At 37.9% G+C, this 72,089-nt stretch overlaps 2 long non-coding RNA genes across 3 annotated transcripts; both read right to left on the reverse strand.

Moving 5' to 3' along the window:
• Positions 1-2,748: 2,748 nt before the first annotated feature.
• Positions 2,749-14,704, reverse strand: LOC149781416 (uncharacterized). 2 transcript variants are annotated; one of them, XR_016414705.1, is made up of 6 exons: positions 14,507-14,704; positions 13,624-13,765; positions 12,772-12,902; positions 4,619-5,849; positions 4,292-4,369; positions 2,749-3,248 (listed from the first exon to the last, which is right to left on the reverse strand). It is a non-coding gene; the product is annotated as an uncharacterized LOC149781416 (long non-coding RNA). The 2 variants fall into 2 exon arrangements; XR_016414706.1 differs by lacking the exon at positions 13,624-13,765.
• Positions 14,705-22,063: 7,359 nt separating this feature from the next.
• LOC149781417 (uncharacterized) lies at positions 22,064-32,636 on the reverse strand. Its single transcript, XR_016414506.1, has 3 exons — positions 32,497-32,636; positions 28,182-28,349; positions 22,064-23,689 (listed from the first exon to the last, which is right to left on the reverse strand). It is a non-coding gene; the product is annotated as an uncharacterized LOC149781417 (long non-coding RNA).
• Positions 32,637-72,089: the final 39,453 nt, after the last annotated feature.

The raw sequence follows: 72,089 nt of genomic DNA on the forward strand, positions 1-72,089 counted from the left end.
TTGTGTGACAGCATGATTACCAATAGGGAAGATCCTTGTGGGACAGAATATGATTACCAATAGAGAAGATCCTTGTGGGACAGCATATGATTACCAATAGGGAAGATCCCTTGTGGGACAGAATATGATTACCAATAGGGAAGATCATTGTGGGACAGTTGCGTGACAGCATATGATTACCAATAGGGAAGATCCTTGTGTGACAGCATATGATTACCGATAGGGAAGATCCATTGTGGGACAGCATATGATTAATTAATCTGAATCCTCATATTCATTTCATGAAGATTCTTCTGATCTGTGATGCAATTTTTTCATATCAAATTACTGTTTGCAGCCTATTGCCAATAATCGTAAGACTTACCAGTATGTTATAGATATAGTATTAAATGGCAGATAATAACATGTAGCGAAAACACTACTCACTGAAATACTTTTTACAGTCTAAGTGACATAGAAGCAATATCATTTATATTTTTTGAGTTGTTGATATAAATAAAATGAGAAATAGTGGTCAGCTATTTGAAAATGTATAGGCAGCTCCATTGTTACCAGTCCAGCAATTGATGTACACTTATATCTCAATGTATGCTCCAAAGTATGTTTAGGTATTGATCATGGAATCAAAATTTGGTCTATTAATGATTATCCAGCTGACAAGAATTAAGTTCAAGAAATGTGAGGATTTCAGGAAGACAATCTGGTTGAAAGGCTTGTAAATTAAAACATGTTTCTTAGCACATTACATGACATCATTAATGAAGCATAAGTAGAAATTCTTTAAAAATGGATCACATGTAGGATAATTCCTTCATGAACAGTTTACTCTTTGGTGTCAATGTGTCATGTATAATTCATTTGGACTTAAAAGTTATGCCAGCTGAACATGTTACATGGAAGGGATTGAATTTATTTTCTCCCCAACTATGCATTTACAAATTTTTTATATATGGATGTACACATTATACTAGCAATCAAAGACAAATAAAAATATTGATCCAATATTTAAAAAATTACTTCATTGTTAAAATTGTAGATGTTTTGGCTAAAACTATCATTAGTTCAATTATTATTTGCCTACTTATTTTTCTCTCATTTCTTACAAAATAGGCACACAATAACACATACCTGGCATAACTGAAGAACATTTAACCTCATGATTCAAGCTATGAAGTGTTCGGGTGAACATGTAAGGCAAGGTCAAATCAGATAGCGCTAAGTTAGCAAAAACATCAAATGTTGTCACAAATATCAGGCAACAGTCACTGTACAGAGCTACATGGAGGACTTTGGAAATTCAGTACAGCCACATGGACTTGTAGCTTCCTAAGAGTTTCCATTTTCCATTTCTGGCTGCGTCTTCAGATGGTTTTGTAAAGAAAACTCATTGTGTAAGTCATATGTACATAGATGTCTGGGGATTAAATTTTGTTCACCGCTCTCAGTGCCATAGAAGTACCTGACATTTATAGAAATTTTAACCTCAAAATTCAATCTAGGAAGTAATTTGTTTATCTATTGAAGGTAAAGTACAGACGTAATCTGATTAATTGACCAGTAGCAGTGGTGGCACCTAGGTAGTAATGATAACTCACTACTTGCTCCCATGAAACCATCAAGACCTTTTACACATTTATAAGTGGGTTGTTGCACTTGAACCATATTTACAGCATTTGTTGAGTGTATAATCTTTTATGACTTTTGAATGACTACATCTTTACACTTGCTTCTTTCAATCAATGAATCAATCAATATTTATAACTAAAATGTCAATGAGGTACCCATGCTGTCATGGTTACCTTCTTAATGTAAGGAAGCAGAGTACTGTTTGATATTCCTATGATCCTAACATGAACCCTGATTAGTGTGGGACACTAAAGACAATAAAATGGTAAGATAACCCTAACATGAACCCAGACTAGTGAGCCACACTAAAATAGTAAGATAACCCTAACATGAAACCCAATTAGTGAGCGACACTAAAATGGTAGAATAACCCAACCATTAACCATGACTAGTGAGCGACACTAAAATGGTTTGATAACCCTACCATGAACCATGACTAGTGAGCAACACTAAAATGGTAAGCCAACCCTAACATGAACCCAGACTAGATAGCGAAACTAAAATGGTTTGATAACCCTACCATGACTAGTGAGCGACACTAAAATGGTAAGCCAGCCCTAACATGAACCCAGACTAGATAGCGACACTAAAATGGTAGGATAACCCTACCATGAAACCAGACTAGTGAGCGACACTAAAATGGCAGGATAACCCTAGTATGAACCTTATGACCGTTGCTCTAGTAGTCAGTGACATTTAGGTCACTAAAATTGACTATTATTACAATAAATGGTTATAATGTTACAAGTTACTACCACAAAAAATACATTATTCTAAAACCTCTGAGAAACACTTTTGGGGGAATTATGTATTGAATTAAAATTTTATATTGCTGACAAAAACATAATAAAAATCACCATGACCTTTAATAGCAGACACTAGGAGAGAGGTAAATTCTGTGTGATTCTCACAGAAACATTTCTCAGAGAAGCATACAAGCTTAACTTTACTGAATGTCTGGCTTAAGGTGGAACAAAAAAATTAAAAAAATGGTAACAGAAAGCAGGATGTTGTTCCATTACAGAATTTTTTTCTCATCTTTCAGCTAATGCACAATAACAATTAATCATGTTATTTTCAATAGTGTGAGCAAGTGAGACAAAAACACAATAGAGACTTAACTTTCTCAAAATGAAACATTTATTGAAGAATGATAGTTGATGTCTCAAAACATTTAAAATGGTGTACAATCTGCTGTAATCATGTCCAATATTATCTCATCAGAAGCTTATGAGCTTAAGCTTGTCATTAAATACACAATGGGTAGTTATCACTCCAAAGGATCATTTGGCTTCTATCGTCAATTATGCTGCAAATAACCAACAGAATAACCACTGATGCTCCAACGAGACTGTCATGCTGGCAACATTTAAGATGTAACAATGTGATGCTGCTTTGTTTTGATCTCATTATATATTAATGCTCAAATGAATTAAATTGTAGTATTTTTTACACATGTCAATCAGCGAGGACTGCAAAACTTATTTCAGGTGAACATCTGTATGAAATCATGTATGATGCTCTTTTCTGTCCATATTGTTCACAATTATTTCCTTCTTGGAAACTGGTTACTGCAGCACTGTTCACTTGTCAAAGTATCTAGGATCTTCTCAAAAGAGGTTCTGAAAAAAGTGAGAAATAATTCATGTGATAATTCTGTAATTTGTTCCATCTCATGTGGATTTTACTACAGAATAAAACAGACACTAACAGGGAAATGTCATCAACCACTATTATAAATGGATGACATCATTCCTACAAACAAACTTTTATTATGCTGAAATCTATTATGGGAAGTCCCTCAAAGCTAGATCTTATGCAAAGATCCCCGCCATTTTAAGTAATTTTAAAGATTATCCCTTTGAGTACTGATGGCCAAATCTGACGATTATCAAATTCATTTGAAAAATTTATAAAGTACTTAATACACTTGTGTTTAATGTGAAATTTTTGTTGCACAGATGTTTGTGAGAGAGTTGCTTACCAATTTTTCTTTGTGGAGTAAAAATCGTGATATAAGGAGAGTGGATCAGCATAATGCCTTGAAGCTTTCTGATAAATGTATGAAAATATATTCAGTGATTTTTTAAAAGAAGTTGTTCAAAGTTTCATATGTTGAATTTAAGTATGTATACTTTTTGACAGATTTGGTGTTATCCTTAAAATTTTTAAACTCTGCATGGATGCAGTGTGCTATGTTTTGTTTTCATTTGTCTGGTTGTTTAGCAGATGAATGATGGACAGGGTTTTCCATTTTTACCAGATAAACATAGAAATACATGATTTCCAAACTGTGATAAAAACTAAACTGAGCATAATTTTAACAAATAGAACATTTTAGAGAATTTCGTGAGGGAAAATAAAATGAGGAAAATATTACATGATAGAAATACACATACATGATATCAATTATTCACTTACTTTTTCTTGAAAATTAAGTTGATTTTAAAGCAACTCAAAAACTGTGATAATTTTACAATATTATGATTTAGCATAGAATTTCACATTAATATCTGGGTATAAAATATGCTGCTAATCATATATGCAAATGTCAGTATTTGCAAGCTAAAAGTGGTAATTTCATTCTCTTCTCTTCCATCTTTCTTATGTTTCATAACTTTATAAAGCACAATAAAATCTGGAGACCCATATGAGAAATACCTACACAATTTGGGTGACTTTAGCAAATTCACATGCTTTCACTGGTCAGAGCACAGATCACAAGATCCACTGGGCAATGGACCTAAAATTGACAAAGGAAACATACTAAATTAGATAGTATACCACTTTAACTGTCAAGTGGCCATCCATTTAATACATACACAAAAATCTGGCAAGCTTGTCCCCCCCCCATACATGCTTTTTTACATCTCACCCCTGTGTACATATGATTGATGCACACACACCCAGAATCCTAAAGAATGGCCCATATTTAATACTCAGAAATGATCAAGGATTAATAATATTAATGTGTTTAATAACACAGATATACCACCGATGTAGAATCTCTTGCTGCACCAAAGAAATAAGCTGTGTACATACATCATCAGTAGACACATCCACATCCACCCTCCATGCGCATGTACTAAATGGACAGCCCCCAATAATACATTCTTTACTCACTCAGGCTGCAAAGATAAAACAAGAAGATTGTTTCTTGCATACAGTGAAATACAATCAACACATCTGAAGGATAAAATAAGTGTAACAAAATTGGGACAGCATGTATTTATTATGTTATAAAGAAGCCTATAAAAGGTAAAAATTGCATATTTGCAATCTACTATTGCATACATTATATGAAAAAATATAATGCAAAAGAAAAGCTTAATTACAAAATTTTTAGAAATATAATTTTTTTTAAAAATATTATATTGTTCATATTAAAGTCTTAGCTAGACAAAGTTTACATTTAAATAATCATAAGATGGAATAGAAATAACAAGAACAAAGAGATGTGTTTAATAAACATGATAGCCCCACTGAAAAACAGATACAATGTAATATTTGATGAACATTTTAAACATTTAAAACACTGCGATACTGGCAGGACAATCCAAAAATGTCATCTATGTATGCAAATCCAATTGTTAACCTTATTTTTACCTTTGGGGGTGGGGTGATTGTGCCAACAGGGATTATGTAACAAGCTGAGCGTAAAAATTGTATAAAACATTTATGAAACTTAAAAATTGCTGTAAGGAAGAAAAGACAAGTAATAAATTACTTTACAAACTGAAATAGAATTACTTTCATACTAGCCATGTAAAACTCAGTATATTTATATATACAGTTTGGTCAAGAATCACTATATTGTATATCATTTTCATACAGTTTCAATTTCTACCCATGGATTAAGATGAAATGTAGTTGCAGATGAAGAGATGGATGGCCAGACAAACTGATCCAGTACTTGATGATTATAATCAGACCAGATGATTAAAAAATTCACATAAATACCAAATATTTTGTTAATGTTTACAGCATCTGCCATATTCAGATCACTGTTCCTTGCTGACTGCTCTTTGTATCTTTGAGTAGGTACAGTATATCAACCAGATTCTATTGGCATTTTATTCAGTCTTACATTTATTATCATACCTATTTTAGTAACATAATTAGATCTATTTGCATTTACTATAATTGGTTAGTTATCTGCATCACTTTATTGACTTCATCTGGTCATTATCATGGGAAGTTTCCAGTTTATTCAGTACAACAATCTGTAATAAGAAAGACAAAACATGATCTTTTGAAACAAGCTCACAGCTTTTACTAGCCGTGAAACCTATAATGAGATTATAATCGGTAAAATGAAATCAAAGCCAATAAAGATAAAAAAATGATTTCATACACTACCTTAAGACTTTTGTCAAGCTAAAATTGGAATAATCAAACTGTTTTGGTATGAAAAACTTCAACAAAATTTATGGATATAAGACACTAGAACATTAAGGCTAATTTAACTGTCATGATTTCACTAAATTACTGTAAATAACAAATAATGCAAATAGGAAGATTTGTTTACAAATTATTCAGTTATATGTAAAACACTGCAAGACAAATTAATAGGTACTGATGCAAATACATGACATGCCTTGAAGACAGCAAGTTAGTTTTCCATAGAGAATGTTAGCAAACTTGTTCCACTACTCAATAATGGAACCCATATCACTTGCATGTGAACAACTGTACTTTGTCCAATATGTTTTTGCAGAGTTTTGCATTATAAACATTTCGCATCAACATAGCCAGAAGGGTGTGTGTGTGTGTGTGTGTCTGGCGTGCATCCACTCCCGCTTAAAAAGAAACATACACACACAAATGTACAGTCACTTGTCACTTTAAATTTGACCATCATTTTATTCTTGCACGTGTTTATTAGGTAGTATGCACACTTGGAGTGAATAGACACACACAGTTTAGCTTTGGTGCCCTTGCAAAGAAGTTGAGGCCTGAAGGAAATTTTGGAACAATCCCATTTCTGCACCACTGGACCTGATCCAGCCTGGCATAATCATATTGTTTACAGCAATGGAAGATATTTTAGACTCTGACATTGTTCAGATGAATTTCTTAATAATCTGTTTGGCAAAGTTATCTCCTATTCATTTTGAGAATTGCATTATTGTACAGGTTTAAAAATCAACAAGCTTGCAATAATGTCATGATGAATGCCAACACTGTAGTATCAGATGAATCAAAGTCATTGTTGTTGCTGTTGTGGGGTTTAATGCCATTTTTCAGCACACAATAGGTTATACATAGTATCCAGTATAACTGGTGAAGAAGAACCTGACAAGAACCACCGACCCATGGGAAGCTACTGGCAAGTTTTTTGGTCTTTACCTTTTTGGGGCTTAAAATTAAACAATCCAACTTTTTATAAATGGGAGTTAAAAATATCTGGTGTCGAGATTGTCAAACCACTCTATGACAAGATGAATTTAGAGTCAGTGCTGACCAAGTGTTGCATACTGGTTGGGCTTTCGGGGGGGGGGGGTATTTTATGTATCTCTGGTCCCTAAAATTATCAATATATGGGGGACATTGCCTGTTTGAGATGGGAGGGTGTCACAGGCCTCCCTCAAAGTGCAACACTGCTGATAATTGCTTCTAATGTCAAGAACACTGCCCACTTTATTCATTAAAAGTTCATACATTCTACACTAAGTTTGTTTTCCATTTGTTTTTATCAAACTCGTACAAGTTTTCACTCTTTGGTACTAATAAATGTTTACAAGACGGTGAGTAGACTGGTCTAAATTTAATTACATTAACTGTTGTCAGAAGGGTAATATAATATATTCCATTAACAATCCTTCATATGACTGATTTCAGGTCATTAACGTTAATTTTTATATTTGTATCATAACTGGTAGAGTAAAACTTTATTCTAGTCAAATAAAAAATTTAGTATTTGCCTCACTGGGTGAATGTTGTATTTCGTTATTAATTGGAGATTTGTCAAACCAGGCTTTAAGTTCACCAATAAAATTATAAATTTCACACTACTACAAAAAACATAATGTGTAGGATATTATTGGCAAACAATAACTCTCAATAGAATGAAAAAAAAAATGTATGCATCAAGCCGAAAGGGCTTGAAATGATGTCTTTGATTATCCTACATAAAAATAAGTGAACCATATTTTGTTGTTGTCAAGTTGATGTGTTTAATGGGTGAAAATGGCTTTTAAATATTTGAATTTATGCAAGATATGATTGTTTCAAGCCTAGTTTAAGTCACAACGAAGATGAATAAAGGTCAGATTAGTCAAAATATAGTTACATATTCTGGCATTTTTTGTTTCTTCAGAAATACAAAGATTAACTAGTAGCTAGGGAAATAAGTTCAAGTGATTGTAGCAAGTTATTATTTCAATAGGTGGAGACACAGAAATAGCAAGTCCCAATTTTTGTTCCTTCTGCAGGTATTATGGTTTGCCAGAACAAATATTACATCTTGTATTAGCCCACAGCATGAATGATTCATAACACAAATATCAATGAAAACAAGTAATGTCTGATATTAACTTGAGATGAAGCAAAAGATTCATTTTTCAAAACTGCCATTGTAAAGCCTCTGCTGAAGAAACCAACACTAGACCATAACGATTTAAGGTACTACCACCAGTTTGTAATCTCAAATTGATATAAAAATCTTAGAAGAGCTTGTTCTACCCCAGCTTGCATCTCATCTGAATTCAAATAGTCTTTTTAGTAATGTACTGCTTATTGTCCTTGCCACAGTACTGAAATTACTCTTCTAAAAGTAGTTAATGACATTCTATCTGCTTGGGATAGCGGAAAGATTACAGTCCTCACCCTCCTTGATTTGTCTGCAGCAATTGACACAACAGACCATGATATATTACTTCACTGTCTTCAGCATGTATTTGACATTCATGATACATCCTTACTGTGGTTCAAGTCCTACTTGGTCAACAGGACACAAATTGTATCTGCAAATGGAATACACTCCAGCCCAGTTGATCTATGTTGTGGTGTTCCACAGGGGTCTGTTCTTGGACCTGTTCTCTTCATTCTATACACTCAGCCGCTCTCAAGTGTCATAGATCATCATCCAGTGTCTCACCAATTTTATGTTGATGACACCCAAATATACAAATTTAGCCACCCAACTGAAGTTGATGCTATCATCCAAGGTGTAGAGAGGTGCATTTAAGTTGTGAAATCATGGATGACATGTAACAAGCTGCAGATGAATGATGATAAAACTGAGACCATTCTAATCACAACAAAAAGACTTTCTCATTCACATCCTTTACCTCAAACAAGTATCAGCAACACCAACATTAATTTCACACAATCAGTACGAAACCTAGGTGTTACTCTGGACAGTACTCTCACACTGCACCAACATGTCATGAACATATGCAAGGATGTATCTCTTGAGCTGATATGCATCAGCTCCATTCTCAAATATCTTTCAGCTGATGCCACTTGTGTGTTCATTAGTACTTTCAAGACTGGACTATTGTAAATCAATTCTGTCTGGTTCATCTCAGTATCTATTCCAGAAATTTCAAAACACAGCTGCTCGGATCATACTTAGAGTACCACGATCAGAGCACACCTCCCTGCTGCTCTGTACCCTACACTGGCTATCCATTCCATCCAGAATCAAACACAAAATTTGTTCTCTGTGCAACGTTTCACTGTCGGACTATAGTCCAACATACCAATCCGACCTCACCCATATGTGCACACCAGCAAGATACTTACGCTCCTCTTCTGACAATCATATACTCATTATTGCCACTATGAAAACAAAGTCATATGGACATCGTTCTTTTGCATACCAGGACCCAGCAACATGTTATGAATTGCCGACTGAACTCAGACACAAAGATACAGTGATCCCATTCAAGAGTGCTCTAAAAACTCACTTATTTCGACTGCAAGAACAAACTTAAAGACCTAATGTTTCCTACCTTAAATATTCTCAGCATGTTTGTTATGTTTTCTAATTTCATAGCATTTGTTTTGTAATCATATCATTATATATGTTTTCTTATCTTATAGGTGTTGTCTGATGTTGTAAAGTGCTTAGAGCTTCTAAAGATTAGGTGCTATACAAAGTCCTCATTATTTCATTATTATTATTATTATTATATGCTACATGAGACTATAAGGCATTAAAATTTGGTTCTTCTTTTAAAACAGTATATCTTAATATACCTTCTTAATTCCAACCTAGTATATGACAAATATACTGTTATTAACTTCATTTTATTATAGAAAATGTTTATTAAAAATAAGGGAGTCCCAGATTCCTCCTTATCCTCTCTTGCAAAATGGTCCATATAATATGGAATGTGTTAAATGGCTGTTAAAACCCAATCAATATACAATTCAGTAAAAGCATACGACTTAAAATAAAAATCATACACCCATTATGAAGAAAAAGAGTCTTAACAATAAAGATAATAATACTCTGATATTCTTAACTCAAAATTATTTTTAAAATCTCATTAAAGGTTATGCCTCCTGTAACAATACAAAATTCCATAATCAATAAGTAAAAAAACCTCACGCAATGTTGACAGCTTTTTTAAAATTAAAAGTCACGATGAAATCGCATATTCTTAATTTAAATTTGGGAAAATATTGTTTACTTCATCATAATGTAACTTCTATCTGAACAGGAAGCACAACAAGTTAGTGGGATCTCAAATAAAAATTAAAAGTCCTCATATCAAATCTGATAATGCCAAAAAAATAAAATTATATTCTATATTCTCTACAATAAAACTAATCATTCATTATAGTCTATAGGTAAAAAAAAATTTGAGAATGCCAGTCTTTATACATAACGTATATTCAAGCAATGATGACATTTGCATTTGAAAATGTAGTAAAAACGATACCTTCACTATATCAATTTTATCACTGTTTGAAACAAAGTAACTGAAAAATGAAAAAAAAAATAAGCTGTTTAACTGAAAATGACATGTTGCATACAAATTGTGGCATGTTTAAAGACTAAGTTACTCCACGTAGTAAATATCTAATTATTCACAACAAATCTTTTAATGGTACATTGATTTTATAATTTTAGGGAAATTCATCTGTTAAAATTATAAATATTTAAAGGAACAAAGATAATTTTTCAAAATAACACATATTCCATTTTTTATGTAGCTCTCAGAATATGTGATTTTCCATTTCTGACAATGATTATGCTTAATATTTAATTACCAATTGATTAACTCCTTATTTTGGCCAGATAACTTGTGTTTTGAAACTCCTCTCTGAGAACCTTCCTTCCGTAGTGTGATGTCTATAGAAGCATACAGACAGCCAATTGTTCTTTATGGTGGTTAAGTACAATTTCCTAGTGCTCAAAGGTATTATCTTTTATCTTTTTGATACTTCTGCTCCAAAACTGAATTTTTAACAAACTTAAGCTGTGCCAAAGTTTCACTTTCTCAAATTAGTACTTTACTGAATACTATGATTAGACTGCTCTGGCTGGCCTAAGTGGTTATAGCATCACCATGGATGTGGGAGGTCGCAGGTTAGAACTTCGGCCGAGTCATACCAAATTCTTGCAAAAATGGTACTAACAGCTGCCTCACTTGGCGCTCAACATTAAGATGTTATTTTTAGGACTGGCTGGCCTGGTGTCAGGTTAATGTGACTGGCTAGGACATTATGTTACATGTCTGCAGCATGATGCCCAATTGCTAGCCATCACTATAAACAGCCACACTGCAGGCATCATAGCAATATGACTTTTTTTTTTAAAGCTACATTAAAAATCCAAATCACACACACACACTACTGACAGATTTCTTATCTGTTCTTCAATGCTGTATTAGGGTTTTAGGTCCATAAATGCCATAGCTTGCTTGCTCCGACAGAGGTGTTTTGACCAAATAAATAACTGTACTTCTTATTATCATGTGTTAGTTTTATTTATTCAACAGATCTTAACCCTTAAAGGCTGTATAGTTTTGAAGCACATGATCCAGCAGGGCTAAATTGTTTGAGAAAAGAAATGAAAAGTGCACTCTAATTTTAAATTGTATGTAATTTAATTAGGTTTTGTATCATGTCTGCTTTACATTAAATTTTGATTTACTGCTCGCGGGGGTGGGGTGGGGGTGGGGGTGGGTGGACTGGAAAAACTATTTTGTCCATTCAGAGTACATCGGACATGTATTTAACACCAATCAGTCACTGGTATCTCCATTAAAACTTTCCCAGCTCCAATAATCAGATATATTTCATAATAACAGAAATCACCGTCTTCATCAGTGTCAGCGGCCAGTATTTGAGGAACAAAAGAAAATGAACCAAGCAGGGAATTAGCCTTTTTGTTTTTTCTAGGTAGGCTGTATTTTTAACATGCACTTGTAAAACTTCCTTTTTACATGGCTTATACTATGACATAATGCTTACTACAGGGCACAATGTGCCAATAAAATCTAGTTTAAGAACCATATATGTCAAGTTGAAGAATCCAGATGTAAACAGTTGCCTACCTGAAAAAAGACTTATGTTGCAAAAAACACGACGATACCTCTACTGGTGTGACTTACCCAAAGCACTTTAAATAAAAATTGTTTACAGTGCAGAGTACATTTTCCTATGAGTGACTTTAAATTGTTGGAGTTCCTGTGCATCAATATTTGGGAAATTCATACAAATTTTGCGTGATTGATGCCCTGGAAGCATCTCTGTATCTGCTTTGTAATGAATCTAAAGATAAAAAACAACCACTGGATAATAAATTGTTTCCAAACTTAACAATTATCAATGGATGGGTAATGTGGGGTTTAAAAGGTCTTAAAGTAACTTTTATGTTCTCAGAAATTTTCAAATATATTTTCAAATAATGAAAACAAAACATTGGTGGCTAAGCTAACAAAACCCTAAATCACAAAATTTCTATCATCACATCGGTTAAAAGTAGCATTGTGAATAATTGTAACCAAAATTAAAAAGAAATAATGGCCAAAATTGATAGGTTGGAAACAACTGGGTATTTAGTTTACTACTAGGTCAATGATTATGCAATCAACTTTTTACCCATGATAGCAACTAACTGATACATGTAAAATAAAATTCTAATGAGTCATTATCCATACAATAAAAAGAGTGGTCACGCTATACCTCCTACTACGGTTTGTGGTCATTGTGGTTTCAGCTCTGTATTCCTGTCTGGGTGTGGTATTTACCTATCTGCTGTGACACCAGGTGGTTTCTCTGACAGGTCGTCTCAAGCAAAATAGAGGTATACAGTGCTGAAAATACAAAAATAATTTAATTTTGCCACCAGAACAACTTCATACAAATTTGAGTCATACACTCTACTCTTACAGCATGGCTGGTTAATCTAAAGAGTACAACTTGTATCAATTTATTCCATGCTACTGCAGATTTATTGATAAGCAGTGAATTTTTATATTTTACACAATCAAACTGACTAATGTTTTGGAGACAAATTGTTCAATGCGTTGATAACACAGTATTTAGGCATATACTACTCTTGCTGTACGTACAGTATGTACTTCATTTTGGGAATGCTGAAATCAGATAAAGTTGAAGTATACTTAGCTAATTAAATGCATAAAAAATATATTAATACTTAAGAAAGTGCTTAGATAGCTTCATTTGATTCAAGATACTTCTCATCCTTTTAACCAATTTTGGCATTTCTGACTTCATTGCATTACTGCCAACTGAAATGTAGGCCAACGAACTTGAAAACATTTCTTATGTGAGAATTTGTATTAATTAGAAAAAAGACATCAGAGTTAGTAAAGTCTGATAAACTTTATTATTTAATTTGTAGAAAAATGTGGAGACAGGCTGCCAAGAGTGTGAGATATTCCTGACAATTTGACTTCTTGTTCTGATGTTAGTCAACATTGGAACTCACTACACATACCGTTATTTAACCAGTAAAACCTAAATCCCCAAAACATAAATATCAGGGTTGATGTCTTACACTGTTATGATTACCTTAAGGCCATTTTTCATGCTACACAACAGTAAATATATCTGTGGAGGAAGAACCTGGAAAACCACTGGGAAAAACCACGGACCCATGGGAAGCTAGTGGCATGCTCTCTCAAAACGGAGCAGAACCTGAGACTAAATTTTCCTGTAAATATTAAATGTACTATATAATAATAAATAAATAATTTAAAGAGTAAATTGTAAGCAACAATAACCCTGACCTGCGCATTACATTATACAAATGACTGCCTGTAATGCTGCTGATTGGTTATGAACAACTAAAGTATTCTCACACCATACCCTTTGATTGTACCACCCTACTGATCTGAAAAACAGAAAGAATAAAATATATCAAAAACGCACAAAACTTAGCCATTGCATTCACTGATTTATGAATTCTAAACTGATTGCCTCCAGGTGGGTCTCCAACACTGCTGACTTTTTTTAATCAAAAGGGAGCTTCTTTAGCAACATGGTCGCCATTTTTGCTTGGGCCAGCTTGTTTTCAAGCACTGTTGTGATTGAAATTACTGTCTTTGAAACTCTGTAATTCCATAAATTTGGGATTTACATCTCTTTGAACACGTGTATACAAGAATTCCTTCTATTTATTTGTTCAAATTGTTCTTGAAATATTAGAACAAAACATTGCACATATTGGACGTAGATGGCACGGCTTCTACTTAGTCCTACAATGTAAGACATAGCACATGTTATTTTTGTTTTAGTGATATGATGCCCACAACATAAATATCAGTGTCGAGGTCTTACATGTAGGACGAGGCTACGACTGAAATAGACTATTATAAAAATCAGAAATGGAAGAGTGCTTACAAACAAACGGGAGGATATGCGAATACTATAATTGTAATATAAATCTACCTACCTCGATGCATTTAAAGTCTCTTGTATAACAGTTTCGGCTTTAAAACAAAGCAGTCTAGGTGAATTACTAGGTCTACGAAAAATACTAAACATCTTGCCCGCCATGACTTTTGTACATTTTGTACTCTTCAGTACTAAAGATTCAGCATCCCGCAGCATTTCGCGAAACAACCAATGAGAGTGAATCTTACAATTATTTTACTGAATACTAGTATACTGTTGGTTCCAACGATTTCGCATGTGAGCGATCTCCTACTGCATCACTGATCAGTTTGCACTGGAGGTTATGCTTACCCCAGAGAAAGAACGCATTATCGCCATTATAAGCTACGTCCCTGCGTACCCTATCACTGACAAGAGGTCATGCTACCTTTAGAGTATGGATGCAGTATCGTGATTGTAGAAATATTACAACTCGGTCTCGTCATAAGATGCATTTTATACCCCAAAACTGCGGGTTTCCATCGTGGTAAAAATTTCATTAGATTCAACATTTCAGATATTGAATATTCTGTGACTCTTTAAATGCATGTATGTATGTATGTATGTATGTGTGTATGTATGTGTGCGTGTATGTGTGCGTGCGTGCGTACGTACGTGTGTACGTGTGTATATATGTATGTACGGATGGCTGGCTGGCTGGATGGATGTAGCACCTCAGGAGAATGGTGGTTATATGGTGACAACTAAAGAAAGTTTTTTTTAAAAAAATTGCTAACAAATGTAACAATATAAACCCTTCCAAATAAATGTAAACATGAAGTTCGAAGAGATAAAATATGATCTTAAAATTCTGTAAAATGTATATGCAATTAAAGGTACAGGTCACATATAAAATTCATAAGACAAGTAGATCTTTTATGTCACCTTTTAACTATTACATACTTTACTTTTGCTGAACATTTTCATATTTAGTTGCCAATTTTCAGATTAAAAGCAAAATACATCATGGATTCCAAAATAAGCTTTTTGTTTCCACATTCTCGTGTATTTGTGTTAAGTCGAATACTGATCGTAATGCATATCCAGTTATCAGAAAGGTAGACAAGTTTTTCGGAAGAAAAAATTCTGATCCAAATATGGTAAGGCTAATTTAACTAGACAAATCTTAACTGCTAAGATAATTTTGGCAATATAATCATTGTTAAATGAACTTTGATAACTGATTGAATCAAATGGTCCCATACACAGTACTAGTTGCAATACCCTATTCATCTGCTATTACAATGCATTTCTCCATTCATCCGTCCATATTTCCAAGATAAGATCTTGCAACAGGATATACCGAAACAGTTTTCTGAACGTATATTGCATGATCTAAAGCAATTATAATTCTTTCTCAGGAAGTATCCTTAATTTTATATAGGTTCAATTGCAATAATTATTCTAATTAAAAGCACAGACGTTGCGTGAATGAAGTTTATAACTCATTTTCGATAGCTCCAAGGTGTTTGCTATAAATTGCATACTTGTATTTTAAGCGACTGATGATCCCACTATCCTAATTGTTATAACATTTAAAGTGAAGTTGTGAATATTACAATCATTGCCTTGCGTGCAAATAATCCCATTTTGGGGTTGAAAGTTAATAAAATAGAAATAAATGTAGGCTTAAATAGTAGAAAGGATAAAACTATAATTGCAGATTGTTATCAAGCTTTTGTAACAGGCCGTATGACTGGTTACCATCACATAATATAATGCCGAAACGCAAATGCTATTAGTTCGTAACACCATAAAGGAACTACGTATGTATTTATAATGTATTATAGCTGTAAACAATGGATACAATATAGTTATGTTATTTGTTTCTTGAGATTAGTTTATTTGCTATTATTTTTATAAATATTTGTAATTATAATCCTTCTGTTTGTCCTTTTAAGTGGCTAATGATGCCCACTCTTAAAGGGTTCATGTAAAATTTATTCATGAATCTTGTTAACTAATAAGTTCAATTATTTAATAACGATGCACGAATCTTTGATCATGAATACTGGATGTACGTGGAACTGAGAAAAAAATACGCGCGAATACTGGGATGAAAATAAAGTTATGGGTCATTTAGCTAAGTTTAAGCGCTGACTTTGCATAAAAGAGCAGGCAGCTTAACAGTAAAATCACTTGCACCTAAAAAAGAAGTTCAGTGACACATAGAAGAATGTGTTTATCCTTAAATAGGTATTCTAGTTGTGAAAATCGCAAAATAATAAACAATGCATACAAATTGTCTATTTAATCACTAAATCGATATCTTGCTGGATTATTACCATATATTATCTTTAGTTTTTTAAGAAAATGCAAAATAATACTTAAGAATAAAAACTAAATTATAAGGATATATTTTATTTGGCTACAAATTTTGTGGTTAATTGTTTTCTTTTTATAAAATAAAATATATAGCTTATTTTCAAAATGTGATTCCTTCTGACCAGATTAACTTGTTTCTTGTGTTTTAAATTCTTTGTAAACCGATTGGCAGAATAATGAAATTAAATTTAAAAAATAATACGTCGGTGTCAAACAAAAGAAGAACACGTTTTATTAGACGATCAACGAGTTTTCGTTCTGCGATAGTTTCCATAGTACTGTGAAAAAGCCGCGGCAGCTCAGTGGTTACTGTGACGAATTCGTCCTGCCAGGATTGTGCCGGTTAGTATCTTTTTCCATCGGATCAGCTTAGGTCTGATACCGTGTTGTGTACCTGGGTAAAACACTTTACTTGCCTAGGCACTCTTTTATAAGTTGTTATGTTGTAAGAAAAATATAACTAAATCAATTCATGGTACCTAAATGTGCTGTACATTCCACACCAGTGTAGAGGCTGTATCATGCATGCTAGCATATCGCCATGAAAACGCATAAAAAATGTTGATATCTTTTCGAGGAAAGGATGAATATGCAACAGGTAAAACGATTTGAAACAATCATAACTTTAGTTTGAAATTATATTAGTCTGAAGGTTGTATTTTTTAAAACCAAAAGTGTGTAATATAAGTAAGTGAAATGTAATGGAATGACCTGCTAATATTGATCCAGTTGAAAACTATGTAAAATAAAATTTAGATGCAATAATTCTGAATAATGAGAACGTTGTTCAATGGATGATTTAGGGAAAACTGATTTGCTTTGAGGTTGGTCTTTAAGAATCTACATTTTATAGTTTTATATAGATTTTATTTCTATTTGAATCTTAAAGGATAACTTCGCCTGATTCTACTGCTAGTAGCAATTGTTCTATATGTTTTGTCAATACAGTTTGACATGAATGATTATGTCGAAAACCTGATTGTGATTTATGGAGGAGTTGGTACTTGTCAAGATGTCTGAAAATATGCTTGATGACATGTTTTTCAATAATTTTTGAAAGTACAAATAGAACAGATATTGGTCGATAATTGGATAGGTCATTCTTTTCATTTCCCTTATAAATTGCGAACACTTTTGCTAACTTCAATGACTCCTGGAATTTACAGGAAGTGATAATACTGTTAATTATTTCTATCAACGACTCTGAGATTAATAAAGCATACATTTTCAGAGTTTTGGGATGAATTCCATGTAGACCAGCTGATTTGTTAACATATCAACCTAATGCGATTTATTTTGCATTTTCATTACATCTACGTTGCTTCTACTTAGATGTTGCTCTTTTAGGAGAACCAGAACATATGGAATGGAAGGTCTTATCCTATCTTACCGTGCTACTCAAGAACCGTGTAGTCTTTTCTGATGACAGATCGGTAAGTTAATAATCCATAATGTGACAAGAAATATTAATTTGCATTTTTTTCTTCTTTTTTTTGCAAAGTTTTTCATCACGTAGTAATTAAGGTTTTGTATTTAAACGTTAAAGGCAAATAATACTCATCGGAAAGACCTTCACGCATGTTGATGCACATCTTGCATCAGACTGAATGGCTGAGTTGCAGAGTCGTCATCCTAGCCCCTAGTTAGTGACATCATTGTAGATATAAAAACCATTAAACTGAAGAAAGACACGAACAAAAATTGGCATTAATTGTGTGTGTCAGAATCTTCCATGGCATTTTATTTTACTGTTGTGCCGTTTTCGGTTAGCTTAATTCTCTAGTTCTCAATCGTACGAGAAAGAGAGAGAGAGAGAGACAGACAGACAGACAGACAGACAGACAGAGAGTATTTTCAATTCGACATTACGAGTTCAGAAAAGTTTTGATCTAACATCTTCTTTTGTATTAGAATTACGCATTCTGTGTAGCGGTTTTTAGATAGTTTGTGTATGATATTTGTATCAGCTTTTCAATGAATCTGGATGCTTGATAATCGCAGCATTGGTCAGTCATAATGAAGGTGCCAGATTAAAAATTATAAATGAAAAACATGATCTCTTTCCCAGACCTAATCGATCAATTATTTTTTTAAAAACAAAACTTTCTCCAACATTTAATCTATTCCGGCTCATCTACTGTCAGTAGTGTTGTATGCGGCAGATTGGTGTAGGAAGCACAATATGATGTGAAGAAACTATCAAGCTTACTCAGTACATGGGTTGCAAAGGTATCATGTACATTCTCCATATTTTACCATCTGTAAAACTAACTGAACTATCTTTATTCAGAGAATAACTCTCGCTTGATAATTACATTATAACTCCAGATTAATTGTACACTGTCCGTTAGACTCCGCTCATAATCTGTAAAACGACGATTCAATTTCATTCCCTGAAATCGTATTTATTAAGCTATAATTGAAAGTGAGCTCATTACAAAAAAAGTACTTGTAATGATTGGAAAGCATTAATTTCTAATTTAATTATGAAGCTATTATTATGAGTAATCAAGCAGAAAAATCATCTAATACACTTCTTTATGTTTTACAAAGTTCTAATATCCGCTATTCAAGAAACAAGATCTAGCAAATGAAGGAAGATTAATAGTGTTGATGCATATAACACTTACTATGTACAGTATTATGATATTAATAATTTTGTGTTATAAAAGAGCATTGTATTCGATCAAATTCATCTTTCTTTGTCCAGTTGATTTAAAAACAGAGACATGGTTTTAATTTTATTGAGTTGTGAGATTTAAAATAAACCAGTTTTACTTCACAGCTGATTACGGTTATACGTTATCTTTAATTTTATTTTAATGTATGGAAATTATCACAGGCATATACTTCATATACTTGTAGACTTGGAACAATCAATTCTTTGACTGACTTTTCAATACAATATATGGTGGATTACTTGAATGCATGATTCTTGAATTTAAAATGAACCATTATTTTTTAAGGAGATATACTTTTCACTGCTTATCAAGAAGTTTTATAGGAATTGATTTCCGTTTCGAAATTTTAGTTGAATTTCTGAATTGAAATTCGCCTGAAATACTAAATGTGCTGTTGATAAAAAAAATGCTGAGTACTTCACTTGCTCTTGATCCTGTTTACAGCATAAACGACCCAATCAGACTATGATTTAGTCACGATGATAATATGATATTACAATCTCGAAACGTTGCAATAGATGCTTCCCGATTAAGGTCACTAGCAGCCAATATTCTGCCCATTTTGCCTGGACGATGGGCAACCTGGCAGTTTCTCTTATGTGCGATTACCAAAATATACCATTTTTAGCAAGGCAGAGAGGAATTGTTAACATAAGATGAATAACTTGTATTATTGTATAAGTTTGGCAAAACTGTGGTACATTGTGTCTGTTGGACGAATAACCTTATTTAATATGTTGGAAATTGTGTCTGTTACAAAGACATACGGATAGTTTGAAATAATTAAACATAATTTTTAATATAATTGATCTAATCTCTGACCATTACGACAATCACGCCTCGACTATCACCTAGCAGGATGCGATTGAATATTTGGGCTTGTACATTAATTGACCAATGGTGTAATCAATGGGCAGTTTTTCTTTTCAAATTGTCGCAAATAGTCGTTAGAGTATGATGAAGAAAAGATCCTAACAAGCGTCAATCTACACTGTATGGACCTCAAACATATACATCAAGTTCATATCCACGAGATTTTTCTATTAACCGAGCAAATCATCATTGTCAAAATTCTAATAGTAAATTCGTGTCACCCAGTCTCGTGGAATAAATCTGGAGTGTTTCAAACGAACAAAATGAAAAGGTTAATGAAACGAGAAGTTTGACTAAATGGAAAATTCTTTCGAGAGTTATGTGCTTTGGGGTTATTCGGACACTACATGAAGTCCGACTTTTTTAGATCATCACACCATATATTATCTTAGAGTTATGATCTAGCCTCGGTTGATCAAACACAAGTCTTAGTTACTCTAGACTTGCATTTAACTTATCAGTTCTAAGTAGGAATTAAATTTCAACTAATCAGATTGCATGACTCAACACTCAGTTCGTAATTGCTTTCAAAATGAAACAAAACAAGATCATGTATTTGTTTGTGTATATTGTAACTTCTTAGCTTCCACGCAATGTTTATATCCCTAACAACCTTAATCAACATTTTGTTGATTATGTGAAGTGAGTGTTGATAAGATATTTCTCAACACGAGCAATTTGCCAATTTATAGGAGCAGATGCCAAAATGTAAATCATGACACCATGGACTAGTTCTAAAATGCCCCCACTCCACCCCACCCCCAAAAAACAAAGGGAATTCTCTGGATAATTTTAGGTACACGTGTTTAGTAATTTGAAATAGGAATAATAATAATTTTGCTTGTATTCTTGATTCGTGTGTTTCTCTTGCATGGTGTGAAATACTAATATTCGACTAAAGATACTGGTGAAGCACGCAAATGTGAAACAAGAATAAAGATGAAAGTATGAAATTATTAGGATTTAGTAATTGTGGTTATTAGGTGATTAGAGAAATTGTATGTGTAGTGTTTGAGCTTTTAAGAACCTTTCAGGTGACAGCGACTGTTGTATTGAGGGCCTTGGAAGCAGGGGAACACTGACTGTCAAACCAGACTTACACAGAAGTTACTTGATTCGCTCGGTAATGAGACCCATTGCGTGAAAAAATATTCTTGGCCTTTCCTAATATAGCTCTTCCCCCGCACCGCCCTATACTACTGATATACTGCTACAACAATACAACGTACCTTTCCAAACCGTACGTATGCTTATTCATGAATACATAAATTCGTGATATACGGTGGCATTGGGCAACAGAAGAACTCTTTGAAAATCTTCCCTACTATAATGATGAGCATATATTTGAATTCTTTTTCACAATTCCTCACAAAATGACACACAACACCAATGCAATATGTAGGTGATCTACAGTCTTTCTCGTGTCTGTTGTGTCTGAGACTTGATAGCTAGTTCCTTTATAAAGTCTGCTTAGCGTTTCGAATCTCAGGTAATAGATGAAGACATTATAGATGAAGAATATTTATGCAAAATAACAGCGACAGATCCGTAAAAGCAGATCAATGGAATTTATTGAGATCTAGATATATAACTAGTGAAACTTAGTATCTGCAGAAAGAAGGCTATTAGTTATAAGTATCGCATACAAAGGTTGAAGAGTAAATAAAACCAACAAAAGTAATTAAAACGAAGGCAACTAAGAAAGATAATTTTTTATTTTAATGGAAGGTTACATTTTATATTATATGAAAGCAAGAATTGCACATCGATTTTCATGTTTTTTTCTGTTAAGGTTTTCACTGCTTTCATTCAGAAAATTATATTCTTTCTGAACGTTGTCTTGCACTTTATTACATACTCTGTCAATATTGCATTCTGATGTACCGTTCGATAGAGCTGTTCAATCTGTCCTTATCACATACCCAAATTAGAACTACTTGTGTGCTCTCTTTTTGATGTCCGCGAGTAGATATTTCTAATCAGACGTTTATACAAATCCATTTCTTTCTAAATTTCATTCATACGGTAAAGACAAAATTATATAGAAAGTGTAAAATGGGGCATGTAATAAATAAAAAAAACACATTCGTGTTTTATACTGAGTTCGGGGGGAAAACCCCGTTTGGAATGACATATGATTACGTCTCTACGCCATATTGAACCCGTTCTTATCGCCGACTCAGAACAAAAGACGTATATAGTTTTGTGTGTTTATCTGGCAAATGTGATATGGAGTAATACAATTCAGAATATAACCAAGAGAGTTATATTGTATTCATTTATTTTAGGGAGTATGAGCATGTTCAGTATTAATAGTGAGTATCAGGGATATTTATGTCACTAACATTTATCAGTTATATATGAGCATGTCCAGTATTAATAGTGAATATCAGGGATATTTATGTCACTAACATTTATCAGTTATATAAGAGCATGTCCAGTATTAATAGTGAATATCAGGGATATTTATGTCACTAACATTTATAAGTTATACACTTAAGGCTGTTCCATAATTTACTCTTACAACATTATGTAAACACATGTGTTTTAAGAAACGTTTAAACATGATTCGAAAATGCGTAAAGTACTTCCTGCTATGGGGAGAATGACATAAGCTGAGACGTTAGGAAAATGTTTCTATACAACTAAATGTAAAATTACCTGTTTGAGACTAATACGAAATCTTTAATAATGAAGGTTATGAACGTATTTTATATTCTGTTTACTATGTTTCCTTTCTCTGCATTCGTGTGATTATATGTAATTGATGTGCCTTTCCTGCTTTCAACGTTCTTCTATAAAGTAATAAAACTTAATCCAAAACAAATTGTGTTATTCAGATCCTGCTAGTGTTTGTATTGTTATAACTGAACATTATGCACGTGTTTGTGAATATGTATTTTCTACTGTTGTCCCCATGACATACAAATTTGAAATAAGAAAGTGATTGAAAATTTTGGCGCATCCCTCTTCATTTTCAAATCACAATATTGTATTGAACTATCTCATGTATTTCACAAGTGAACGTGTTATAGGTTGCACGCTGGTATGTGAGATGCATTAAAGTGATGGGTAATTTGACTTAGTGGGTACTAATAGGGCCCCTTATACTTCTATGCAACACGATGCTTTTTCGACAGGGTACTAGATACATATTTCAAAATAATTTATAACCGACATGCAGTTTTCTGTTGAATCCATCAACTGTTTTGCCTTGATACAAACTTCTTTGTGTGGAAAATGTTCACGTAAGTTCAGTAAGGAAGAAAGCTCAAAGCAAAGAAAAATTTACTCTCGACAAATAGACGAACTTGCCTGGAGTCCTGAAACCAAAAGAAAGAACACTGTGTTATCGATATGTTAATGAAATACTTACTACATAACGATAACTCTCACCATATGATTATATACCAAGCCATCAAACGTTTTAGAAGACAATAGCCTGTCGCTATTAATCAGTCTTGTTTGTTTGATTATCTCTGTTTTATGTGTCGGCCGTTCTGTCCTCTATGATTTGCCATCCAAATTACATTTGCCTTCATTTCCGCCAAAGACTTGTATTACACATATCAGATATTCATGACTCATTTCTAAAAAATAAACGATTTCACACATAAGCCATTAGAAGCGATTTAAGGTTGTATATTTGCAGACAACGGACTTCATAAAGGACTCGTTGTGTTAATTCAGCTCCCATAGTAAACCTGCAAAACATAATTATGTTACAAATTCAATAATTTTACATTTCTCAATACTTATATTCAGATCTATTTTTCCCAGTATATAGACACAAAATTGATGCAAGCTTCTGCTTGAAGAAACACTATGAACCGCGTTCGTTCTTTGATCTCACTGTGTTTGAATCGTGTGTTTTCAATTTCGCACCTTAAAGGTGCCAATTCCTGTACTGATTGTTCCAGTGTGAAAGGACTGAAATTGTAACAGAGCACAGTTTCTGTTTGTTTCAGCAATAAATAGTATCCGCTCTCAAAAGGTTCTTTTAATTACAATATTACTTTTCATGATTGACCAATCACGGCCCTCCAACCAAAGTATAATTTATGTTCAACCTTTTCTAGATTGGTTCATATTGTAACATAATTAGTACTGTGAATCCTACAGTTATTTACGCCGCGCACGTGTGTGTGTGTGTGTGTGAAAAATGCACGTACGTTGATATTCAAAGATATAATTAAAGTCAAGAGTCGTGATTTTGTAGATTTCCTTAACTAAGGTAACACATAGACTATAGCATAGACTATAGCAAGAAAGATTAAAATCAGTTGCAAGTAATTAGGACATAGAGATGAGCAGTCGAAAGGACTTCAAGTCAGTTGTAAACATCTGTTGTTTAATCGATGTCGAGTTAATGAAGTTTATAAAACTGACCGACACGACATCGATTCTTGTAAAGGTTTTATTATTTTGAGGAGCCAGCTAATGCCCTAACAGGATCAATATGGGCAATAGTTGGCCTGCCTTCTTGGTCAGATATACACGTCAAGAAAATATATTACTATATCTTGCAACAAGAAGGAAAGAACAAGATATGAGCCAATGCACCGATTTTGAAAGTCTATTTACTGTTTAAATTGTACATGAAATAGTCTGGATGACACATTATCCTATTTCTTTAGTTTATTATCCATGTTTCTTTAGGGCCAGGCATATGAGAAGAGTAGTTAAAATTCTAGACTGTTTTGTGATAGGTGAGTTCCTTACAAATAGAATACACTCTGAGCTGGATCTCTGAAAATCCTCGTTCCTGTTCACGAATATTAGAATCCAATATTACAAATATACATATAATATATTGTAATATATCCCTATATGTCTAAACTTTGAATTTGATTCGAGTGTGGTGGAAATGGAAACAATTAAATCAATTGTATATCCCTATTTATAGAAAAACGCCACCTAATCTCAGCTTTATCTTATTTTGATAACAGGTAAAAAGTTACTTCAAATCATAATCTTCATCACCTTAAAAAATGCCATAAAACAAACTCATGAACAAAAATAGCACTTCAAGGAGCGAAGTGCTGAAAACATTAAATTAGAAACAGTCACAAAGAAGACACTTTAAACATATCCAATGTTACATTTTTGAGAAGCTCGCGAGGATTACCCAGCATCAACAAGGCAATAAAAATAAATACTCGCAAATTGCATTTCATCGAAAACTAAAATAAAACACGGCAAAATGTACAACAGAGAAAAATATAATTCCTTACACAGCACAATATAATCCTTCGTTAACTAATATAAGCCTTATAATTAATAAATAGTGGAGTCTCCTTAATGTATCCAACAAAAAAAAAAAAAACAAAAAAAAAAAAACAGCGTAAAATCACTTTGCACAAATAAACCAATTTTTTCTTATACAAGACACAAGAATTTGCTTGATTTTTAATTAGAACTAAACAGACAAAAAAAAATATAAAACAAAATATTTTTCGTCATCTAAATGTAACAGACATCGGTACTCTCAATGTACAAATATAAGAAAAAAAAGTACTTCTTTAGTAGCGCCAGTACAAAAGAGATATTTTCACTACGTTATAACCCTAACTGAATATCAGCTGATGTGATTTATTTGATAACCTGGAAAAAATGTAACAAACACTTCAACAAGTTTCTAAGAGAATGAATAATCATCGCTTTCATATCAAAAATTGTAGAGATCCTCAATTCTCATCTAATATTTCAATACATTTTAATACAAATAATCACTCTTTACTCTATATTTCTTTCATACCAATATATATTGTGCATGGAGACATGAATAGGCTGATTAAAGAAAGTTATTGGATTCATGAGTTAGATACTTTGTATCTTAATGGCCTTAACACGGAAGTAATATATCAAATTGTATAAAATGTTATATTTAAGACACAAGAATGTGTGTGTGTGTGTGTATGTGTGTGTGTGTGTGTGTGTGTGTGTGTGTGTACCACATGCATTAAAATAACATGGCATTTCAAGTGTTGGTATAAAGCGAATTGCTATGCCATTACTATTGGTATATCAAATTGTGATCCGCCCATGTCGTAATAGTACGAATATATAAACATTCTTTCGACTGCAGGCCTATAGAGCAATGATGAATTTTTACTTATTCATTAATCATAAAACGAAAATAACGATAAAAAGTATTAATGTCCCTGTTTTCTAAAAGAAATTAAAATGATACATAATTTCATCGGAATCCTTTCTTTTCTCCAATCCCTTCTCCCATCTAAGGGACAAAATAAGCAAAAATCTGGAGTGAGAGAGAAAAACATTGCCCTGAACGAAAACTTTCAAACTGAACTTGTACCAAGTAACCTACAGTAACGGTATGTTTTCGCCTTCCTTGGGATCTATCTAAAGAGTTCATAATATCAATGACACATAGTTACGAGGCACACATACTGTAGCGTATTTAATGTTTTGATGTTGTTGTTTCTTAAACCAATCATAATGTTCTAAAAATCGAGTATTAATTACTAAATATAAAAATGTCCAAATGGTCGAGCGTTGGGGATTCTCGCTTGTGTCATACGATGATGTCTCAAGACCTATGAATGATGGTAAAGTTTAATCAAACCGTACAAAGGAGAGAGAGAGAGAGAGAGAGAGAGAGAGAGAGAGAGAGAGAGAGAAAAAATTGCATAGTATTTAGAAATGTTAATTAAAGCAGAATAATGACCTAGATGACCTGTCAATATAATAAAGTATTTTCATTACCTCTTGTTGGTTCGTCATTTCGCTTAGTTTTAATTCCACGCTAATTTCCATACGCCAGAGTGTGAATGCCTGACAGATCCTGATCAGTGGACAAGAAGCCTACCGTGTTTGTAGTGTACTAATTTCTTCATAAAAACCATATTTCATGTTTAAATCTTGAGTGTGTCTTATACTGACTTAATAAACGTGAATAACAATAGAAGCTAAAAAAGAATACAACCAACTTATCAATTTGCATATGTGATTGTGAACAACAAGAAAAATCGTAAAACTATATTTTGTAGGATACACACTGGTAGAGATGTGAGGAGTTTATTCACTCGGTCAATACACAGTTGCCCGGAGCATAACTGCATTCAAAGTGCAAAAAATATGTGTAATAATATAAATGTGGTATAAATAAAATATATGTATAGTGTGAACGCTGTATCAATGATATACCGTTGTATAACCTTTTGATTAAAATGAAAACTCGGCAAGCCTCGTTTCCATTTCATGAAAAATGTATACATCTCGTGGTGGTCTATCATTGATACAGCGTACAATATATATATATATATATATATATATATATATATATATATATATATATATATATATATATATATATATATATGTGTGTGTGTGTGTGTGTGTGTGTGTGTGGTGTGTGTGTGTGTGTGTGTGAAACACAGTAGAAGCACGGTGCAATGACAAGTCTAAACAAGTTATAGCGCTTATGGACCTGCTTGTCCAATTTGACATCAGCAAATACTCACAAATAAAAACGACAAATTGCAACGAGTAGCACATACAAATATATAAATAAAGCATTAAATTAAAGCTCTCTGATTTCGCATTTCTCTGTGTTTGTTTGGTCACTTTTTAATGTAGTATGTATTACTTGTGTTTTATGGAATGAAACACGCTGCGACCGAAGCATACCATTTCGTACCGCCATCATGCTTTACTCAAAACTTTGTTTTTAACGCATTCATCTGGGTTCTGTTTCTGACTGTTGAGTGCAGTTACTGTTTAATCTTGTTCATGCTGTATATAACACTTATAATTACTTTACATACTAGTATGATTTTATCAAGAGTTTACCTTATTCTTCTGCCAGTATTGGTGGATCAATTGTTTGTCGCATCTGCCAGTCTTGTACAATTTTGCCAATAGCCCTCAAAGTTTCCTTGTCATCCTGGCCCTTCCTGGTTATGAGATCTGACACATTCCCCTCAAGAAGACTGAGTAATGTGCTGTCAACCTTCGCACCTGCAGGTGAAAGCTGACTTATTACAACAGAGAAATTGGATGGTAGTATCAACTGATGATATACGCTTATGCTTTGTATATACAAGTACACATAAAGTGACAGTTACTCTTTGTTTCTTGCCTGACGCGATTCCAAACCACTATAATGCATTGAGAAAAAGATCACGCGTGCATGGCTAATCTCACCCACTGGATCCGGAGATGCATACAGTTGATATATTTCATATATTTGTTTTTGATGCCCGTATACAGCCATTATATATTTCAGGACAAATGTTATCTTGACCTCTCTTAAAATTATATATTTAATATCTGTTATCAGAGAAGACTTTGTTCCATTTGCCCATAAATATCATGTGGTGTTACTGAATTTGCAAATCCACCCCAAACCGACCCCATTTTATTATCCCTACGCAAACCACTGTTTCACAACGTGCAATAACATTAAGTAAAATTACATAACAATAATAAAGCATTTGGAGTTTATAGTAATCAAAGAATTTATTAAAGCGCCTGAATGTGTAGTTTTGCCATAATTGTGAAAGTATTTAGTGTGTTTAATAGTGCAAAGCAAAATTGTAGCTGGAGTAATTGTTTTTGTTTAATGGTACTTTTAACACATCAAAAGTATCATATCATGCCTCGAAAACAGAGCTAACAGCCTTTCCCAAGACACACCATTGCAAACAACTTGTGCTGGCCTGCGATTGTGTCAAATCGACGACTCTTGAATTACCAGTCCAACGCTTTACTAGTTACGTTACCTCGGCTTCCACTATTGGAGTACTGAAACTTATATACAAGCAATGTAAAGTCAATGACCCTGCACTTATAACGGTTAGCTATCTTGAGTTGTTTTTCTATTTTTCTTTTGAAAATACAGATATTACCTTGCTACTCTAAGCTTGATATTACATGCAGGGTTTATCTCACGTGTTAACACCTAAATCGCAGAGCAATGGCAATGACATAAATTATTTAATAACAGGATCAGTAATATAGGTGTACACATTTGACCTAGTATTTACTGCTACTGTATCCAGTTTTCTTCGATCGTCAATTATAATAAGCAGATTCCGGTTCGGATAACTTTTAATTAACTTTCTCTTGGTTTATTTATAAAAGATCAATATCAAATAGGAGGAAATAGTATGATCCTGATGGGGCTCACACGTGTTAAATACCCAAAATAAAACCTCGAAAATATGCAGGGGGATTATATTACTCGTTAGTAAATTATTCTTTACCTTATTTTCACCTTATTTGTGGGTGGATATATATATATATATATATATATATATATATATATATATATATATATATATATATATATATATATATATATCTCCGTGTAAAAATATCGTTACACTATGGGAAAGTCCTTGCTCTGAATCTAAAATTACATTATACTACAAGAAATCGAGATAAATGCAGCATTCATAGAGAACCTCTTAAATCCATATTAAAATGAAATTCGATTATTACATTTAATTGCAGATATTTGTATTTTCTCAACGAAGATATGGCTGCCTATCTTTAGCGCACGTTCACTCATAAAGGTATGCATTAAACAAATGTGGCGTCATGTTTTCGAGACTTCTTTTAAAAGTGACGCGTTGTAGGAATTGGACAACTTGTTTTCGAGACGTCTTACTTTTAAAAGTGACGCGTTGTAGGAATTGGACAACTTGTTTTTGAGACATCTTACTTTTAAAAGCTAAGCGTTATAGGAATTGGGCGCCTTGCTTTCCAAATATATTGCTGCTAAGCGTTGTAGGAATATGACGGCTTATTTTGAAGTCGACTTTTTTCTGAATGGGTAGGTTCAGTTTTCACCGACAGCACAAACAGTTGTAACTTTAAGTACACGTCTAGTAAAAGAAGCGTTCTAGCATACTGGACTGATATCGGGATCCATTCTGACATATGAAAAGGAAGCAAAGGGTAGTTAGATCAAACGTTTGGCTCACGAATTCAGGAACGGCCAAATGCGCCTTCCTGCATGTCGTCAGAGGCAACATTTTTAACCTAAGATGTGTAACGTGTTTTGACGTTCACGCTGAGACATTTTTTAAAAGAGTACGGATAACATAAGGTATATCATTCTGGTATTTTTTAAACGTTATTTGCTGTATGCCTCGCCACAATAAAGACAGGGTTCTTGTAATATGATATTAAACCCTATCTAACTATCTATCTATCTATCTATTTTTTTTATTGATGACAAATACTCTAAAAATAAAAAGATTAATATTTGTGTCTGAATTTTATATATTATTTTAACAAACCAAATGTGTGCAAAGACTAGTTACAAAAAATCTTGAATCAGTTTTTAAAACAACAAATGGATGTGTAATTTAATTTAACCATTGTTCGCTGTTGATTGGGATTCGGTGGTCTTAATAATTTTGTCATTGTCTACGGTACAATTGATATATGTAACCCATCCACGTTTCACTGCCTCGTTCTTTTTATACAAATGGTCTTGCGGCACACAGTTTGATTTACGGCTGTTGCATTTTTAACTCTGAACTTAAATATTTTGTATGGATATTTTTGAGAGATTTAATATATTCCTTGGTAATTTACTTTTTCCTACAAATAAATTTGACTAAATACTGCCTTTACTGTAGCAGATGTCCATCCAGAGTGACATATATTGAGCATTCACTAATACATGCATACATGCAACGTATATATGTGACAAAATAAATGTGTGCCTTCAATTAAGTATGCCCATAATGCATACATGCTAACAGACAAATCAATAACCAACCAATGCATCTATACATGTATTACTAGGTACAACAAAAGTTTTCGTTGAACAGTACATGTACATTTGTTTTTCAAGAGTTATGTTGGTATATTTGAAAATTATTTAATTACCTAAGAAAAGTTTTCATATTACAAAATAAATCTCATTGATACATATGCATATTTATCATGGAGTAAGAATGTAGTATAATGTTAACATCTATTTATACTTTCCGTGTTGTATATTATAAAGGTGTTTAAACATTTCATTGCTTAGATTAAGCATATGAGAATTATTTCTTTGTATTTTTTCCCCGAGTTCATATATTTATATGCATTTGCCAGTTTCCCACAATAGAAATAAATTATAAAGTAATTTGAAATTTGTTAAAAATTCATATAAAAAATCCTTATCTTTATTATTCCATAAGGTAATTCTAATCATTTAGCAATAGGTATTCCGTGGACTTCTATTATTGTACCATTACTAGCATTATGCTTTTAGTGTGTCAGTGGTATACCAAGGTATACGATATCAGTTCTGATAAAGACATTTGTATAAGTGTTGCAAAAGATGTGCCATCTTGTAATACGTTAGCTGACTCATTATTCCTTTATTAGTTTATAGCATTATCTTGACTTTGATACAAATGATGTAATCTCTCTTTAAGAGGAAATAAAGTCCCTAACTTAGTCGGTCATGCATGCATCTGTCTTCGACTCTAAGATGAAGAAATACATTGATGACAATGACCTTAAAATAAAATACAAGACGCTTTTAAATCATTTTCCCGACTTGATAAGTAAACATCCATTGTGTATGGTAAAACGTAGTCTTTTTGTATGATGCTTATTTTTAATAACTTTCTTTTATTTAAGTCTTACATTTCCTTTTTCTGGCTATAAAAATGTTTAGCATTAAAATCAAATCTGATAAAGTCTAACCTAATGCCATATATTTTACATTATTTAGTGTTGTTTCTTAACGTGGCGTAATGTCTCTTAATCTTCTGGTATTGTGTTCATGTGATCCAAGCATGTTATATGTTTGTAAGTAGTGATCGTATATGAATTACATGTTCAAAATATTTAATAATAGAAACTTCTTTTATTGGAAGAATTAACGCTATTAAATAATCAAAATCGAAATATTACATGGTTCTGAAAAAAATACTTCAAGAAAACTTATATGATTTATCAATCGAAAGTTCTTGATATAGTCTGACACGCATTAATATTTTCTGGCTTTAGAGGCAATGAGATTTTTTAATTTCATAACACGTTCTGATAATTATACATGATTATAACTATGTTAATTACACATAACTATAATTATTCAGCGCAGAGTATGTGAAAAATAAAATGAAATAAATAAAATATAAAGTTACCTTACCTCGTTTCCCATACCAATTTGCTCCTACTGTCGACAAAAGAAAGAATAGAAAAACGCATGCTGTAACAAAAGTTCCGGATTTTGTCATCTTGCTATATTCTTGCCGAGACCAAGTGTCAATTATCGCTAGACAAAAGAGAATCGGGGTTCTGTGTCTGATTGGTGCTGTTTATCTAATACCGCTCCACTTCGTTCCTCACGCCATAGGCTGGTTATAAATAGCACCGCCTCCTGGATGCATCATCCATACTGCAAAGCTCGCGTTACGGTATAACCAAGGTTGCGACGTTTGATCCCTTAAATTCTGAGAGAAAAGCCGTGATTGCATTGTCATCAATTAGGAACTTGATTTTATGCACGTTGAACTTGCGTCAGAAGTTCTGCTCTAGGCTAGCAAGTACATCCAATTCTTCCAGAGTAAAGTGCGATCTTTCACAGGAATTTAATCAAGTCATACAATAGTTAATGCAACCAGTTGGTCTCTTCCTTGAGCTGGATAGTGAATAGTCTCCTGAGATTTTAGATTTCACGCATTTTATCATCTCTGATTATGTCTCTAGCAGCCAAACAATTGCTTTATTAAGTGAAATTGTTCAATTCTATTCAGTTTAAACATAGTTTAATGTCGCAGTATGCAAAATTGGATTTTGTATAAGTTCTAAAAACTTAATTAGCCCTCGCCCCACATGATACAAGTATTTCAACATATGTAAACATGAGAATGAGAACAATGTAGCAATAATTAATAAGAAACATGGTGTTTGTGTGTGTGTGTGTATGTGTGTGTGTGTGAGAGAGAGAGAGAGAGATGTACATAACACTGAGAGCAATTTTCTCATCAACTCGGTCTTAGTTCGTTTGCTAACTGTACCTGGGACAGAAGATAAAAACAACGAAATGCTGTTGAACAGGATCTTATATATAAATAGCCACATTTGTCTTTCTTTGTGTGAATCCCTTTTGCCAAACACGAGGATTCGAGTTCGATTCTCGCGGCGGTGTCCCATTTTTTTTCCAGTGCGAGACATCACTATAAAGTGCCACACTGCATAATTATATCGATATGACCAAAAAAATTAGTGAAGCTACGTTAAAAATACACACAGACACACTCACAGACACACAGACACAGACACACAGACACAGACACACACACACACTTTTTTATTTCCTTCCTAGGGATGGAAGATAAACTAGTTTATTAAATAGTCTCGGTCTGAGGAAGTGGAGAAAAATACAGTTATTAGGAACATAATGATTTTCTTATCTTTGTTAAAACAAGGGCTAGCTTTCTAGATTGAATAAGAGAATATTCTAGAGCTAGCTCATATAGACATTTCTCACCTCATTTCGACCAGAAGGATTTTTGAATATAGTAACAGTGGCTAAATGAAGAAAGTCCCCATCAAAAATAAGAATGTCTACTCATAGTGAATCAGAGAGATGGAAAATACCATATCGCACCTCTTTAGATGAAACAACTTTTAATTTTTGCAGTGTTCTGGCAGATGAATATAGCTAAAACATAAACTCTTTTTGGAATAGCAAAGTATGTTGAAATTTATTAAATTACTAAATTCCATGAAATCATCTGAGCTAATAAAACTGGGACATTATATTCATAGAGCACTAATTGAACGTAATCCTGTGATGAATACTATTTAAATTTACATGATTTAATTAATTCGTTATTAGTTATAATTATTTTTGTTCTTACATTTTACTGTTATTGTCATCTCATCTCTATTTCATTATTTATAACATTGATTGCTAGAATAATACGGTATGTAAGGGGGCAAAGTTCTGTCGATCTACTAAATGCACATTAGTTTGGGTTAGATAACAATTAATTAGATTTATGGGGAGAGGCGCTTGTTAAATCGCTATGCTGCAATGATTTATAATGTCTGGTCGGTAGAGGTAGAGAGGTAGAGATTTTAAAATTAAGCATTCGTTTACTTAACCGCGAGATGGACTATTAGGGACAGGGTTAACTTCTAATTCATATCTGAAATGTCAAAATTGAAAATTTCCAGAAACCGTTAGTCGAAAAACTGGAAGGGCAAGCTGACCACAATTTTGGCGCATTGATAAAAGGCGGTAAAACTATTTCATCCTGATTGGTTACGCTAAATATGGGCGTATTTCCCACACGAACTTTCCTAGCTTTAAATATTCCCCCCCCCCTCAAAAAATCTAATTATTCTAAGCGTTGCTGCAAGAGTAAAAGTACAAGGGACACCGAGAGTCAATTTGGAAGAAATTCTCTCGTAAAACATTTGTCCAAGGGACCGGATGTCTGAAAGGTCGACGGACACAATTTGGCAGTATAAACGAACAAAGCTTGAAGCAGGAGGTTTTTGCGTCAATTGTCACGTTATTTGTTGATACCAACATTATGACGTGCTTGAATTTAATTGCTTATATGTGCATGAATTTAGTTGTTCAAATTCGTGATCAATTCTCTTGATATGAGTATATCTGTTTTGAGTTTTATATATATGAATTCCTACAATAATCTTTTTTTTATATATAAATTTGACGAATTGTTTGACTTAGTCGTCTTGTTTTTATCTGAATTAGGTTCTAAGGATTTGATGCATTACTCTAGACAACATGAGTTACGAGAATCCGTGTGAATTCACCGATCTTAGGTAATTTCACGTATAGTAAAGACATGAGTACATATTGACTGAAAATAACGTTGTAAAGACATGAAGTGTGATTTCATGTATGCTAAAGGCGTGAATGTGTATATTTGCTGAACATAAGGTAGTTCAACCATGTATTGAATTCCATTCATTAATTTGTATAATTAAGACTAGAACGGAACTGTTATGTCTCGTCTGTTAATGCGAAGTGATGAATTAGCCATTAGGAAGTTCATTAATCTTCTGAAATTAGGATTGTTTCGGTCTGCCATGCTTGGCCGATTAAATAAACTTTGGTATCTGTTTCAATAACGATAGTATGATCTGGGAGTAACGATCTATCCAGTTGAATAACCGACAAAAAATTTAGGTTGTTCTCTGTTTTTTTTTTTAAAAAGGGGAAAATAGCTCTTCAGACGTACCTACGCACTGATGTATCCAAGTATCTGTGTCTCTACATGCTTACGTATCCACCTACCCACACAGTGTTTGAGGGCCGAAAGGAGGCGAGACAGTAGGGAGGATTGGAGGAAGAAAGGAAAAGGGTGAAAGGACAGAGAACAGCTTCAGTGAAATTGGAGTGAACCAGTGATAAGCAGGTTATGCAATTACACCAGTCAATGACTTTGATTGTTCACTCAATTGTATGATGAACCAATTCGGTGAAAGATTTATTCCAAAAAGAAGTGTATCTTCCTATTGTATTGTATTATCACCATTATTTGTGTAATTGATAAAATTTAGATTTTTAATGTACGGGGGCTTGATTCATTCTGTTCTATATATCTGCTCAAATCTCTATTTATTCTCACACCATAAGCAATAATCTAGATAAAGAGATTCGAATAAATCGGACACCTTGAAAGAGGGTACCATCCGCCAATCAACCTCACCCTTTACAAAAAGCGGAGCGTTATAAAGTGGGCGCTCGTCCCGTTATCAGAACATTTTTATTAGAGTAAAGAGTTTGAGCAAATACAGAATATAATGAGTATCTAAACATTGATAATTTCCATAGTACTCGTCAAGAAATATCAATTCAAGTGAATCAAATCATTGTCTGCTTACGTTTTTATATTTTGTGCATGCAATTTTTCTTGCCATTTCTTTTCATATTGTGATGAAAATATTGTAAGAAATTGGGGCACATACTTTGCTGTCGGGTCGTATTCTAAAGTTGTGGAGTAAAGTGAAGAATTACCTTTGTATTCTCTTGGGAGAAGAAATATTTAGTCCAATCCCGAAGTAGTAATTATGCCTTATTAGTGTGTAAGCGTCACGCTTAATTTGGGGAAGACATTCCAGCTGTGCACTTCCCGTTATTAATGTTGATGCAGGAATAGTCTGGTTTAATTGAGTTGGCCATACTAGAGGTAGGTTAAATACGTGTGGAACTATTTTCGACTAGGGCAGTAAAACTTAAGTATAGGTAATGGACTTAATTCTTGTGTCACCGTAAAAGTAGATCAGGATGGCAACAGACAGGCAATTAGTTAGAGAATTTAAGTCATTTGGTAAGAACACGTGGGGGCCCAGTTAGCTGGATTTGGTGAGCTAAGTGTTAGAGAACACGCAGCTGACCGCGAACGAGAGAAAGACAGACAAGCAGCTGAGTAAGCAGCTGAACGAGAATTTACTAGCCAGATTGCAGACCGAAGAAAAAGATAGAGAACGCGAACATGTGTTAGCCATGGAGAGATTGAGGATCGATGCAGAGTCCAGAAGAGGCGAAGAGCTGAATGAACATTCCGGACACACAAGTAGGCGATCTGAAGACAGACGACCAGTACAGACCACCATGTCCATGTTCAGCTACCCAAAGACCGGTGGGCTATCAATCTTTCGGCATTCTTACATGGAGCCGCGAAAGACGTCTACCATAATATGATACCGAATGAGGTAGACAACTACGTCACCCTGAAGAAAGCGCTACTACGGCACTGAGAGCTGTCTGCGGAAACGTTTCGGAAACTCTTCAGAGAATCGTCAAAGAGAGCTACCAAAACGCACACTCAATTCCATAGCCGCGTACGTGTAAAGTTTGATAAATGGATGAAAATGTCTGGTACCGCGCTAACGTATGAAAGCATAGTCGAAGGAATTTTGAAACAGCACGTTTTTAGTACATACAGAAAAGACTTAATAGTGTTCTGAGCGGAGAGTGAATTCTCAACCTTGGATGATATAAGCGTGATGGCCGAACTGTATGACAGCGCGCACTCGAGTCCACCCATCTGGGGTGGGAGGGACCGACTTGGCATCGGTGAGCATAGGAAGACCACTGAGGTGGCACCATAAAGAGGAATGATCAAAATGGTGGTAGGCTAGCGGCAGGATATCTCAGTCGAGAACATTTCCGTTGGTCGGGGAAGACTTAGGGGGCAGTGAAGGATATCACAGGGAGGAAATGTGAACCGGTGTGTTACGGCTGCAACAGACCAGGCCATGTCGTTATGGATTTTATGAAGTATCGTCCGACAACGATTAAGTCCTGAACTCCGAATACTGATAAGAAACGGGAAACAGTGGATTTGACTAACACACCGGTAGCTACGATTAATGGGGGAGATGGCAACCGTGTTATATGATACCGGCTGTAGTTATCCGGTCTTGATAGATAGTAGTAATGTCAGGCCTGGAGATAACACAGGCGAGACGGTTGAAGTCCAGTTTGCTAACCGGACGAAAGATTATCTCACGGTCTTTAACATTGATATTGATTCGCTATATGTAAAGTGACGAAATCAAGCGGTGTGTTTATCGGGAATGTCTCATAACGTAATATTAGGTTGTAGGTATGTGTTACCACAGTCTAACCCTATGATGTGTACACGTTGGGTATGTTGAGACAAGGGCTAAGAAGCGAAGGTCAGGGTCAAAGTCGCTACGACCCACGACTTAGCCCATAGACAATTTGCTACCTGACGAGTTGAGGAAACTTCAAGAGGAAGATTTGCCTCTCAACAAGGTACGCAGGTACCCTAAAGCAGGGTCCATACGGAAATTGTCTGATGTCGAGGTGAAGTTCGCGACGAAACACGGTATTTTGTATCGGTACGCCAAGAAATGGACAGATACGTTCAAAAAAGTTGTTGTGCCTAGAGCGAAGCGAGCAGACGTGCTTAGGCTGGCACATACAGATCTACTTGGAAGCCACAGGGGCGTGGCGAAGACCAGAGATAGATTGGTGAGGGAGTTACACTAGCCCGGTGTGTACGGGGATGTTCGGAGGTTTTGTTTGTCCTGCGACAACTGGCAGCAGATGGAACATAAGACCTCCCATCGCCCTGTGCCACTGGGAACCACCCCACTGATTGACGAACCTTTCTCGAGGGTGGCGATGGACCTAGTAGATCCGATAAAGCCGAGGGCAGAAAGTGGTTAACGTTATATACTAACGATAGTCGATTACACCACCCGGTACCCGGAGGCCGTGGTCTTGAAGAAGATTTACTCAGTCACGATGACTGAGGCCTTGTTAGGAGTTTGTTCGAGAGTTGGCGTCCTTCAGGAAATATCAACTGACCAGGGGACGCAGTCTTTTGACACCTGACTACTAATCCGTATCACCGCAGTGCAAAGGTTTGGTGGAGCTATGTGAAGGTATCGATACCTTTCCGCGATACCTTTTGCGTATGGAGAGGCGCCACAGGCTAGTTTGTATATTTTTTCCCTTTGAATTAGTTTAAATTGGCTCAGGAGAATCTCCACGAAGCAAATGGGCGTCAAGCCAAATGCTACATTAAAAAGACAAAGGAGCGTCACTTCGAGCTGGGTGACAAGGTTTTGCTGTTGCTGCCTTTAGAGCACAACAAACTTCAAGTCTCATGGAGGGGACCATTCGTGGTACAGGTGAAAAAGGGTGGGCAGAACTACCGTATCCGGGTAGGAGACAAAGAGAAACTGTACCACATAAATCTCATAAAACGTTACCGTGAAAGAGAGACACCCACAGAGGTCATGGCTGCTACGGTTGTAACTGAAGAACTCGACGACACCGGATGACGAGGGAAGAAACCTACGTCGACGTTGTCCTTGACGGGAAGTTAACATCAGAGCAACGTAAGGAGGTCGAGTCTTTACTAATAGATTACTGAAGCGTCTTGACAGAAAGACCGGGCAAGACGTAAATAGTGTATGGGGACGATTCAGGGACAACGGGAACATGCATTACAGATCCCCCGGGACTGTTTAAGGACAATATTTATAGGGACAGTGGGAAAATGCATTACAGACCCACTTGGGACTGTTTAGCGACAATGGGGAATTAAACATGGGAGATTTAACATGGGTGGGACTATACAGGGACAAAAAAGTATTGGACCTGTATAGGGACAAGGGAAAGATAGGTGACGTCACAGTACTGAGCAAAGGTAGAGATGGATATAACACATATACAACAGACGTTTTTTTTTAAAAATAATTGAGGCAAGAAAGTCAAAGGGCATTTGTCTTCTTCTGCTTCTTCTTCTCCTTTCTCCAGTTGTTCCACCATCTTCTAATTTTTTCTAATATTCCTGTCTTCTTTTTCTTTTCTTCATTTTCTGGCATCCAGTCAGGATGGCCCAATGCTCTGAACTAGCAAAAACAAAACATAACCAAAATCTACTATCCACACACGAGAGAAGCAAAATCAAACCCAGACTATACTATCCACACACTGGAAGAAGCAAAAATCAAACCCAAATTATACTACCCACACACACAAAGCAGCAAAAATCATAACCACAGTCTACTATCCACACACGGGAAGCAGCAAAAACATAACCACAATCTACTATCCACACACGCGAAGCAGCAAAAAAAAAAAAACAAAAAACAAAACAACAACAAAACCAAACATACCATCCACACAGAAGGGAATGCTTTTAATAACTACACACTCTACTATACACACATACGTACCTGACAGCTTACAAACCCCAATAATCTACTATCACACAAACGTACGCGAGCGCTTACAAACACAAACACATAAACAAACACACAATCACACCAGGAAAGGAGTGAGTGTTTATATTCACACTACTACACATTTACACATTGGCAAATTGAATAGTATCTCTTTTCTAGAGTTTTTGGTTAGCCCTGAAAAGGGATGTTGTTTGTAACTTCAGATGCACCTGGCTAATGATGGCATCTCCCAGGTCTGGCACCGCAAACACATCTCCTGCTTCAGTCATTCTGCCAGTTGACTGATGCAGATTGGAGTACAGAGGCAGGATGATTAGCCTCAGCACCCCAATCTTCAGTTTGTGGGATTCTGAACACTTCTTGTTCCCTCTCCCTTCTCTTGTTTCTGTTCCACACACGTAGATGGCGAATTTGTGGAACTGCTACAGGCTGTGGTACTGCTGCTTGTGGTTGTTGTTGTTGTTGTTGTTGACGTTGTGGTACTGGTAGTTATGGGTTTGGAGGTGGCAATGGCTCCACCTCACACATTGGTCTCATTATTGCGTGAGGTAAAATGGTTCTCTTCTTTTCCTCCTCTTCTTTCTTTTTCCTCTTCTCCTCTTCTTCCTCTAACCTTGCTTCCTCTGCTATGGCCTCCATGGCCAGCTCATCCAACAGGCGACGGACGTAATTCCAGGTGCATTTGAAATTCCAAGTGTTTGGCTATTCTGGTGCTCATTCTTCACTGTTAACAGGTCAACGATGGGTAGCCAGACTGCCGAAAGTTTCCGAATATATACTTGAAGCACGGACGTCAAGGAAAACATCCCCATACACTCAAAATCTTACATTATCTATATTATCACCAAAAAGCGCGCGGACCTAAAAGACACACTCACTCACTTTTATATATACTGACAATCACTATTTTAAAAATTTTGACAAGCCACTTATAAAAATGTTTATACACGCACTTTCTAACTAAGATAAAGAATCCATGTGCTTATAGACGCACTTCTACTTTTTTCTAACGTACCATTGGCAATTAAATGTTATTTCTTTTCTAGAGTATGGGGTAGCCCTGAAAAGGGCTGATTTTTGTGTGAACGAGGAGCTGTGGCAATCTTTTAGGATCTAAGATTGCGACCTCGTCTGGTGAGAGGCTTTCCCACAGGATAGGTCGGCTTCTTCGGAAAGAGAAGGAGAACTCTTTGGTGTCGACGCGGCAGTCGACAAAACCTCTATCTGCTTCCTGTTGCTTTTGTTGCTGATGCTCTCTTTGCTGATTCTGAAGTTTGTACTTCTCCGTCTATTCTTCTTTTTCCTTCTTGATATCCTCTAAGAAGAGCTCTTCTATCAGGTCTTCAGTGACTTTCAACATTTTAACATTGTCTATCTCTTCAGGTCTCGGTATCAGACTTATCATGACCCAATGTAAATTGATAACCCATAGCAAAACCAACAACAAACGCATCATTTTTTCAAAACACATTTTTTATTCCAGTAACTTACTACTAACAATTAACAAAGTTTTTTTTAACATTAAACATTCAATTTAACAATAAACATTTTTTCCAATAATTAACTATTTTGGACATGGCTGACAACGTTGTGAATGAAATTGACATTTCCATTGTTGGAAGTCATTGGGTCATTGATGTACACTACTTTTCCTAGCTAAAGACAAAAGATAACATAATGGTCACAAAACCATCGATATATTTTCTCATCGTTTCTAGAAGAATGACGATCAAAATAAGTCACTAAATGTTCTAAAGAATATCCCAGACTGCGTTGATGCAGAAAATGCACACAATATTGTCAACACACCAATGAATCTGTGCCTTGTAATTTCACATTATTGAATCGTGTGGTTTGAGCATTTCTTCTCATAAAGTCAATTATATCGTCTTCCAAAGGGGGCAATCCATACGAATCGAAATATTCCACACATCCATCTTGAGGTAAGTAGACGGTTACCCAGTGGGTTCCTGGGAGATGACTTTCGTTCGTGTTGATCACATAAGCTTGATGGTCTTGAGGTTTGCGATGAGGGAGTTCATCTTTAGCACATACAACATGATTCCAAGAAGCAGTGTACGAACTGAGGTTCAAAAGGTAATAAAGTTCCCAGGTATCCTTGTTTGTGTTGTTTTTCTTTTTCTTGTTTTTCTTCAGAGGTGATAATTCGATCCTGAATTTCTCTTGGAAAATGTCTGACAAGTAAATGGGTATTAGCTCTGACTTCGTACCCTGGTCCAAGAGAATTTCGATGCGACAAATCTCCAGAGGCGTTAATGGAGGACAAGAATATTTACGCAAGCCTTTATACACTGATCAAACACGTCTTCTTCCGAGATAAGACTCCAACCTTTTTCCAGATTGTCGTCCAATTTTTCTTCTTGACTCAGCATCATACATTTATCGTGATGAATTTGACTGGGATGATCGTTTTGACATCCATAGCAATCTTTCTTGATCGATTCCTCAATTTTATCTCCCAGGACTGTTGCAAAATAGGTGACTAAATGTGCTTCTTGTTCTGGCCATCTGGACTTCATCATTATGACTTCTTCGCCTTTGTCTTGGGGTTCTCCTTTCATGGTCTCCTCACATTCCATGTCTAAAGTTTCTCCACCTGGTAAAGAGGGATAACAGTCTTCCATGGCTTCTAATAGTCCAGAATGACTCCTCTCAAACTGTTGATTTCTATCGTATTGTCAAATTCTGCATACAGGATGACGTTCGCTGTGTTATCTTGGGGTATTGGATTCGCAAACTGAAGTTCCACACGAATCTGACCTGATTTTATAGGGTGGAAATGTCCCCCGTCGCTGCCCTTGGTCTGGAGTGAAATGAAAAGCCCACAAAGCTTAGCCTCCTGCATAATCATCGTACGAAATACCGTGACTGGTTTTGGTCCCTAACTGGCCGGTGGCTTCGAACAGGGACAAGTACGATCTCAAATAATTCCTGTCACCAAACTTACGCTCGAAGGGTCTGGTACACCATGTCTTGCCATCGCGACTGACTTTGATTTTGGCTACGTTGTAATGTTGAAACTGGAAAGGGTTTTGGTTGTGGGCTCCGCTGAAGGCTGAATTCTTGAAAATGCCAAGGATCAAACGTGTGGGTAACTCTACTTGGAATAGGTGATCTTCGATCATGGATCGCTGTCCAACAGGAATAATGAACGTTTTCACTTCCACACTTCGTATCGGATACTTGGCGGTGGTTCTGCTCAAAGTGTGACTGATGTCGTTTCCCACTTTAGGTAACACTTCCACACGACGCACGTAGAGTCTGGCTTCTTGGATGATAGTTTTGCATTCGTTGACATTGGTCATTAAATGGAAAGTGGCACTGCTACGATTCAATCTTAGGCGGATATCCACTCCCTTCATCAAATACCTTTCTTGTAACCACATGTCCAAATGCAAACGATCCAACAGTTCTAAACTACGTCCTTGCATAATTTTCCTTCGACGGTCATTAAACCACACATTGTGAGGATCGTCATCTGCTGTCAGGACTGTGTCGTTAAATGTGTTCTCACCCGCTCTGTCAGGTTTCCATACCACGCAAGCAAGGAATGCATGAACTTGTTGACAGGAGCTACTCTAGCATCGGCTCCTGTATTAGTGTTGTCCGTTTTGATCACTTTGACTTTCAAGTACAGGTAACTGCTATTCAGATCAATGTAACCTTCGGGCTGACCTTTGATATCAAACTCGATGGGAGCTGAATCCGTCAGAAAAGGATGAAATTCGACCCACTGGGATTCTTGCATTGTCATCATGGTGGGTGGCATGGTAAACAGATCCAGTTCCGACTTGGAACAGGCGCAAGACTCTCGGTGCATCGTTGTTCTCTTTCTCAATAATTTAATAATCAAAAACATCTAAGTCTCGAACAGTTCTTCTTTTCTTTGTCTTTCTAGCTTTAGAAGTGTGAAGTCTTGTGAACGGGTGTTTACTTCGTCGTCTCTTTCTGGCTTGTCCTTGCTGTTTCGTCAGGGCAGTAGGAATGTCTGACTCGGTAGCGCTCAGGGCATTTATAGGAGTTTCTCGTCGACCCAAAATGTCTTGGCCTGTTTGCAACAAGACATTTTTGCCTGCTCTCTAGAAAGCTTCTTTAGGGTTTTGTTTGTCAATGATGACATTTTTGAGAAATTCTTTGCATTGCGTCAGTGCGGCATCTCTCAAGGCGTGCAACCCTCGTGTCACCATCGGTTTCAACACGGGAGCCACCGAACGAAAGGCCGATTCTAACATATCTCCTAAACCATGTCCTCGCTGTTGAGCAACACCTCGGTACACTGGATCCATGATTTACAACTCGTTAGAGAACCGTTTTCGAAAATGGAGTTTCACCTTGACTTTTCCTTTGGTGAATGGAATATTTTGTCCCAGATCTCCTTTCATAGCAACGTTGACAGTGTCACAATACGACTTACTGACAGGCAAATAATGAGGATGTACAAATTCGCGGTGAACGTGATAGGTGTTGCACCTTCCTCCTCCGTGGCCGTGGTAGAATCCACTTTGAAAGGAATGACACGCAGTAACGATACGGAGGTGTGTCCCACCACGTTGTACTCCACCACTTCGGAGTATACAAAGATCAAATGCAGTCCTTGGTTCGTTTCTACTGGGAAACGAAATAACTTGGTAAAAGAATCGTTGTCGGAAATGTCTGGTAATTCGTTTTTCTTCATCATTCCCATCCTCATCTCCACGTCCCCGCCCAAGACGTCAAACGATTCAGGACAAAATAAAATGGACTTTATTTTAACCCCCTCAAATTTCATCAGGAAGCGTCGAGCCACTTTGTGGTACTCAAGGGTGACACTTTTTCTGACACTCTCCAAAGCTTTAAGAAACACGACATTAAACCTGGATGCAATGGTGCTCACTAAATGTTGACCACTAAAATAATATCCTGGGGGAATGATCAAGTGATAGGTCCAATTTTGAGTTTGTTCATTATAAATTTTATTGTCATATTTTAAATTATTCAAGTACTTTTGCATTTGCTCGTCATGAACTTCGACCGTAAAATAATTTTGATTGGGAAGGACATTGAGGACTTGGGTCGGGTGAATGATTTCCACTAAAGCCACTTCGCAATAGGCTTCGTGATCTAATTTGATGGCCTGATATAATTTGACTGTGTAACAGCACAAAATGTTATTGGGAAAAACGTCCATGGAACTGTCACTTGGTAAAGTTAAGTAAAATTGGTTATGGTGGCTCAAAATTCTAGAGTTCTGTGGCTGTCCTAGGGGTTACTGGAAGTCAGAGGAGTGTCTCCGCCCAAAATGGGGTTGATGTTGTTGGAGTGTTGACTGGCACTGGACACAAGATTCTCGTTGTTCCCGTTTGAGGTGAATTCCAGGGATAAATTGAGAATAAGGTAGCCGATGCAACTGCTCAATAAAATGGTCCACAATTTTTTGTTTCTTTGTTGCAAACTCAAATTGGCGATGACTGCACCGATGACACAATATACCACAAAGTTTTGGCAGAAAAAGACGATTTGTGTTTTAGGCATACGTTCTCCACTCCACACCCAAAAGGGTTGCTTTTGTAAATCTTGCAGAGAAGAACTGGGTGAAGGAGTGGTTGATGCAGTGGTAACAGTAGCTGTGGCTCTGTGAAAGGGCATGATGGTCACGTCTTTTTATAGTCGATGACTTGCGAAGCGTCGATCCAAGAATCAAAACTGGGTGGATATCCTTTCCAAGGTACTCTGACTTCTTTGACACATCGTTTGCCCACTTTACGGGTTCTGCGTTCGAGAATGCTTTCGATGTCGTACACGTCGTCTTCATTTTTGGTGACACGTTGTAACTCGGGTATGTGAAACGTTCCTTTTAACACTTCTCCGTGCATGTCTTCCAATTTATAGACGGCAGGATGACGGCCATGCACTCATCCAGTGCAAACGAAACAATTCGGTGATCCAGTTAGGCAAGTAACCTTTGTCGAAAGTGCATTTAGTTTTGCCAATGCGAACCAAATATCCTATGGCCAAGACTCCACTTTTCTTGTGGACAGTCCCCGTCGAGGACGTACCTAACAGACGATCAGAAACCAGCACTTCGTTGTCGGGAGTCACATCTTGCGGGGCACGTCCAATGCTTTGATGGTAGGATTGGTTGTACGCTTGCACCAGGTGCGGTAAGATATCGATGTACTTGAGAGGGTGGTGATGCGTACAATATTTCCACATTCAAGGTACGTTCCACGATGCTGGCTTTGGTTTCAGGATTCTCGGTGGTAAAAATAAATGTCACGTTTCTTTAATTCTTTTTGGAAAGCTTGGTTCAGAAATTCGGTACCTTTGTCCGTTTGCCATCGAAGAGGGTGACGACCACTTTGTTTCAACACCAGTTGCAGGGCTCGCACTAACTCGTTGCTCGATTTGGAAGTCAATGGTACGACCCAGAAAAATTTGGAAAAGACGTCGATGACACAAAACAAATATTTGTAGCCGCGATTGTAGCTGGCCAAATGAGAGACATCGGCTAAATCGGCTTGCCATTGATGATCGATGCCTTCCACTTGGGTACGACTTCTGGAAAACTTGCGTCGAATGGGTTTGTATAAAGTGTAGGTAGCTTGTTCTTGTAACCATCCTTGCACTTGAGGTAAACGGACACTTTTCAGTCGAGTTTTGGAAGCACGATACAATTTTTGAACTCCTCCGTAACCTGCAGAATGGGATGGATCGTAGTAAATGCTAGCTAACACCTTCTCCATTTTTTGTTTGTTAATAAGGCACCCACTCTTTGATGATGCTACTCTGTTTCTCGTGTGCTATTTTCTTGGTTTGTATTGCTTTGCGTGTTGCGGCCAGAGATAGGTGTCGAGGAGGAGAATGTCTGAACAGGGGTCATCGGTTCTTGTTTCACTTCTTTCTTCACCTTCTTTTTCTCTTCTGGTGAAGAAGGTGTGGTCATTACCTTTTTAATCCATCCGATTCTGGAGGTAGGTGGTGTTGTTAACTTGCGTACTTTTTCTGGTGGAGTTTGAAAACCTTCTTCATCTTCTTCTCCTTTTTCTGTCTTGGCCACTGGCAGTAGTAGTGGTAGTGGTGGTGTGGGGGATGGACTTTTCATCAAGGTCTTAAAATCTTTCAGAGTGGGTAGAGCTGTTTCGTCTGAAGCTTTCTGGTGAAAGAGTTGCAGTCGTTGCAAGAGTTGACCGTATTGTTCGATTTTTCTGTTTCGGACAAATCGGGGCGATCCATCAATGACTGCAAATCGTGTTGTAACTGGGACATCAGGTCAAATTGGGATTGGGGTTAGTTGTTCTTGCCAACGATGGTATTCCATCCATCGTTTGTAAGGCACTAAAGCTAGTTTTCGTCCTTCCATTCAATGTCAAGGGTCATATCTGAGATCTTGGGACTTTAGAGGTTCTTTTTATCTTGCTCCCACGAGTCCTCCCAACATGGTTCCCAAGATTCCTTTCAGCAAAGTTCCTAACAAGAGTGGCAAAATTCCTCCACGTTGGACCAACATCTTCTTTTGACGAATGGAGATTTTATTTTGAATCATTTGGCGAAGAACGTGACGATGTTTGCCTAAGCATTGTTTCTGGTGTTTTGACAAAGGGATCGTACCTTTCAAAACGTTCAAACAACATTCGCAAACGGTATCGATGACATCTTTGGAGGCCGTTTGAATGAGTTTTTTTCGCATGGGTGGAGAAGATTTGAACATGTTTGACTAAACGAGGAGGCAGTCCTTTAATTTTCTTTCCCTTGGGTTTAGAAGAAGAATGTTTTCTGGGGAGTAACATCTTTGCTTGTTGGTTCCGGGACATTCATAAAAAATACACTAACGGCGATGCCTTAACACACGCCCTTTTATCTTGTTTTGGACTATCGCTTCGTCAAAAAAGTGACAATGTGTTTTCCAAAATGGCCAAGGAATCCTCCCCATTGGTGACTCCGCTTTTTCTTTGGACTACGGTGTCTTTTCTTAGGGTAACGTCGATGCTTGGCTAAGCGCTTTGTCGGATGACGAGACTGTCTTTGTCTCTTTCCTTTTTGGACAGGAGAATGACGATAGTGACGGTGTGCACTTCTTTGAGGTGACATCGTTTGGGAGTTCAGGAGCACAAAAAACACTGATACCCATACTTTGTCTCAGGCCTTTTTTTATCCTGGAATGCGTCGCCACGGATCGTCTTTACGTCGTATCAACTTGAGGACAGGCATCACACGTCGTGAAGGGTTCGCAACGGACTAAATAGAGCCAGTTCTTGCTTGGACAAATCCAGTAAACTCTGTAACATGTCCGATCTCTCTTGGACTTTAATTTTGGGAGCAGGTACTTTGTGGGCAGCTGCCACTGCAGAGGAGGAGGGTGTTACCACTGGAGGAGAAGTTCTTGGAGACACGGGCTTCCATGGTGTCATCAACGGAGAAGTGGATAAACCTGAGGCTACAGTAGACGCGGTCACCGTCGTTGCAGGTCGTGGTTTGCGAATGTAAGGTTGGGTCCTGGCCGAAATGCCTCTCTTGCGACTAGAAGCTGTTTTCTGTGGACTTTTCTTTTTCTGGAGACTTCTCCGTTTCTCTTTCTGTGGGCTTTTCTTTTTCTGGGGTTGTGACCTGGTCTTGACACCGTTGATTGTTTTCTTCTTGGGGCTTCGTTTTGCTTTTTTCTGGGGAGAACTTTAGGGGCATTAGGGTCCCATCTTAAGAGGAAGCGAATGATGACACCTCATGGAGTACCGCTCCCACCTGCATTCAAAATGATTTGCTTTTTGGTTTGAGTGTCGATGCGGGTATCGGCCAGTTGGGTTAAAGCTACTTTGTTTCTATCAAAAAAGCATTTGGTTTGATGAACCGTGAACCATCGTAAGACTTCTTTGAGACTGGCTTCTAAGACACGAGCACTTATTTGTGGATTTTTCCCGCGATTGATGCCATACAAGGCACGAATCAATTTGACGGGAAGATGAGACTGAAGGGACGTCATGTTGACGCTGTGTGAGACAGACGAAAAGTATCCTAGGTTTTTATAGATTTTTTTTGGTTAAGTCTAGGACGGAGGCATGTACAGGACAGGTCCTCCCTCTTGACACCAGTGGTGAAACAAATTAGTACGAAATCGCAAATAATCGGGCGTAGTGGGTTTCAAATCGACGAGTAAATAGGCGTGTGGAGTTTGAGTGGCATCGTCGTACGCCTGAGTTAGCCACGGCGTTCCTAACTGTTTGGCTAAGGCTTGCACTTGCGATTTATCTAGAGGGCTTTTAAACAAGACCACATAATGAGTATTAAGACTGATGATGCGATGTGTTTTACTTTGTTGAAACAAATTTTGAGTAATGTAAATGACACTGGCATTACGATGATGCCCTTTGCGCGTAAACCAAAGTTTAATTTCTTCTTCTTCTCCTAAAATGTCGTCGAAAATGAACAAATGGGTTTGACGGGGGTCAGACACGATTCCGTCGTATTCGTTAGGAATGCCTTCCACAAACACGATGGAATCGCCTTGACTTTCTCGCAAGAGGCTGTACGCCGATTGCCACTCTTTGTAACACCACACGATTCGTTGAGGTGGACGATCGATGAAATGATGTTTATGTTCGATCAAACGTTTGACAAATTCGGTTTTGCCTGAACCGATAGGTCCAGCAATGAGCATGTTAAAGGGAAGGGGAAGATACAAAGCCTCCCAAATGGCACGATCTAAGTGTTCGTGTCGATGACTTTGAAAGTGGAGGAAGAGGGAACAGAGACAGCGGAGGTAGCCATAGTGTCAGGAATGTCACTTGCGAAACGAAAACAGACGAGACAAGAGGTTTTATACTTTTTTGCAGGACACATTTATTGATGTTTTAAAAATGAACACGAAAGACAAAAATACATAAAAGCCAAAGGCTTAAGTACAACGATAAAATGCACATTAAAACGATCAAAGTGTAATAGAAACAAGTCTCTGTACAGCATGTTGTGGGTAATGTTCTGAGATGTTCTACAGGGGGAAATGTCACACAAGTGTCCTCCAGAACGGGGCTTTCAGGAATGTCCATGACAGTCCTGTCCTCGGTGACGGGTTCTTCTGGTACTGTCACTAACACAGGTTAAAAAGTGCCATTTTTCTTGAACGTTGGAAGGAAGGATCACAACTCTCGAGCATACTGGGCCACTTCTTGGGTCCAAGTTTCAAAACCCCATTGTTTCCAGGCACGTACATCTGTCCAGTGGGAGGTGTTAAGTCACAAGCTACACATAGATCGTCATACACGTCTTCGGTAGCTAAAAGTTGACGAATCTTTTTTCCCGTAGAGTTCGAGAAGTATCCAGATGAAAACGCAAGGCTTTGAGCAAAATGAATTTCTCCTGACCATTTAAAGCCATTTGGGTGGTAAATACTGTTCGTAAAGAGTCCACAAGGAATCGGCTGGCAAACGAAATCCCAGAAAACAAGTCATTAAGTCACACACCACTTGTCGACCCAAATTCAACTGAGACAGTTCTTGTAATAAGTGATGGTAATCATCCACGTTTTGAATACTGTCACTGAGTTCCTTCCACGGAATCTGTTGAATCACTATTGATAAAAGCCTTGGAATGGCAGCCTGTTTTTATACCCTCTTTTTGTCGGAAGCAATACATGTACTTTCTACCCAGAGATATTCGTTCTCCAGTTGGGAATCTAAATGCTCCAAACACTAACCTACAGTTCAGAGTTCGTTCAGAAGTTTCCTCTTCCATTATGCAGATGTTACGTAAAAGATTTTTGTAATTCTTCAACTCTTGTTCCTCAATTCGTTGCAGTAAGTGAATCTCGAAGTAACGAAAATCATGAACATGTTGATCCTTCGCGACCTCGAAGTATTTAAGAAGGTCTGACCACTGGAACACTTTCTCATGAATCAGTCCTCTTACTGCATTCAGGTACAAGTGGTTCAAACACCGGTGACGTAACGGATGTAATTGTTCTGTACGTTTCACTTGTATTTTGACCAGTTCTCAGTAAATGCGTTCTCTCAACTCCACAGGCAAGCCACGAATGCACTCTTGTAAAGTATCAATGATTATGTCATAATAAACTCTCTTTTGTCGGATGTAATAAGTGTACTGTTTGCACAGACATGATTTTAGAGTGTCCAGACCGTCAAAAAACAAAAAACAGGGGCTACAAGAGACAAAAGTCAACATACCTGTTATCATTGTCAAGAGAAAGGACATTGGTCTTCAGATTGCCCTAAGAAACAACAGGAGCAAGAAAAAGAAGAGAGTAATTATGAAGAGGAAGCAGAGGTACCCTCCCCCAAGGAAGAACCCTGACACGTGCAGAAAGAGAAACAGGAGAAGAAAAGAAGAAGGAGAGAAAGTGAGGAAGAAATTCAAAAACAGAGAGTGAAGACAGACATATAAGAAGCCTATGAACTTTTTATAGTGATATGTTGTGAATAGAATTGTAAACATTTGTACCAGAATAGACCAGGCATAAAACGTAAGTGTCTCTTGGCTTTGATTTTTAGAATAAGAACCTACACTCACGCACACACACACACACACACACACACACAATAGGGGTAATAAAAAGGCTTTTTGAGTTTTAATTGATGTTGGCAATTGAAATACTATCTCTATTCGAGAGAAATGGGTGGCCCTTAAAAGGGCCTTTGGGTATTTGTTGGTTTAAACAATCAGCTTTAACTGCCTTATGCCTTTGCCACGGCCAAGGCCTACTTCTGGACTGCGTACTGTCGATGATTTGGTAGAAATCACTAAGGGTGGTATGGCAGGCGTAGTGACAGAGTTTGGTTGTTTAGCTCGGGAAGGTCTATTTCTCTTCGGTCGTAATAAAGAAGTCTGAACATTTGTTTCAGACTTCTTAACTCCGCTAAAATGTCTAACAGTATCGTGACCGTTTGACTTTCACACCCTTGTTTCTTTGCTGCTTCTTCTTCTTGTTTCTTTCTTACCTCTTCTTCTTGATGCTGTTGCTGAAGGAGAAAATCTTGTTCTCCTTCCTTTTGCTGCTGTATAAATTTCTTCAATTCTTCTTTCTGTCTCTGTTTAAAATTCTCCACGTGTGGTAAAGAAGGAGAAGGTGGCAAAGGTACTGGTTCCGGTTCAAATTCTTGCGAAAGAAAATCCACAAAATCCCCAGTTACAATTAACCTTTTCTGGAAGTAAGTCCGGGTTGACTTGGTAGTCAATGCTATTTCATCGCTTTTCGTTTCCAGGGCCAGTGCACCCCAATTCATCGTCTTCTTAATTTACGTCATGTTTGAAAACTGTGTCGCATGGATTGACGTCACAGACTGTTCTCTTCGGATTGTACGTGTGGTGACTGAATTTTGTAACGCGTGTTTGGATTGGTCAACCAACTCAATCCGTTTCGATCCTCCCTTCCCCTATAAATAACCGCAGTTCACTGCATTCCTTCATCTGTTCTCGTCACCAACATGTAGACCGACGTAGAATCCTCTATTCTCGTATCTTCAATGCTGTTCGGTACGGACTTACCCATTTACATTAGATCATCGTGGACCATTGTCAAGATGACGGATACAAGCATTTGGAAGATAAGAATATATGTGGAGAGGCAAGGTTGTTTAAAGAGGGTTTTGATTTACGGACCAGACGTGAGACAAAGTTTGAGGAAAAGAAGAAGATCTATACGATGCCCTCTATGTTAACAGAATAATGTTAACATAAACCCAAAGGCCCTTTTCAGGGCCCTTTGCCTCGAAAAGAAATTGACTTTCTTGGCTCGATTATTTTTTAAAAATGTCTGTTGTATATGTGCTATATCCATCTCTACCTTTGCTCAGTACTGTGACGTCACTATCTTTCCCTTGTCCCTATACAGGCCCAATACTTTTTTGTCCCTGTATAGTCCCACCCATGTTAAATTCCCCATTGTCCCTAAACAGTCCCAATGGGGGGTTCTGTAATGCATTTTCCCATTGTCCCTATAAATCTTGTCCCTAAACAGTCCTGGGGTGGGGGTCTGTAATGTATTGTCCCATTATCCCTGAATCGTCCCCCTACAATACTGACGAAGTTGGAGGAGTTCACCCTGAAGTTACTGGACGGGAAGCCAGTGAAGTTGAAACTATATCCGCTACCCTATGCGAAATTAGAAACTGGACGAAGTGAAATTCAAGCTATGATAGACTTGCGAGTTATAAAACCAACTGAGTCGGCTTATAGCTCTCCTGTTGTGTTTGTACAGAAGAAATACGGTACAGGCAGAGTTTGCGTCGATTACATGAAGTTAAACAGGATCACGGAATTCCAAGTAGAACTTTTACCTGACCCTGAGTCCATATTTGCCAGGATGACCAATGCGAAGTATTGTTCGAAAATCGATCTGTCCAGGGTATACTGGACAATTCCAGTTTGAATGAAGATAGAGCAAAACTTGCTTTCGCAACTCCAGATGGGACCTACCAATGGGTAGTCATGCCATTCGGGGTCCAGAATCAGCCGAGTGACTTCAAGCGTATGATGAGAAAATTATTTGAAATATTAAAGGGGAATGGAGTTTCAAATTTCATGGACGATTTATCCTTAGCGACAGTTACATGGGACGATCATATCATTTTTGCTGAAAAACGTTTTGGAGCGACTTCGACAAACGGGACTGACAGCACGACCATCTAAGTGCTATATAGGATGTAGGAAACTAATCTACCTAAGTCATAATCCTCAGCGAAGACACGTTAATCCCAGATAGTTCAGAGGTCAGCTAACTTAGGGACGCAATACGACGACCACTAAGACGGAAATTCGATCTTTCTTGGGACTGGCAGGGTATTATCTTCGATATGTTGTTAATTTCAGCGCTATGGCGAGCAGATTGCCTGACTTGACTCGGAAAAGGTTATGTGGACAGACGCATGTGAACGAGCATTTCAGACTTTGAAGGACAGACTGACTCAGACACAGTAGTGAAATTGCCTGATGTGACATGCGATTTTGTCCTACGTACTGACGCGTGTGATAGAGGTTTACGGGCAGTATTATTACAAAAGCATGACGGAAACTTATTTCCAGTTGCTTACATTAGCCGGAAACTGTAAACTGCAGAACGCAATTATTCAGTTTCTGAAAAGAATGATTGGCAATTATCTTTAGGATGTCTAAATTCCAACGTTACCTTAATGAACGAAACTTTATTTTATGTGTATTTAATTGAATTGTTTGTTTGTTAGTTTTAAAATAATTTTATTTCATTACATGCTATTGTAATGTAACATTGTGTGCTGGACTTGACCTTGTCCAAAACTGAGCTCATTTCTGCTTGACCTGATTGAATTTTGTAAAGAATATTGTTATTTCATTTTATATCAACAACTAATACATATATACATTGTTCTCTATGTGTTTGGGCTTACTATCAGGATACTTATTAATAGAAGATGTAAAAATGTTGATTTAGGTCAAAGTTTTGGAGTTTCCTAAGTGAATTGTACAGGTTATGGTTTTCCTTCTGAATCTATCGACGAACATTTATAACAGACTACAAAGGAACTACTTCAGAATGGACCTGATATAACTTATATGAATATAAGATAAAATTAGGCTGATAAAATTTATATTTTAGTTTTCGATGAATGGCTAATAGAGACAATGACTTTTCTAGAATGCTATCAATAGTAAGTGCATGCGGTATTATATAAAAGTAGTACTACAAGATGACGATGATAATCAATATATTTAAGATCAACATTCTCACAAATATGTTCAAGAATATTTGTTTCTTCTCGTTTGCAAAACTTAGCTAATGATGTTTTCTTGTTAAGAGCCACCGTTTGGAACATTTATGCAGTTTTATTAGACCTCTCCGGTGGGCTAGTGGTTAAAGCGTCCGCCACGGATGCGGGAAGTCGTGGGTTAGATCCTCGGCCGAGTCACACCAAAGACTTACAAAAATGGTTCTAACACGTGCCTCGCTAGACGCTCAGCATTTAGAGGTTAGTGTTAGGACTGGGCGGCCTAGGTTCAGGATAATGTGACTGGATGGGACATATTGCTACGTGTATGTTTGCGGCATGATGCCCCAGTGTTAGACATCACTATAAACTGCCAAACTGAAGATACCATAGGGATATGACTCATCCAAATCACACACATAAACAGTTTTATTAGATCATTGTTCATGAGTAGTTCTATTACAGCACAATATTTCTTTCTCCTGATACTTGCTGTCCATCAGCTTTTCTTTCTTTATATTCTTATTTTCATTTGAAGCATACCAGCGTGATAAAGTGGGGTTTTTTTTATTAAAAGAAGCGTGAATGCATGTCTACTACAGTCTGTAATAATCACAATCTGCACTATATTCAGGGACAATGGATGGTTTCCAACGTTCATAGGAAAATAATTGTGATATCATTACAATATATATATATATATATATATATATATATATATATATATATATATATATATATATATATATATATATATATATATATATATATATATATGTGGTAGAGGGGGGCGAAACGCCCCATTTAACAACTTTTGATAATTTATTTATGCCATGATTTACATGATTGTGTTCGCAATTGGACAATTGATTTGAAGTATGCGTTACGTCTAACATAATGGAATGATGTTTGGTTACAACGAAAGAACTATTTACGAAAAAAATGAAAAATGATAAAACTTTATAAAGGGGCATTTTGCCCCTATGGTGGAGCAACAAGCTCCTTCCGGGGCATTTTGCCCCACAATGCATTCGACATCTGTAAAAGTCTGTAAAACTACAGGGATGCTATTGAACTGTAAAATCAAGTATTATTCCTATATGGACATTTTATATCTGGCAAATATGCTAAAGCTACATAATGTTGCATCATTCAAATTAGCACAGCAATGCGGATAAGAGAGCATATCCAACAATGCTCAAATCTAAATAGTCCCTAACTTCCATAGTTAATGAAGAAAAAGACAAAGCCCAAAAGTCGTGAATATTTCTGGTAAATTCTTTGTTACTCACGCTTAGCGCAGCAAAACTGCATATTGAGGGTGGTGCCACAGGATTCATGGCACCACCGGGAACATTCCTGGCACTGCGACCGGGAATCTTCTTTTAAGGGATCATCACTTCCTCCATATTCAAATTCGCAGATTCCACAAATGTTGTCTTTATTGTATGTAGTGTCTGCTGACAAGACAAGATCATGTTTAGCAACTGACTTTGGACCCGAAGCCTTTTTTCCCTTTTCTTGGTCCTCTATACAAGTTGTCTTCACAGTCGTAGATGGTTTTCTACCTATCGTTTTGTCCTCTCTACATGTCTGATTATTTTTCGTCTGCATTTCTTTATGTTTTAAAACGTTGGTTTGATTCCGTTTGCTTGCACTTGCCTGTACTGTCCTATCACATTTGCCTTTTGTATTTGTTATCGTCTTTTTTCTTTGCTTTTCAATAATCATCTTTTTATACGGTGATGATGTTAAGTTCATGGCTGATTCTGCCTTTCGCTTTCTTGTGCGCTGACTCGATATTATAGGCGTTGGCGAAAGTTTAAGCAATATGTTCATAAATGCTGAATCGTCTGCACTTTTGCATTCATTATGAGATACCCCAAGATAGTACTTTCCGTTCTTCCAGCAAAAATAGCTTCGTCAAACATTTTCCGATTGTCTGTCTCCTCGACGTCGATGACAGAGTGATGTGTTTGTTGATAATCAGGTGACTGAGTATAAATTGTTTGGTCTGTCTCTGGATTACCCGAACCATCCAGAGTGGCTGTTGAACTACCAGTTAGCAGAAATTCAACCGTCTTGCTTGGTTCAGTCAATGTTTTTAAATTGTCAGAAATGATCATAACGTTACTCAGCGATTGGTCATCAACTGACATATTTCACTCATTCGATTGTTCTGTATCGCCTGTCCCACCTGCAATAACTATAGGTATACTAACTGATTGTTTGTGAGCTATCTTGTCCTCTTGAACAGATGTTTCTGCATCACCCGACCCCTCTGGCATATATATGCAGCCAGTAACCGACAGGTGATCAGCTGTCTTATTTGATTCATTCAGTGGTGATGACATAGGTAGTGCTTGTCAACATGCATTAGGCCTATCTGATACTGTCTGAGGTTCATCAGTTACCATAAAATTAGCGAAATTTTCACCTGTGAATCAATTTTGATTAAAAGGCCAAAGTCCACAGGCTTCAAAACCAGTGACAGCTTTCTGTAAACTGGCAGATCGGTTATATGCTGCAGAAAAAAATTGCAACAACTTCAAATGCAATTATTCTTTCTTTCTGGATTGCTTGTCATCCAGTTACCAGACTCCAAATTGAAAGCACTTTCTAGTGCTTTGAAAAATGTGACATCAAGAGGCTGGAGCCGATGTGTGCAATGGGGAGGAAAGATTATCAGCCCAACCCTGATTGCAAATAGAACAGCTTCCAACGTTTTATGGCTGCCCATCAAGAAGAAGAATGTGTGGAGAGTTCTTCGTGGATTTCACAAAAGTAGTGAAATGATCCAGCCATTGCAAGAAATTATGACTGTCTGTCCACCCATTTGGGTTACACAAGCCTAGTAATCCGGTTGGTACGCCATTCATCAGTGATTGAACCATTCGTTTGCGTGGGTAGATAAATGCTGGCTGTGCAAAGGTACCGGCCGCATTCATGGCACATATTACAGTAATGGTTTGACCACGTTCACCGCTTGTAACTTTACCAACTGATCTAACACCTTTTGATGCAATGATGTTTACTGGCTTGTGGACAGTACTAATGCCCGTTTCATCCATGTTCCATATTCTGAGACCATCATCAAGTGTTGCGTCAAGAGATTCTTTATATACTTGGAAAAAATTAACTACATGGGTCTGATTGCCTCTGGAGCTCTGGTGGCTAGATTTGGATGCCTTTTCATAAAGCCTTTCAGCCAATTAATACCTGCTGTATTGCCTTGAAATGGATGGTTTTTAATATTCAGATGAACCACTAAGTCGTATGCCAAACGCCGTACGTCAATTGTGGTAAGTCCAAATGATGCCTTTTCCATGGACTGGATGTGCTCAGCTAGAAGAAACTCATAATCAGGCTTAAAAACACTAGTCTTACTTCGCAGTTTTGACTCTCCAGGTTGCGAAACCTTCAAATCTCCAGGTCTACGCAGAGTTTTAGCTGAAATTCCATAATTCCTTGCAGCAGCTTTCAGTGAAGTTCCAGAATGAATTGCTTCAAGATCCGCTTTTAGAGCTAGTGTCCCATAATTTCCTCGATCACTTTTCCTTCTGTAAGTTCGTACCATCTGCAAAAAAGTATATAATACTTTTAGGCATATGAACGGTTAGTAAAACGCCTGGGGTGTGGGGGCGTTTTACCGCTATCGTACAGCATTGACAATTTAACAATAGGCGGAATTAACAACTGCTGCGAATCATGAAATATTATACATAATGCATCTCTATACTATGTTGTTTAAAAACATATGTACCCTGTTTTCTTTGGTAGTTTCAATCAAAAATACTGCAAACAATTGGATTGAACTTTTTTACAGGAAGATGCAAAAAAAGTAATATTCTTGCATAAAAACCATGCGTACGACTGCATCCAACAATGGCTGCCATTCACAAGGCCTGTGTAACCTGGGCAATCTTGCTAAATAAAGTCCAGGCCATTTTCTTGCTCAGGGGCATCAGGATGGCTTTGGGGCGTTTTACCCCATGGAAGCGTTTTCCCCTTCTACCCGATCGATATATATATATATATATATATATATATATATATATATATATATATATATATATATATATATATATATATATATATATATATATATATATATATATATATGTATGTGTGTGTGTGTGTGTGTGTGTGTGTGTTTCTTTGATTTTGTCTTTAAGCGTGGCATTTGTCTCTCCTACATACATCATTCTATCACATTCTCTGCAGAATATTACATTCCATTTTTGGTTTTCAGACCAACTTTCTATACCGTTTATGTTTTTAATCCATGATGTTTGAATATCGTTAGTTTCTGTAATCCTGGGACACATTTTACATCTTTCGCTACGTTTTCTCACTTCTCCTCTGTCATTCTCTTCCTCCTGGTAGGCCATAGGAGATGACCCTTATTTTGCAGTGCCTAGTAGGCCATAGAATATAGCCCGTTTAATACTCTCAGGGTAGTTTCATTTTGAGATCAGTATAAAACTTTCTCCTCTTTTCAAATGAATTGGCACAGAGGTCAATTTTAGTAATGCCATCTCTTTTAATTAAAAGTGTATTTAGGAAATCATTTCTTTCTACTTTCATCTTAGTATCACTTTGATGTTCGGGTCAATTGTGTATCTAATCAAATAGTAAGCTCCAGACAATCAAACTACTGAAGAATTCAGAATAGACATATATGTTCAAAAGAAACTTCAATTTTTTCCAGAAAGATGAACAAACGGAATTAACATACGAGCAGCTATTTTCCGACTACCCGAGATCTCCAGACATTTCCGAAATCTCGGATGATAGCCTAATAAATTCAAGACTGATTTTGGTAGGCCAATGAATAAAAACTCTTGAAATAAACATCTTTAATTCTTTATGTAATTATGTCCCCAAAACGTGCTGTAATAAGTATGAAAGTAGTTACATGGGGCATTTTAGAATGAGCAAATTAACATTACGTTGTAGGTTTACACTGGGGTAATACTTTGAGAGCCGTAAGGAAATTTAACATTGAGGCACGTTGAATGCATTGTTACATTTTATAAATTGTTAGAAGTTGCTGTACTACAATGTGACACTTGAGAGACGAACGGGGATTAACATTATAACATTGTGTGTCGTTGATGGAGCCTTATGGGAATTTAATATTATGCGGTAGGTTTATATTTGAGGACACTTGAGATATGACGGAAAATGTATTGTTAACTATTCCCTCCTCTCGGTTTAAAATGTATGAATCCGAACGGGAGTTCGACATGGGAATTTAGTTCTTTACATCCTTATTTGAATACTATCCAACATCCCACTGTTTCAGTACTATCAAACAACCCACTGGTTCGATACTATCCAACAACCAAATTTTTGATTATTATTGAACATCTCACTTTTGAGTAATATACAATAACCACTTTTTGATTAATATCAAACACACCATGTTTCTATTACTGTACAACACCCAAGTTTTGATTACTGTACAAAACAAAAGTTTTCATTATTGTCTAGCAGCCACATTTTGAGCATTATCCAACACGTTGTGTGTAGTGACCGAATCCCCACAACTCTACCATCCAAAGACGAAGGTAGAATGTTAATGACCCATAATGAAATCACACAAACAAGGGTAGGCGTGTTTATATACACAATATACACACAAGCGCACATAAGTGGTTGAAGGAATATGTGGTCGTGAACAGACATAAGCTGCGCAACACGGACACGTCAGGTTCATGAAAATCAGTTGACCTGCCAATGCACATAATAAGCCAGATATTAGGTTTGTTCGCCCCCATCTCCCAATCACCTTCTTCAGAATTCATATATTGTTGTTGCTGTTCTGCTTTCTGCTGCATCAACCTCTCTGATACCCTCATCCACCTTGCACTGAGACGTGGGAATTACCTCTACCACCTCACTTGCTCATATGCCCTCTTCTTCTCCAAACACGCCCTCCTGATCTTTTGCACTTCATCATGTAACACTTCTCTGATGAACAACTCTGCTGAATTTAAGATCAATTCCCTCTTCAAGTGGCAAAGATTTACGTAGATCCGTAACTTTTTCACCGGGTCTTTTAGGTATTGCACTCTGTACCTGAGTAATATTGCAGTGCTGAGGTTACCTACTTTGAAATAATAAATGACTATTCTGATTTATGAAAGAGTTCCAGCGTAAGACTGACTGACTGGTATGAGTAGTGAATGGGGCCACCCTAGGGACAATGGGACTTAGCATTAAAAACACCCCTGGACCACTCTAGGGACAATGGAAATTTAACATGGAGAAAAACGCTGGGCCACTCTAGGGACAATGGGAATTTAACATAGAGTTTGGGCTTGTCTAGGGACAAGGGGAATTGAACATGGGAATAGAGTTTGGGTTTGTCTAGGGACAAGGGGAATTGAATATGGGATTTTTTTTTTAAAAAAAGAAGTTTTTTAAATTTAAATTTAAAAAAGGGTAGGCAATGGAAAGGCTATCTCTTTTCGAGAAATATGGCTGGCCCTGAAAAGGGCCTTTGGGTTTATGTTAATATTAATATTAACATAGATGGCATCTGTCACATCTTCTTCTTCTTCTTCTTAAACTCCTTCTAACTGCCGGTCCATACACAAGTACCCTCTTGAGACATCCTTGTCTTTCTATGTAAACTCTCCTCATCCATTGACTAGTATCTGTCCTATCAACAACAGTCCAGTTGGACCTGACATACATGAGCATGTCCGTCCTAAACATCATGGAAGACACAAGGGTGGATGACACAACTGTGGTCCACATCTCGAAGCGACGAGAATAGGTGAATCAATGCAGTGAACTGCGCTTATTTATAGGTACAGGAAGGATTGAAACGGATTGAATTCATTCACCAATCCGAACACGCGTTACAAAATTCAGTCAGCTCGCATCCAATCCGAAGAGAGCAGTCTGTGACGTCACGTGGTCTATATAGATTCGTTAGCGCTTGTGTGCAGTCAATCTATGCGACAGTGATTCAACATGACGGAAACTCAGAAAACGATCCATTGGGGTGCACCAGCAGGGGAGACTGCCCAAGGGAACCCGGACTTACTTTCAGAAGAGGTACATTGGGATTTTGTGGATTTTCTTACCTCGCAAGAATTTGTTCCGGAACCTTCGTTACCTTCTTCATTACCGCAAGTGGAGAATTTTAGACAGAGACAGAAAGAAGAATTGGAGAAATTTATGCAACGACAAAAGGAAGCGGAACAAGCTTTTCTCCTACAGCAACAGCAACAGCAACAAGAAGAGGTAAGAAAAAAACAACAGCAACAACAGCAAGAAGAAGTAGCAGCAAAGAAACAAGAGGGTGAAAATCAAACGGCTACGGTACTGTTGGACATTTTAGCGGAGTTAAGAAGTCTGAAACAAATGTATCAGACTTCTTTATCACGACCGAAGAGAATACGACCTTCCCGAGCTAAACACGCCAACCCTGTGACTAAGCCTGTCGTACCACCCTTAGTGACTTCAACCCAATCATCAGAAGTAGGCCTCGGCCGTGGCAAAGGCTTAAGGCAGTTAAAGTTGATTGGTTAAACTCACTCCTACACCATAAAGAAAAAAGGCCCTTTTCAGGGCCACCCACATTTCTCGAAAAGAAATACAATTTCAATTTGCCAATAACTCAAAAATAAACCCCACCCATTTTACCCTTATAGTACGTGTCTTTGTATGAGTGCGTGAGTGTAGCTTCTTATTTTAAAATCAAAACTCAAAGACACTTACCTTATATCATTAATGTATTCTTTTATCCATTTTTTACAATCCAATTCACAATTCACCACAGAACACTTTAAAAAGTTCGTACACTTCTTCTTTCTCATTATTTAGTCTCTCTGTTTTTTGAATTTCTTCACCGTTTTTTCCTCATTTTCTTCCCTTCTTCTTTTCTTCTCCTGTTTCTTTGCCTCTTTTAAATAGAATTGTCTTCTTTCTTCCTCTTCTTCCTCTGAAGAATCCCTCTCTTCTTTCGAAGAATCCCTCTCTTCTTCCGAAGAATCCCTCTCTTCTTCTGAAGAATCCTTCTTTTCTTCTGACTCCTCTTGTTTCTTTTTTGGGCAATCTGGAGACCAATGTCCTTTTTCTTTACAATAATAACAGGTATCTTGACTTTTGTCTTTTTTAGCCCCTGTTTTTTTTCTTTTTTGACGGTCTGGACACTCTGAAGACCAATGCCCTTTCTTCTGACAGATATAGCAAGTATCCTGACTTTTATCTCGAAAGGAAGGAGAGTAGTCCGTAGGCTGGTCTGAAGAGAATTTTCTAATGACCCCTCGCAAAGCTCTGACGAAACGTTCCATCTGGGTAGTCTCTTCCATCGTTGTGCTCGGTTTGAGAGTGAAATGAATAGTGAAAGGACAAGACACACACCCTTTTATATACGCTGGTTTGTCATGACTATAAATTAGTCTATGGTGTTTAAACTTGAGTCATTTGACGTTTTGCACTCAAGATGAAACGATCCCATTCATTCGAGAAGAAAGAAGAAGAAGAAGAAAGTAAGAGGCAGAAACGTGATCTATCGCCTCGTACCAGGGCTGAAATCTTGGCACAAATTCATGCCACTGATTTTGAAGAGGACATGAGTGAACCAGAATCCGAACCCTCTAAACAAAGTTCACCACCCTTAGTCAACCCTGAAAAGTACTATTCCATTCAAGAGACGGAAAAGCGCTCCTCTAGAAAATTTAGAACCACGGCTTACACCTACACGGTGAAGTTTAAAGATTTCAAGACCGACGTACCCTTGGAGAAAGCAGAAGGGTTTATCACCGAGATGTGGGATTCTTTGCTCACTTCACTCAAGCGACAATGTCAACCCAAAGAAGACGATCGCTTGACACTATCCATAGATCACGACGGTTTGAAATCCCCTGTTTGGATCGAGTTTAGCAGACCCGCAGAACTAACCCCTTCCAAAGTCATGGACAAGATTCAACACGTACAACAATCTAATGGCCAGTTTGACATCACCGATGGTAAAGCCACACTGAAAATGGCTCACGTCTCTCTTCCTCAAGGGACAGGACGCAAAAAGATGTTATTGGTGGACGACCTTCGCAACACCAAAACAAGTCTCGTCCGAATTAACAACCCTCAAGACCAGATGTGCTTAGCCCGTGCCATCGTGGTGGGACGAACCTATGCCAACAAGAACGACACGGTAGAATGGAAAAGAACCTGGGAGAACATTCGAAAATCGAACCGAACCAAACAACGAAACGAAGCAGAACTCCTGTTGCAACAAGCTGGCCTGTCCAAAGACACACCCTGTGGCATTCCTGAGATGCAAAAATTGCAAGATGTCCTAGCTCCACGCTACACCTTGAAAGTGCACCCTCAAGAAATGCGCGGACCTCTGTTGTTTCGAGGCCAAGACTTTAAGGACGGAAAATACATTCATGTTTATCATCACGATGACCATTTCGATACCATTACCACTATCACCGGATTCCTGGGATACAGATATTACTGTGAGAAATGTGACTATGGTTATAATAATCGAGAGCAACACAAGCATTGTGGATGGAAATGCCCAGGATGTTTGGCCTCTCCACCCTGTCTGAGCGAAGAACCAGTGCCTTGTTCGACTTGTCTGCGCACGTTTGTCAGCCCTACCTGTTACCAACAACATTTGAAAACACAAGGTTCACAGAAGAAATGTGCTTGTCAACTCCTGAGATTGTGCCCTACGTGTAGACAAGGCATACGTACCAACAGTACCAAGGCACACGTATGTCGAGGAAAGAAAAAATGTCACATTTGTCACCACATCGTGGACTTGGAACACCAATGCTACGTGCAAAAATACCAACCCCCACCAGAGAAAGAGGACGGTCACAAGAAGAAAGGCAATTTCATCTTTTTCGATTTCGAATGCATGCAAGAGACCGGCATTCACATTCCTAATTTCTGCGTGGCTCATCGAGCGTGCGAGAAGTGCATTCAAGAATCTATCTTCAGTCATTGCCCTCACTGCAGCAAAATTCCCGGAGGGCGTGAAAAAATCTTTCGAGGACCGAACACGTTAGCCGATTTTGCCCAATGGGTCTTAGATCCCATCGACAAGACGTGGAGCCAAGAGGACATCGAACGTTACGGAGATTGTCATCGTCATGCCACGGTGATGGCTCACAATTTCTCCGGATACGATGGACAGTTTCTTCTCAGATACTATACGGAACAAGGCAACGAGCGTCCTAAAGTCACTTTGAACGGAGCCAAAATCATTTTCATGCAAGTGGGACAAGTGCAGTTTAAAGATTCGATGAGTTACTTGGCCATGCCTTTGAGTCGAATGCCTAAAACGTTTGGAATGACAGAAATGGCTAAAGGGTACTTTCCTCACTTTTTCAATACGGAAGCCAATCAACATGCCGTTCTACCCCATTTACCTGAGGCTCACTATTACGACCCCGACAACATGCGTACCGAACAACGAGAAGCTTTCTACGCTTGGTACCAAGCTCACGCCTCGGACCCTTTCGACTTTCAGGAAGAAATGCTAAAGTATTGTCGTTCCGACGTGGACATTTTACGGCGTTGCTGTGGAAAATTTCGAGAACTGTTCATGGAACACGGAGGGGTCGATCCTTTGAAAGAAGCTTGCACCATTGCCAAAGCGTGTTCCTTAGTGTATCGACAACGATTCATGCCTGAAAACACTGTGGCTGTCATCAGTCCTCAAACGACCCACTTTGTCAAACGTCAATACTCGGTCAAAGCCCTACGTTGGTTACATTACTTGTGCGACAAGGAAGACAAGTGGATTCAGCATGCCCGCAACGGAGGGGGCGAAAAGACCATCGGAACGTATTCGGTCGATGGCTGGGACTTAGAAAACCCCAAGATTGTGTACGAGTTTAACGGTTGCTTATTTCACGGATGTCCCGTCTGTTACCCTGACCGTGGCACTAAAAATCAGTTTTTGCAACGAACCATGGAAGACTTGTACCAGGACACTTGTCAGCGGCGCCTAAAGTTAGAACAGGAAGGATACCAAGTGGTGGAAATGTGGGAACACGAGTACGATCACCGTATCAAAACCGATCCCGAGTTTAAACGCCTCGTGGAAGGTTACCAGTTCATGGACCCGCTGAACCCGAGGGATAGTTTGTACGGAGGAAGGACCAATGCCACCTGTTTGCTGTACCAAGCCGACGAAGAGAAAGGAGAAGAAATCAAATACTTGGACGTGTGTTCGCTGTATCCCTACGTGTGCAAATATTGTCGCTTTCCTGTAGGGCACCCGCAATTGTTAACGGAACACATCGACCTGAAAAACATTCGACAATACGAAGGCTTGATCAAGTGTAAAGTTTTGCCTCCCACGAACCTATACCATCCCGTCTTACCTCACCATTGTCAAGGCAAACTGATGTTTCCCTTGTGCCGTACTTGTGCCGAAACGTGCAACCAAGATCAGCCTTGCCATCACACCCAGGAAGAACGGGCCTTGACGGGAACCTGGGTCAGCGTAGAATTGTTCAAAGCTCTGGACATGGGATACCAACTGTTAGAAGTGTACGAAATTTGCCACTTTCCCAAGACACAACAGTACCACAAGGGTGACCCTACTCAGAAAGACATTTTCGCTGACTACGTGGATGCCTTTTTGAAACTGAAACAAGAAGTCAGCGGCTATCCTTCCTGGTGTCACACTCCCGAAGACCAAATCAAATTCAAAGAGAAATACTACGAACAAGAAGGCATCTCTTTAGACCACATCGAGAAAAACGAAGGCAGGCGATCGTTTGCCAAAGTGATGTTAAATTGCTTGTGGGGTAAAATGGCACAACGACCGTGTTTACCCAAGACGGAATATTTGACAGAACCTTCCCGCTACTTCCAGATGATTCACTACAAAACCAAATACATGAAACACGTGGACGTCGTTCGAGAGGATTTGATCTTGGTCAATTACGAAGAAGATCTGGACTTTGTACAAGACGACCCTATTGGAAATGTCATCATTGCGGCTTACGTGACAGCTCATGCTCGCTTAAAATTGTACGAAGCTTTAGAACTGTTAGAAGAACGCGTCCTGTACTTTGACACGGACAGTTGCATTTACATCCATCACCCGAGTCAACAGCACCCTGACATCGAAGGAGACCGTTTAGGAGCCTGGACAGACGAGCATCCCGACGACAAGATTCTAAGTTTCGTCAGTGGCGGTCCCAAAAATTACGGCTACGAATACCGGGACAAACAAGGAGAAGTGCACACGACGTGCAAAGTGAAAGGACTGACTCTGAATTATCGTACCAGTCGAGTGGTCAACTTTGGGGTATTGAAAGAAGCCTTGCAATCGGGAGAGGATGGAAACTTTAAAGTGACCACCTATCAACCGAACAAGATTGTACGTTTACCCACTCACCACATCGTCAGTCGACCCTTGGAAAAAGTCTATCAAATTGTATACCAGAAGCGAGTGCGACTTCCCAATCACTTTACGTTGCCGTACGGTCACGTCGGTATTGGTCTGTATATAAAAAGGAACCCTAGGCAAGATCGATAGTTCATTGTTCATTGAAGTAACTTACCATGTCGTTGACGAAGAAGAAACCAGATTGGTTAGGAGTCAAATGTTGGACATCACCGAGACCAGGGTTTTGAGGCTTGGACACAAGAGGTGGCCCAGTATGCACGAGAGTTATTCAAGGAAAAAAGTTACTTTTCAACCTGTGTTAGTGACGGTGCCAGAAGAACCCGTCACCCAGGACAGGACTGTCGTGGTCAGGCCTGAAAGACCCTTTCGGGAGGACACTTGTGTGACCTTACCCCCTACTATAGAACTGGTTAGAACTTTACCCAAAACATGTGGTTGTTGTACAGACACTTGTTTTTATTCCACGTTCATGGTTATCATGTGCCTTTTATTCTTGTACTTAAGCCTTTGGCTTTTATGTATTTTTGTCTTTCGTATTCATGTTTGAAAAAAAACATTCAATAAACGTGTTCTGAAAAAGTATATAAACTCTTGTCTTGTTTGTTTTTTGTGTCACAAGTGACATTTCTCACACCATGGCTACCTCTGCTGTCTCTGCTCCCTCTTCCTCTACTGATAAAGTCATCGACGAACACTTAGATCGTGCCAGTTGGGAGGCTTTGTATCTTCGCCATCCCTTTAACATGCTCATTGCTGAACCTAGCGGTTCAGGCAAAACCGAATTCGTCAAACGTTTGATCGAACATAAACATCATTTGATCGATCGGCCACCTCAAGGGATCGTGTGGTGTTACAAAGAGTGGCAATCGGCGTACAACCTCTTGCGAGAAAGTCAAGGCGATTCCATCGTGTTTGTGGAAGGCATTCCTAAAGAAGACGACGGCATCGTCTCTGACTCCCGTCAAACCCATTTGGTCATTTTCGACGACATGTTAGGAGAAGACGAAGAAGAAATTAAACTGTGGTTCACGCGCAAAGGGCATCACCGTAATGCCAGTGTCGTTTACATCACCCAAAATTTGTTTCAACAAAGTAAAGCCCATCGCACCATCAGTCTCAATGCGCATTACGTGGTCTTGTTTAAAAGCCCTCGAGATAAATCGCAAGTGCAAGTCTTAGCCAAACAGTTAGGAACGCCTTGGCTGACTCAGGCGTACGACGATGCCACTCAAACGCCACACGCCTATTTACTCGTCGATTTGAAACCTACGACTCCCGAGGATTTGCGATTTCGTACCCACTTGTTTCACCACTGGTGCCAAGACGGAGGGCCTGTCCTGTGCACGTCTCCGTCCTCGACTTCATTTCACTCCCCATAAAAAAATCTATAAAAACCTCAGACCCTTTTTCGTCTGTCTCACACAGTGTGAACATGACGTCCCTTCAGTCGCATCTTCCCGTCAAATTGATTCGTGCCTTGTATGGCATCAGTCGAGAAAAAGATCCACAAACACGAGCTCGTGTCTTAGAAGCTAGTCTCAAAGAAGTCTTACGATGGTTCACGGTGACGGCACGTCAATTACTCCAAGGAATCATTCAGATTCCTCATCAAACCAAACGCTTTTTCGATCGAAACAAAGTCGCTTTGGTCCAACTGGCCGATCCCCGCATCGACACTTAAACCAAAAAACAAATCATTTTGAAACCTGGAGGGAGCGGTACTCTAGGAGGGGTCATCATTCGCTCACTCTTAAGATGGGATCCTAATGCCCCCAAAGTTATACCCAAGACAAAAGTCCAACGAAGCCCCAAGAAGAAAAAGACCAGGTCCCCAAGGAGAACTTCTCCAGTGGCAGGACCCTCCTCTGACCAGACACCACCACCCCGGAAAAAGAAAAGAAGCCCCCAGAAAAAGAAACAGAGAAAAAGTCCCCAGAAAAAGAAAAGTCCACAGAAGAAAACTAGTCGCAAGAGAGGCACTTCGGCCAGGACGCAACCTTACACTCGCAAACCACGATCTGCCACGGCAGTGACTGCGTCTCCGGCATCCTCATGTTTATCCACTTCTCCGTTGATGACATCAGGAACTGAAGAGTACTTGGAGACGTTGATCACACCAAGAACTTCTCCGTTAATGACCCCCAAAAGAACTTCCCCAGTGGCAGGACCCTCCAATTTAGTGGCAGTGGCTGCTGCTCACAAAGTACCTTCTCGCAAAATCAAAGTCCATGAAAGATCGGGCATGTTACAAAGTTTACTGGATTTGTCCAAGCAAGAACTGGCTCGATTTAGTCCGTTGCGTACCCCTGCACGACGTGTCATGCCTGTCCTCAAACTGATACGACGTAAAGACAATCAGTGGCGACGCGTTCCAGTATAAAAAAGGCCTGTGACCAAGTAGGGTATCAGTGTTTTTTTGGTGCTCCTGAAGACTCAAAGATGTCACCCTCCAGAAAACCCCAAGGAAAGAAAAGGAAAGGACTGCCACCACGTTTAGCCAAACATGGGGACATGGTATCTGTCCTGTCCAAAGCTTCTCCACCTCTACGAAAAAAACTCATTCAAACAGCCTCCAAAGAGGTCATCGATACCGTGTGCGAATGTTGTTTGAACGTTTTGAAAGGCACGATCCCTTTGTCCAAACACCAGAAACAATGCTTAAGCAAGCATCGTCACGTTCTTCGCCAAATGGTTCGAAAGAAAATTCGCATTTGTCAAAAAAAGAAGATGTTGGTCCAACGTGGAGGCATTTTGCCTCTCTTGTTAGGTCCCATACTGAAAGGAGTCTTGGGAACCATGTTGGGAGGACTGGTGGGAGCAAGATAAAAAGGCCCTCGGAAGTCCCAAGATCTCAGAATTGACCCCTGACAACCCTATGGAAGGACGAAAACTAGCTTTAGTGCCTTACAAACGATGGATGGAATACCATCGGTGGCAAGAACAACGCACCACGCATTTACCTCCCAATCCCAATTTGAGCGAGATGTCCCAGTTACAACACGAATTGCAGTCCATGATGGATCGCCAAGATTTGTCCGAAACAGAAAAATCGCAAAAGTACGGTCAACTCTTGCAACGACTGCATCTCTTTCACAAGAAAGCTTTAGACGAAACAGCTCTACCCACTCTGAAAGATTTTAAGACCTTGATGAAAAGTCCAGCACCATTACCAGTACCAGTACCAGTACCAGTACCACCAGTACCAGTGACCAAGACAGAAAAAGGAGAATAAGAAGAGGAAGGGTTTCAAACTCCACCAGAAAAAGTACGCAAGTTAACAACACCACCTACCTCCAGAATTGGATGGATTAAAAAGATGATGGCCACCCCTTCTTCATCACAAGAGAAAAAGAAAGTGAAGACAGAAGTGAAGACAGAAGTGAAACAAGAACCGATATTCCCCGCTCAGACATCCTCCTCTTCGACACCTATTGCCGGCCGCACACGCAAAGCATTGCAATCCAAGAAAGTACCCCAAGAGAAAAAGAGTAGCATCCTCCAAGAGTGGGTGTCTTATTAACACAAAAAATAAAAATGGAAAAAGTCTTAACCAGCATTTACTACGATCCCTCCCATCCTGCAGGTTACGCAGGAGTTCAAAAATTGTATCGTGCTGCCAAAACGCGACTGAAAAGTCTCCGTTTACCTCAAGTGCAACGATGGTTACAAGAACAAGCTACCTACACTTTACACAAACCCATTCGACGCAAGTTTGCCAGAAGTCGCACCCGAGTGGAAGGCATCGATCATCAATGGCAAGCCGATTTAGCCGATGTCTCTCATTTGGCCAGCTACAATCGTGGCTACAAATATTTGTTTTGTGTCATCGACGTCTTTTCCAAATTTGCTTGGGTCGTACCCTTGACTTCCAAATCGAGCAGCGAGTTAGTGCGAGCCCTGCAACGGGTGTTGAAACAAAGCGGTCGTCACCCTCTTCGATGGCAAACGGACAAAGGTACCGAATTTCTGAACCAAGCTTTCCAAAAAGAATTAAAGAAACGTGACATTCATTTTTTTACCACCGAGAATCCCGAAACCAAAGCCAGCATCGTGGAACGTTTTCAACGCACTTTGAAAGAACGCATGTGGAAATATTTTACGCATCACCACACTCTGAAGTACATCGACATCTTACCGCACCTGGTGCAAGCGTACAACCAATCTTACCATCGAAGCATTGGACGTGCCCCGCAAGACGTGACTCCCGACAACGAAGTGTTGGTGTTTGAGCGCCTGTTTGGTACGTCTCCGACGAGGGCTGTCCCCAAGAAAAGTGGAGAGTTGGCCGTAGGAGATTGGGTGCGCATTGGCAAAACCAAACGCACTTTCGACGAAGGTTACTTACCTAACTGGACGACCGAATTGTTTCGTGTCACTGGACGAGTGCATGGCCGTCATCCTGCCGTCTATAAATTGGAAGACATGAACGGAGAAGTGCTCAAAGGAACGTTTTATTTGCCCGAGTTACAACGTGTCACCAAAAAAGAAGACGACGTGTACGACATCGAAAGCATTCTCGAACGCAGAACCCGTAAAGTGGGCAAACGACGTGTCAAAGAAGTCAAAGTACGTTGGAAAGGATATCCACCCAGTTTTGATTCTTGGATCGACGCTTCGCAAGTCATCGACTATAAAAAGAAGTGACCATCATGCCCTTTCACACAGCAGACGCAGCTACGTCGACCACTCCTCCTTCACCTAGTTCTTCTGTGCAAGATTTACAAAAACAACCCTTGTGGGTGTGGTGTGGAGAACGTGTGCCTAAAACGCAAATCGTCTTTTTCTGCCAAATCTTCGTGGTGTATTGTGTCATCGGGGCAGCCATCGCCAATTTGAGTTTGCAACAAGGAGACAAACAATTGTGGACCATTTTATTGAGCAGTTGCATCGGTTACCTGCTTCCTAATCCCTCCCTGAAATTCACCTCGAACGGGAACCCCG

This window comes from Sinohyriopsis cumingii, chromosome 15, assembly GCF_028554795.1.
Source record: "Sinohyriopsis cumingii isolate HCF-2022 chromosome 15, ASM2855479v2, whole genome shotgun sequence".
Lineage (NCBI taxonomy): Eukaryota > Metazoa > Mollusca > Bivalvia > Unionida > Unionidae > Sinohyriopsis > Sinohyriopsis cumingii.